This window comes from Gastrolobium bilobum, unplaced genomic scaffold (genome assembly GCF_033153095.1).
Source record: "Gastrolobium bilobum isolate Gb01-03AN ecotype WA unplaced genomic scaffold, APGP_CSIRO_Gbil_v1 utg2673, whole genome shotgun sequence".
In the NCBI taxonomy this organism is placed as follows: domain Eukaryota; kingdom Viridiplantae; phylum Streptophyta; class Magnoliopsida; order Fabales; family Fabaceae; genus Gastrolobium; species Gastrolobium bilobum.
The window spans coordinates 124,673-187,674 of record NW_026898407.1 but is presented as its reverse complement, the minus strand read 5'-3'; the positions used below and the strand labels follow the sequence as shown (position 1 = coordinate 187,674).

At 34.5% G+C, this 63,002-nt stretch overlaps 6 protein-coding genes across 6 annotated transcripts; 5 read left to right on the top strand and 1 right to left on the bottom strand.

The window, feature by feature from the left end:
- Positions 1–13,214: 13,214 nt before the first annotated feature.
- On the top strand, positions 13,215–19,827 carry LOC133315822 (ATPase 11, plasma membrane-type). Its single transcript, XM_061517490.1, has 21 exons — positions 13,215–13,599; positions 13,728–13,847; positions 13,977–14,075; positions 14,172–14,309; positions 14,450–14,584; positions 14,707–14,886; positions 14,980–15,186; positions 15,270–15,389; positions 15,487–15,606; positions 15,752–15,874; positions 15,952–16,056; positions 16,159–16,303; positions 16,910–17,074; positions 17,213–17,451; positions 17,652–17,684; positions 17,808–17,889; positions 17,978–18,138; positions 18,403–18,588; positions 18,676–18,858; positions 18,941–19,119; positions 19,407–19,827. Exons 1-21 carry the CDS (start codon positions 13,546–13,548, stop codon positions 19,501–19,503), a joined length of 2,871 nt encoding a protein of 956 aa, XP_061373474.1. The 5' UTR covers positions 13,215–13,545; the 3' UTR covers positions 19,504–19,827.
- A 450-nt stretch (positions 19,828–20,277) lies between these two features.
- Positions 20,278–23,065, bottom strand: LOC133315846 (protein NRT1/ PTR FAMILY 2.8-like). The gene is made up of 3 exons (XM_061517525.1): positions 22,948–23,065; positions 22,610–22,827; positions 20,278–21,759 (listed from the first exon to the last, which is right to left on the bottom strand). The coding sequence occupies exons 1-3, from the start codon at positions 23,063–23,065 to the stop codon at positions 20,278–20,280; spliced, it is 1,818 nt and encodes a 605-aa protein (XP_061373509.1).
- Positions 23,066–33,365: 10,300 nt separating this feature from the next.
- LOC133315838 (LRR receptor-like serine/threonine-protein kinase FEI 1) lies at positions 33,366–38,073 on the top strand. The gene is made up of 13 exons (XM_061517517.1): positions 33,366–33,450; positions 33,756–33,891; positions 33,981–34,052; positions 34,170–34,241; positions 34,364–34,435; positions 34,622–34,693; positions 34,784–34,855; positions 35,430–35,540; positions 35,643–35,815; positions 35,903–36,235; positions 36,893–37,141; positions 37,614–37,747; positions 37,849–38,073. Exons 1-13 carry the CDS (start codon positions 33,366–33,368, stop codon positions 38,071–38,073), a joined length of 1,806 nt encoding a protein of 601 aa, XP_061373501.1.
- A 1,007-nt stretch (positions 38,074–39,080) lies between these two features.
- On the top strand, positions 39,081–39,854 carry LOC133315845 ((-)-isopiperitenol/(-)-carveol dehydrogenase, mitochondrial-like). Its single transcript, XM_061517524.1, has one exon. The coding sequence runs from the start codon at positions 39,087–39,089 to the stop codon at positions 39,852–39,854; it is 768 nt and encodes a 255-aa protein (XP_061373508.1). The 5' UTR covers positions 39,081–39,086.
- A 3,012-nt stretch (positions 39,855–42,866) lies between these two features.
- On the top strand, positions 42,867–43,655 carry LOC133315844 ((-)-isopiperitenol/(-)-carveol dehydrogenase, mitochondrial-like). Its single transcript, XM_061517523.1, has one exon. The coding sequence runs from the start codon at positions 42,867–42,869 to the stop codon at positions 43,653–43,655; it is 789 nt and encodes a 262-aa protein (XP_061373507.1).
- Positions 43,656–51,829: 8,174 nt separating this feature from the next.
- On the top strand, positions 51,830–52,633 carry LOC133315862 ((-)-isopiperitenol/(-)-carveol dehydrogenase, mitochondrial-like). The gene has a single exon (XM_061517539.1). It carries the CDS (start codon positions 51,836–51,838, stop codon positions 52,631–52,633), a length of 798 nt encoding a protein of 265 aa, XP_061373523.1. The 5' UTR covers positions 51,830–51,835.
- The last annotated feature ends 10,369 nt before the right edge of the window (positions 52,634–63,002 follow it).

Below are 63,002 nucleotides of genomic sequence, written 5' to 3'. Positions count from 1 at the left end.
TGCAAGGCTCACTTAGGTCACTTAGATTATTATAAGTTACTAAGGGTTCCCACAAGCCCACTTAGCTTAAATATCACTTCTACGGTTTTCCCATAACTGTATATGCTTCTATTTTCTAGTTACTGAGAGCGACTCACTTTTTATAAAATTATCTTCTTTTAGTATGATAATCTATACTCAATTAAGTTTCCAACAAGGTATCACATGCCTCATTTGAAGTTTCCTAGCTCCGGTTATCACCATTTGAAGTTGGACAAGCAAAGTTGTTTGCCAACTCCGAACAGGGCCCTAAACATCCTTTACCATTTCTTCAATTCTGGAAAATGTACAAAACCAATTGTTCACAAATTTTTATGTAGACAACTATACACCTTTATCTTTAATTAGACATATTATAAGCCTAATTTGAGTAAGCACAGAGGGAGAAACAATTCGTAGAAGTTGAAGCCATGTACAACCCCTGCACATGGCCTCCCTATGCAGTCCTCACTCAAACGAACATACAGAACAGAATACATCTTCATTTGATACCAAATTTTGACACCACATAACTAACATCTCAACCTTCAATTTGATATAAGGCACATATATGAATTCTGTGGAAGGAGATATACTCTCCCCAATTTCGCCTAAAAAATGGTTACTTAGCCTTAAATGTGTTCACTTAACAAACCTTAATTACTTTTGATTATAAATCCTAATTCACATTAATTCTTGGATTTTTCTAATAAGTCACATTATGAAATATCCTTAGTCCCATTATGTCATGATACTTAAATTTTACTAATTATTTAATTAGTGTACCTAAACTCTACTTTAGTCCAATTTTAGAGTTAAATCCTTAATTACTTTTGTTAATTAATCCCTACCCTTAATTAATCTCTTAATTCATCATCTCCTTAATTTTAACACAACTAAACCCTTATATACTTTATGGGGCAGATTTGATGAGCTATTTTAAGTAGGGTTTTTAGCCATTATTAAACATGATTAGTGAGTTTTACTTAGAGTTAACCCACCTAGTTAATCTTTCTAATCATTTTTCCACACTTAACAACTTAATCACATTTTTTTGTCATCAAACCCCATCCTTACATGATATGGCCAAAATGGTCATGGTCCATTTAGGGTTCATAGTCATCTTTTTACACGAACCTCACTCAAAGGTCCAAAGGTGGCACCTTTAGTCATTCAATCCATCATTCCATGGTTCCAAACACACACACACACACACACACACACACACTTAAGCATCATCATCAAACCATGACATAATAAAAAAATTTAAACAATATTCCTTCATGACACATCAAAATAGTGGCACACAAGGGCACAAAGGAAAGGCTTTTTGAGTTATTTCACTCAAACAGAAGCTTACATCTTCAAGGTTCCTCCTTTAACTCAAGTCTCTACATTTTTCCACCAAGAACTCTCCTTTAAGAAAGAACAAACCTTCATGAACATGCTCATGAGTTAGGCTCAAGAACACAATAGAAAAAGATGATATTTTTTTAAGAAAGTTTAAGAACACTTACTCTATAACTCAAAAGAACCAAGCAAGGATGTGTTGTTCTTCAAGAGAACTCAAGAACATAACTCTATGGCTCTCAAAACCTTCAAAACCATGGCTGTGTTTGGGGATAAGGAACATGAAAATTTGATCCACACCATGAAAATGGTATGGTTGTGAAGAGGAGAGTGAGGGGAGCAAGTTTGGTGAAGGAGATTTGATGATTTGGAGAGGTTTTGGAGATGAAACCTTAGAGAGAAATGAGAGAAAAATTCAAAAATTGAATTTTAGAGAGAGAAGTGAGAAGGGAGGCAGCACATTCTGACCAGAAATGGGAGGAGTGGTGCCCTAATGAGGGGTGTCATGTCACTAAGTGATCATTTATCCTTTAGTGAGACTCGGTATAATTTTTAACTGATTCGTCGTCAAATTTTTTACCCGAAAACTTCCAAGACTCCAACTTTAAGTACTTAACATTAATTTTGTCTAATTATCATGTTCATAACTTAAAAATTTGATTAGTAGATCACAGATCCACTAACAGTTGTTTAATTGCACTGTAGTCTTTACCGGTGTTCTTAATTGTACCCGAATTTCACAATCTTCTTAACTTTAACATTTTTAGTCTAATTATGACTTGTTAGACATATATTGGTCTTTATTTATATTTTCTTATCTTTTTCCCGTTTCGGGATTCTATCGGCTGCTGTTACAGCAATACAAAATACCCGGCAGAAGTGACTTTTCAAAAATACCCCAATATGAGTATCAATCTTCATCAAAACATATCCTAACCTCATTCGTGATGTTTATATCATTAGATTAGCTCTCTAACTATAATTTACTAACTTGAAGCTATTCTACTAACTGTTATTGCGTCAGCAGTCAAAATTAAAAGATAAAAATTCATCTGTGCAAAATACCCTCAATATGGGTATCAAAATTCTTAGAATTTCATCCTCATCTCATTTATGACCATAAGGTCCTCATCCTAACCCTCTAATTTAAAAATCATATAATCAGGGTTATTATATAACATGCAAGCTGAAGAAATGAAAAGCACTAAAAATGAGTTTTTTCATTAGAAATTATATTGCAGATTAGGACTACCAATCTTAGTGATATAATTCTAGAAAGAAGTAGAATTAGTGGTGCCAAATGAGGTTTGCATGCAATTGTGCATTGTAATAAATGTTGAGCTTCCTTTAGGATTTCATTTGCTCAAAGTTTAATACTCTAAAATAAACTACGACTAATGGGTGGGTCTCAGTTCGAAACCGATCATTAATCAATAGCTCGCGAAGAATGAAATTTTGTTGGATGAAAAAAACTCCTTTTTTGTTGTTTGACCGGTAGATAAAATTATCTCTTTGGCGAATGGGTAGGTAAAGATAAAAAAACAAGCACTTAATTGTTTTTACAGTTCTTACAAAAATAGGCACTCAAATTTCAGTTTGGTACAAATGATAATGATATTTTCTACATAAAAAACTTTAGATCACTTTTAAATCTTGTTTATTTGAAAAAGATAGGATTCTTTGACGCCTATATCAAATTTATAGTTTGACACCTCATCGGAGAACAGTTAAATAAAAAAGATTAACGACTCTGATTTGTAAGCATGTGATACCATTGATCTTTTCTGATTTAACGGCTCATAGTATCAAACTTTAAATTTGATACTGATGTCAAAGAATCCTATCCGTACTAAAATATGTATTTTCATTTTATTAATTATTATAACTAAAACAAGTCTTGGTTTCCCGATTATCAAATAATGTAAGTTATAAATATCTATCCACCTTCACATCTCTGGTGCAGCTTTTTTAATTTTCTTTGACAAAACCTTGCTCCTAAACTAATGTTTATGGCTTTAATATTTTTATAGTGAATTATTTATATTTATTTTCAAAGATGTTGTTTTGAGTTAAAAAATTAAAAAATTATAATTAGAAAAAGTATTTTAACCCTTAAATAAATTAAAATTATAAAAATACCTTAAATTTTATCTCAAAACGTCATCATTTTGGACTAATGTAAATAACTTATCTATATTGACGGTAGAAAAGATAAACCCAATATTTATATACGAAAATGCTGAATGCTACGAAAAAACTTCGTAGAATATTTTCGAATGCCTGAAATGGATTAAGATAAATTTTATTTTTAATTTTTTTAATCGTAAGTTAACTGAAAAAAAATGAAATACGTGTACTGAATATCACGTCTTGTTTGGGGTAATTTCACGAAACTGTTTTGTAACAATTAGCAACGCTCATTTATATATTTTATTAAAAATTTCATGGTAAAAATTATGTAGAGCAAATTAGTCAATAAATAATTACATAAATTCTTAATATAATTATTTTATATTTAAAATAAGGTTTTATAATTATTATGTTACAGGAAAAATACTGTTTATTCCTACTGACAAAGTGAAGGAGAAAGAGAAAATGAGATTAAGAAAGAGAAAACAAACTTGTATATCCCATATTTTGATTGTGTCAATAGGAAAATCGATTTTCGCTTGTATAACATTAAGCTTTGAGAGTAAACCCAAAACCAAACGGTTGTTGATTTGCTGGTGACTTACCTACAAAAGCCAATCATATGCCAGACGTTCCATTCAGCAAGACGTGGATGAACACTTAGCATGAAATTTGTGAAAAACCGTAAGGCAGCACTCAACAGTCAATAATCACTTTCCCTGTTAATTGTTCACACGTGATGCTGCACAGTTGCTGTTAGGAATTCCTAAAAGGTTACGAATACATGAATTATTGGGGTGTAGGGAGCATCTTTTCAGCGCCTATGGATGACTTTTCAGTGACTAAAACAAAAGGATGAATATATGATGGATTCATGTATGCATATTTTATGAGATGGGGAATATTACATAGTATTATTGTATAATATTAATAATTTAATCTGATTATGTGTGTTTATTACATGTATTGTTTTTATTATATCAATATATAATAAGCGCTACTTCAACCTAAAATCTTAAGATATTGGGTGATGGTCTTTTTAATGTTTTTATATTATTCTCTAACACTCCTCTTCACGCAAGAGTCGTTTGAGCTTGAAGCGTGGATATGACACAAATCTATTTTTTGGTCTGCCTTATGTTTTTTTTTTTAATTTCACTTGAAAGTGAGAGGCAACGATGATCGAACTCGTGACCTCATGGTCACTGAAGTTCTGATACTATGAAAGAACCACTTTAACCCAAATTTTTTTTGGATGAGGTTAAATTATTTATTTTGTATCTCTCTAACCGTATATTATTTTTGGAGTACGTATGATCTTTTATACTAATTGGTGGTATATTTTAACTTCAAATAGGATAGTGTTTTTCGAAACTTCTTTTCCACAAAAATATTACCTAAATTATTTAAGTTAAATTTTGGATAGGCAAAAAGAGAGGCAAAAGCCAAAAGGAAATCAGAGACAAGGGCAAGCCAAAAGCGATATGGTCACTGACTTTCAGGACCTTTTTTTTGTTTTTTGTTTGGACATAAGACAATGCTTATTTCTTGCATAAGTGTACTGGTATTTGAAATGTATATTTTAAAAATTGAATTGATTTTTAAATATTTTTTATAAAAAATTATAAAGTGAGAATTGATTTATTTTTTTAATTTATTATAATTAAATCTGTCTTAGCCTTCCCATTTCGATAAATTAATTGTATAGACCATCATATAAAAAACGAAAGAAAAATAAAGGTGATAAAAATTTCCACTTGATTCGTGGTATGTTATTAGATTATGCTAAATGCAAAAATTGAGAGGAAGAGAGAAAAATATAGTAAATTTTACCTTCTCTAGTGCATAATATTTTCCTTCACACTCAAATTTTTCTTGAGAGTATTTTTACTATATCTCTAAGCTTTTGGTCTATGTAGCACCGATACTGACACGGGACACGTGACACGATACGACACGACACTCCGACACGTTAATTCTAAAAAATGTTAGATTTCGACATGTTAGGACACGTTTTGATATGAAATAATATTTTTAATTTATGTAGTGTATATTATATTTAATATTCAATAATTTAACAAAAAAATGAAATTAAACTTATAATATTCATCAATTTTGCAAAGAAACATAAGATATCCCAAATATTTATATTAAACTTAATAAAATGGTAATCGAAATTCAACGAATTTAATAGTTGAAACTAAAAACTCAACGCAACGCAACCTTTGAACCTTTTTTTGAATTTCTATAACACGTGTTAGAGTGTCGGGGAGTGTCGGAGTGTCGAAGAGTGTCGGAAAATATCGGACACGACACGTCAAGGATTTTGAAGTGTCGGTGCTTCATAGCTTTTGGTAACCTTTCTAAAGGGTTTTATATTTGTTTATATAGAAGAGGTAAAACTCCTCACCTTTTCCTAGAATCTTCCCTAATAATAGTTAGGTATGGTACTGCGATTTGAACTTATGACATCATATAAATTGCCTAAGCTTTTCACTTTTTTTTTGATACAATAATGACATTGAGAGTTGAACCTATAACTTCCTATAAATTATCCAAATCTCTCATCATTAGACGACTTAGCCTTTTCACTATTAGTTCACTCCTAATTGCTTTTCAAAATGTGTTTCTAGACTAGCAAGGATATATTAATCAATTATAAAATATTTCAATCCATTAATCTTAAAATTTTAAAACTGTTAATTGCATCCCCCTAATTCTTAAGATTGCGTTGGTGGTTAAGGGAAGGGGCAAAGATTTCAATTAAAGGAACTTATGAGACTCTAATGGAAGAGAATGATTTTATACAAGTTAATACAACTTGGTGGAAAAATATTTGGAAGTAGGAGGGGCCTCAAATGATTAGATTGTTCTTCTGGAAAGTTTTCCATAACAAATTACCAACAAAAGACAGATTGTGTAAATTCAATATGGGGCCTTCAACTTGCCCTGTTTGCTTGGTGGTAGGGGTGATAAATGAACCAGGGACCTTTGGCTCGGCTCGCGAAGGCATGAGCTTACATGTCTAAAATTGGTTGTTGGAACCAGGCTTGGACTTGTATAAAAGTTTGTTTAATAAAAAGATCTCAGGCTCTAATTCAAAAGCTCGACCTTAGAGCCTCTCAGGCTGGCATAATATATTAATTTTTATTTATATTTTATATATTTTATATTACTTGTAATAGCTCCCACTCTCTCTCCTCAATCCATTTCACCCATTTATTGGTTAAATAGACTTTTTGAATGATTTTGTTCTATATTATGCTATTTGGATGTACATTGAATTTATGAATATTTATGGAATTACTAGTGCTGTTGATTGTATATTCTCTTTGGATAAATTTTTGTTGTCTTATTTTTTTTAAATATGCTAAATCAGGCTTTTATTTTTTGTAAATAAACCAGGTCACAGGCCAATAGTTATATTCATAACAGGTAATAGGCTTGGTCAGGCTGACTGTAACTAGGGGTGTAAATGGGCTGGGCTGGGCTGGGCTTTGACCATCTTGGCCCAAGCCTACGTAAAAAAAAATGCAGCCTATTTGGCCTACTGGCCTATTAAAGGCTTTATTTGTAGGCCAAGCCCGGCCCATTTTAAAAAATAAGAAAGCCTGACATGGCTTACAGGCCTTGTAGGCCTCCCACTATATATACTAAGCAAAAAAAAATAATTGTATAGAGCAAAGAAAGTTCCATTCATGCATGCACTAGTACTTCTTATAAGAAAAAAAATGACAAACAAGAAAGAGTCAACATAATATCTCAGCTCTAGAATGTATATCATAGAGGAATAGAGTCAAAGAAATGGGAAAAATAAGAAAAATACAATTACTGGATGCTGAATAAAGTCTACAAGAGAATGTCATTCATCTAAAAATCTTTAAACCACCATCAAGACAAGGGAAAGAAGAGTATTATTGAAAGATCTTCCTCAGTAACATCATAATCCAGCAAGGTACCCATTGCTCCATGGTATTAAGCTGCAACAACATGTAAAATTTGGAGACACTAGACAAGTTTTTCTTTCATAAAATAAAATAGCACAAAAAGTAAGAGATATTGATATTTGGTACTTTGTGTCTTTGTCACATAAAATAAATATTATTTTATTATTTTAATAAATTAAATAGGCCAGCCTACAAGGCTGGCCAGGCTTGACAAAATTGGCCTATGGCCTATTTATTAAAAAATCTTTTTTATAAGCCTAAGCCTACTCTACTTTTTTGAAAGGCCGAGCCTAGGCTGGGCTCAACGTAGGCCGGGCCGTAGGCTGGGCTGGGCCAGCCTGGCCCATTTACACCCCTAACTGTAACACCCCGTGTATACCCGGTTTGTTATCATGTCATCGTATTAAGCCACGCTTAATTAAAATTGCGGAATATTTTTTTCTTTTCAATTATGACGTCATTAAACTTAGCCAAGTTGATTACTTAATCAATTTCATAAAAATATCGTCTGTATGTAAATTGCAAAAGACAGCTAACTGAAATACCTCAATAGATAAATAAGTGAGTATCTAAGTCACAGATCTACAACACGTAGTCCGGACAATATCCTGATACATTAATACAACTCATAACCGAAAACATAAAGTCAAGTCAATATGGCATGTACAATCCTCATGCTCACCAAATAGCAAATAAGCAACAGAGTCTTAACAATAACATCAAATGAAGCTATAAGCATGATATCAACAGACATAAGCCAGGATCCAAGCATAGTCAGCATAAGCAGATAAACATCAATCAACTAAGCTCCGGCCTCCTACCGCTAGAGGTCTCAATCCCTGGGTTACCTGAACCTGAAATAACCGCCCCAAACGTGGGGTGAGATCTCTGAACAGAAATCTCAGTAAGACAAGGGGTCCTCAAGGATCTTCCACCCCAAGCTCACTTACATGTGCAATATAAGTTCCAAAAACAGTTTAACAGTATAAGTTCCAAAATAGTGCAATGTAGCAGATAATCATGTCATGTGTGTTATAACTAATCTACTGGCCAGAGAGATGCAGGAATACGTCTATTACCCACACTAATGCAAGACGCCACTTGCACCCACCCACAGTGTCACCGTCTTGTATGACGCCACATACTCAGGCTAACCGTCTAAGTGGAACAACACGTACATATTAAAAGCCCTTGCACATAAAGCTCAACAGCATTTTCAATTATCAAAGCATGTAAACATATCATGCATATAAACCATTCTCCCATGGGGTACGGTGGAACCACACAATGGCTAAACTGAGGACATGAAAGCTTACCTTGCAAGCTAACAATCCAAGCCAAGAGTCCACACAAGCTCAAGGTCCACACACAACAGAATCACAATCTGTTTTGGACCAGCAATCATATCAATATTCAAGCATACAAGTATAAGACATAAAGACAACGCCTTTCCTTTACGTTTCATGTCTTAAGGCTTCTCACAAAGCCACAAGCCCTTAATCACTTGATTCTGACTTAGATTAATCATTACAGAAGTCCCACTTCATCAAACTAGGGTCCACAAACCCATAACATCATTATGTATGAACAGTGCAGCTACTGTTCTTCGAAAACCCAGAATATCCGAATATTTGTCGGGGCAATATCCGGATATCACAAGACCCTATATCCGGATATCAATATCCGGATATCCATATCCGGATATTTCGCGACAGAATGCAGATTCTGCATTTCGCGAGATATCACTTCCAAGGTTCTATTTTTAACACTTTTAAATGTTAAAGCATGCATCTTTAAGTCCATTTATGTTCATAAACTGATTGGTTACTTGTTTAACCCATTAACATGCAAAGACTCAACCTTTAAATAAAGAAAACTCATGATCAAGGTGATGGAGCTTACCCAAGCTTCAAAACAGAAAAGAGAGGTGCTCTTGGAGCTCACTTGAAGCTCCCAAAGTTCAGACTTCTCAAGAAAATGAAAATGATAAACAAAGGTGATTTTTTTCTCACCCAAGATGACTCCTTCAAGCTCAAGAAGCTAAGGTTAAGGCTCCCTCAACAAGGTGAATGCACTCAGCCCTTAGACTCCCTCACAACAGTGACCAACACTCAGAAACAGATCACAAACACACTCACAATGCTCACTCTCACTCACACCAAGTGTTTGGGTGAAGATTTCATAGTAGAAAAGACCTCTTTGCTCAAGAAATGGAGAAGAGACAATGGAACAGTGTAAAGAGAAGCTGGTCAGCCACCCAAGCCACGTAGAAAAATAGGGAATGCCTAGGGTTTAGTGCAAAAGTTGCATTTATAGTGTTTTAAGTCTTAAACACACATTATTAGCATTAATAGCTACGCTTAACATTTTAATTCCAAACTTATGATTCTGAACCTACTCATTTTTCTAAGAATTATCATATTTTTATTTTATTTTTCGCAAAATCTTTCCGGTACGCGCTTTTCCATAGCTAGTATCAATTCTGGCACCAGTTCTTATTATTTTGACTTGAAACTTGTTTTACAAGTCCTATATATTGTTCTAGTGACGTATACACACTTTTCATAATTTTCCGGGATACTTCATCGGTACGCATTTATACCGAGTAGCAGAACCGGTATCAGCACTTTTAGTCAGAAAAACGACTTTCAGCATTATTAAACACTTACCAATATTATTTAAGCCTTATCATAACTATTAGGGTCAATTATGGAATTATTTCCTAATTTCTCATAATTAATTAATTAACATTCCTTAATTAACGGTGCAGGTTCTTACACTGACACATTTAAACACAGGCTTAGCCTTTTAAGATAAAACTCGGCTCGGCCCGTTAACACCCCTACTTGGTGGAACCTGAAAGAATCATCCACCTATTAAGGGATTGCAATCAAATTTGTCGCCTTTGGACTGATTTGGTTCCAATCAATGCTTATAACTTTTTTTTCTCTGACAATTTGTTGAATTGGATGCAGGTTAACATGCTATATTCTGACAAGTATAGATGAATTATCCCGTGGAATAACATATTTGCAACTACTTGTTGGATGGCATGGCTGTGGAGGAATGAAAAGGTATTTGGTGAATCAAATATTCAACATCAGTACAAACAATACTTGGTGGAATCTAAAGCTCGTGAATTTCAAGAAGCATTTAATCTTGCTAAGAAACGCCATCTAATGTACATCAGGTTTACCATTCTAGTTTTTTGGAACCCTCTGGAAGGTGATTGGTTGAAACTTATCTCGGACGGAGTGGCAAAAAGAAATCCTGGAATGGCAGCTTGTGGAGGAGTTTTTCGAAATGCTGCTGGTCGTTGGTTAAATGGTTATTCTTATAGAATTGGAGTTTGTAATGCTCTAAATGCTGTGTTTTGGGGTATACATAAGGGACTAGAGTTAGCTTGGAAATTTGGTTGGAGGAAAATAACTATAGAAAGTGATTTGTTATCTGTTATCACTTTGCTCACCAAAACTGGTGATGCAGCCCGCGAAAATCATTTGATTTCTCGGATACTGGCATGGATCGCAAATGACTGGATAATTCATTTGAGGCATACCTATAGAGAAGGCAACAATGTTGCAGACTGGTTGACAAACTATCCCCTAGCTAATGCTGATGGTCCTGACATGTGTAGTTTCAATTCCCCTCCCCTAGTATTGAGTTTCTGTTTAATGCTGATTTAGTTTCTGTTTGTAGACCTTGCTTTATTTCTATTGTGTAATTCTATCTTGTGCTATGGGTATTCCCCCTCAGCTTACCCAAAAAAAAAATGTGTTAATCAAATACTAATTAGTGTTAATCAATCATATATACCAAAAAAAAAAAATCGATCAATAAAGTATTTATTGAAAACTTTAGTTTGATAGAAGTTTAGTACTCAATTACAAAACGTACTAGCTTATAGTCTTTCCTTTCATAAGAGTTATTTCAATTCTCTCTTTAACATTTATTTCTAGTCATATATATATATATATAACCCGCCCTTTTATATATATATATATATATATATATATATATATATATATATATATATATATATATATATATATATATATATATATATGGGCAAGATTATATTTACATACTTTTTATTTACAAATTACACTAAATATGACCCGTCATACTTCAATCAAGAGTGTATGACCGGTCATATTTAGTGTAATTTGTAAAAAAAGTTCGTAAACGGATCATTTCCATATATATATATATATATATATATATGGAAAAAACATTTCTCAAGCAGTTTGAGATAAGTTTATCTCCGGCTACCTCAAAACTACGTCATTTTATTTATTTATTTCCTTATATAAATTGATTCACCTTTGAATGATTATGATTTCCTTTTTCTCTCTCTTCCTTTATCACCATTAATCCATCTTTGTACGGTTATGATTTAGTAGTCGAAGATAAGATTATCTCAAGCAGTTTGAGAAAAGATAAGCCCTATATATATATATATATATTAAAACAAATTTAAACTCATTCATTGTAATATTCATCTACGAAGCACATATGCTATTCTAAATATTTGGTGCCATAAAACACTTCTCAGGAGCCGTTTGTTAGAAGGATTTTTGTAGCATTCTTAGGAAACTGAAAAAGCGGTAATCTTATTTATTCATGTTTGGTACAAAGATTTTTAATTTTTTTTTCAGGAATTCGATTTTCCCGGGATTTTATTTTGTGTATAATTTTTTTTGAAAAAACCATCCAGGAATACCATTCAAAAGGTGGTATTTTAAGATTTCTATGGCAAGAGAAAATTTAATACAACTAAACATAGTATCAAGAAAATTAACTCAATATTCTGGGAATATGTTAGTCTACCAAACAACTTTTTGATAACATTTCTAGAAAACTCATTTTCTTATCATATTACTGGAAATCGTGATTCCCGGATAATTTTTTTTTCCTCTATTAAACGCCCCCTTAATGACAAATAACTCTTGGAAGCATTTTACCGTTTTATTCACCTAACTTAAATTTTTTCATAACTTGTTTCTCCTTCAATTTCTGTTACTTATTAAGACAAATCCAACATATCAAAATTGTACCTCTTATAGCTTAGTATGATCAATGATTTTTTTTTTTTTTTTGTAAATTATGATCAATGATTTTTACCTCCAAGTAAATATTACTCGCATTTTGCTGACTACATTTTATACGCTCGGTTTTGCTGCAAATGGGAAACAATGTTATTTGAAAGCTTGTCTTCATAATTTTGTTTCCTTTCCGCTCTCACTCCAAATGACCAAACTATGTTTTTCTGCACGTAACTTTTATTAAAGGAGATGAAAATTACAAATGATATTGAATTACGTATTTACCCTCAACGTGGTGGAAACTGGAAAGGTTTAAATTAATAGGCATAATAATAATAACAATAATATAATAACTGCATAAGATTGATTAAACAGTAACCAAGATTAATTAAATTGAGGTGACATTCATTCCGATTCAGGAGTCTATTCTGATGATTCTTTTCATCTAATAAATAACATAATAATAGATAAAGGGATCAATATTCATACTTAGATAAAATTATCTCCTCTTATACACATAAGATGAAAAATAAATAAATCTTATATATTTTTATATGTGTAAGTGATAAAATTATTTTCAAACCCACGGATAAAATAAAAAATAAAAAGACAAAGTAAATTAAAGTTGTAACATAAGAGTTGAGTGGTGACTGTTACTTACTGGCTTTCTCTGCTTTTCCAACATGGTTCCATATCCATTTGCATTTGCATTTGCATTTTCATAGGCTGTGTTGTGGTTTCTCTTTGTGCTTTCTGGGTTCTGTCTTCATAGTTGTCGTGTTACTGGTGTTTGTTGTTGTTGTTGTTGTTGTTCGGTTATAGCTTTGCAGTTTGAACATCGTTTCAGTTCTGATCCCAAAATTTGGGGTCAGAAGAGTTTAGGTTGTCCAACTCCAACAGAGACACCCTTTACATACTTTATTTCTTCGTACGTGTACTTGTCCCAGCTTTTACGCTTTGTGCTCTGCACGCTGAAGTGTTGGTTTCTTAGAGTTTTTTTTTTATATATATTTGTGGTGAGAGAAACTTGGGAGAGATAGAGGAAGTGGTTCACCATGGGTGACAAGTCCCAAGTATTGGAGGCTGTGTTGAAGGAAACTGTTGATTTGGTAACAGATCTGAATCACTCTAAGCCTTTCTTCTTTGTTGTGTCTTCCTTCTTTCGTTGATGGGTCTCATGTTGTTTTTCTGGTCTTTCCTTTTTTTTTTTTTTTTTTTTGGTTGGTTGTGAATGCAGGAGAATATACCCATTGAGGAGGTTTTTGAGAATTTGAGATGTAGCAAAGAAGGTCTCACCAGTGAAGCTGCCGAGGAGAGGTTGGCCATTTTTGGTCACAACAAGCTTGAAGAGAAAAAGGTTTCACTTTTCTTCTTCTTCTTCTTCCATACATGAAAATTCTCTTTCTCACTCATTGGTTGAGTCCCACGAAAAAAGGTTTCAACTTTGTGGTGAATTATCTTCTTCTTCTTTTTTTGTTTTTTGCAGGAGAGAAAATTTTTGAAGTTCTTGGGGTTTATGTGGAATCCTCTGTCTTGGGTTATGGAAGCTGCTGCTATAATGGCAATTGCACTTGCCAATGGAGGGGTGAGTGAGTGAGTTGAATACACTCAGCTTTGTGAGTTCTTAAATGTACTATATTTGTTGCTGATTAGTTTGATTTTTCCTTGAATTTTTATGCAGGGGAAGCCCCCTGATTGGCAAGATTTTGTTGGTATCATCACCTTGCTTGTCATTAATTCAACTATTAGTTTCATTGAGGAGAACAATGCTGGTAATGCTGCAGCAGCTCTCATGGCTCGTCTTGCTCCAAAAGGAAAGGTGTCAAATTCAGCTTCTTTACAGTTCAATGCTGTGTGCATTCGATATTGGTGCTGTAAAATCTTTCCTCTGGAAACGATTCAACTTTATTTATTCTTTGTCCTCTCATAGTTTTCACTTCTCATGTCTGTGTTGTAAAGGTTCTTCGAGATGGTAGATGGAGTGAGCAAGATGCTGCGGTCCTGGTTCCCGGTGACATAATTAGCATTAAACTTGGAGATATTGTACCAGCTGATGCTCGTCTTCTTGAAGGGGATCCTTTGAAAATTGATCAGGTGTGTGTGTGATATTTTTGCCTTTTTTATTTTCTCTGAATCATATAAGTTCTATTGTTTAATCCGTGACATGCCAAATGGTTGAATTAGCCATACTTTCCTTTGTTCAATGTACTTTTCAGTCTGCACTTACCGGTGAGTCCCTGCCAGTGACTAAGGGCCCTGGGGATGGTGTGTATTCTGGTTCCACCTGTAAACAAGGAGAGATTGAAGCTGTGGTCATTGCAACCGGGGTTCATACCTTCTTTGGTAAAGCTGCTCATCTTGTAGATACCACTAATCAAGTTGGTCACTTTCAAAAGGTAACACGAAAGGAGGAACCATTTTTTTAGGACATTCTTAATGTTGTTTTCATGCTGAATATTTCATTTGTTCTATTTTCTGTTGCTGTTTAGGTCTTGACTGCTATTGGGAACTTCTGCATATGTTCAATTGCTGCGGGGATGCTTATTGAGATTATTGTTATGTACCCCATCCAAGACCGAAAGTATCGCCCTGGGATTGATAACCTTCTTGTACTTCTTATTGGGGGAATTCCAATTGCCATGCCTACTGTTCTTTCAGTGACCATGGCCATTGGTTCTCATAGGTTATCTCAGCAGGTCGGTTAGTTAGGTTCCTTCAGTTTAGTATGTTTGGTGGACATGAGGAAGAATTAATGATTAATTGGATATAATGTTTGCAGGGGGCTATCACAAAGAGGATGACAGCTATTGAAGAGATGGCAGGCATGGATGTGCTTTGCAGTGACAAGACTGGGACTTTAACATTAAATAAGCTTACTGTTGACAAAAATCTTATTGAGGTTGGATGATGAATGGTCTTTTAGTCTTGCAGTAATAAGACTTGAACTTTTCTTTCATATGCATGTTTTCTAACTATTTTTGTTTTTAACCAATAAGGTTTTTGCGAAAGGAGTGGATCCAGATACTGTTGTTTTGATGGCTGCTCAAGCTTCTAGACTTGAAAATCAAGATGCAATTGATTCTGCCATAGTTGGGATGCTTGCTGATCCAAAGGAGGTTCGTCATTGATATATTATTCATAGGGATTCTTCCAATGACATAGGTTTATTTGCTGTAAGCCTGCAGCTATAATCTGCACATCCTCATAAGTTATTCTGTATTTAAGTTTAGACAATAAATTTCTTTTCTTACTGCTATCAAGGCACGTGTTGGTATCCAAGAAGTACATTTTCTTCCTTTCAATCCTACTGATAAGCGGACAGCATTGACATATATTGATCGTGATGGTAAAATGCATAGAGTAAGCAAAGGTGCACCTGAACAGGTAATTTCGTAACATTGTTCTCATGAGCTTATATAAAAGTCTCATATTCTGATTCTGATTTATACTGTGATTGCTAGATCCTTAATCTTGCTCACAATAAATCAGACATTGAACGTAGAGTTCATGCAGTGATAGATAAGTTTGCAGAACGTGGTTTACGATCCCTTGCAGTAGCATATCAGGTAATTGATTCATTGCATGCTCTCTTACTTGATCATTTGGTGAATTTGTAAGCCTATGTTTTATGCTAGAAATATTTGCTTAGGTTTCTTCATTGTATACAGGAAGTTCCAGATGGAAGGAAAGAGAGTGCTGGAGGCCCATGGCAGTTTATTGGCCTTATGCCTCTGTTTGACCCACCTAGGCATGACAGTGCAGAAACAATACGGAGGGCTCTAAACCTTGGAGTTAATGTCAAAATGATTACAGGTCTATTACAAATAACAGTGAAAATCCTTGAGTTGCTTGTATTGTGGCACTGAAATCCCTTTTCTTTATAGCTAATTAATTTCTTAAAAGCTTGGGAACAAGCAGTCGCATCAAGTAAGCAACTGATGCAATCTCAGTCCCGTGTAATTCGGTAGTACTGTGACATGAGTCTTATTCTTTTTTCTGTGACTCAGCAAATTTTATTGGTCAAAAGTCACGATTAAACTTGGTTGAGTTAAAACAAACATGTGCTGGTAGAAGAAGGATTTTGCTTTGCATAAGTTGACTGAAGGGCAACATCTTAACAACAGCTAGGTTATCATAAACCTCCTGCAGTGAAAAAATTTTTGATCCATGGTATCCATTGGAAACTGGCTTTTCTTCTGCACTTAAAGAGTCATGGATTATTTTCCAACATAGCCATAATATTTTTTTAACCTTGTTAACACCACACTCCTAATTTTCATTTATATTTTCTTGTTCTTAATGACTTTTATTGAGCACTTAGAGTAATGGATTTGATTTTCAGCATAGCCACAGCATAATTTATTTTTCTGATCTTATTAGCTCCTAATTTCATTTATATATCTTCCTTTTTCTTATCAGGGGATCAACTAGCTATAGGAAAGGAAACAGGCCGCCGCTTGGGAATGGGTACCAATATGTATCCATCATCTGCATTGCTTGGGCAGGATAAGGATGAATCCATTTCTGCCCTACCCATTGATGAGTTAATAGAAAAAGCTGATGGATTCGCTGGTGTTTTTCCTGGTATGCTTTTATGTTGATCATTGCAATTGATTGGTCTGCATATTGTTTGACATGTAATGGATGGAAGATTAATTATCAGTTGGGTAAATGAACACTATGCTTCATTTCTTATATTGATTGGTTTATATATTTGGCCAGAGCACAAGTATGAGATTGTGAAACGCTTGCAAGCTAGGAAACATATTTGTGGAATGACTGGTGATGGAGTGAATGATGCGCCTGCACTCAAGAAGGCAGACATTGGTATAGCTGTTGCTGATGCGACTGATGCAGCTCGGAGTGCTTCTGATATTGTTTTAACAGAACCTGGCCTTAGTGTTATTATTAGTGCTGTGTTGACCAGCCGAGCTATCTTCCAGAGAATGAAAAATTATACGGTGAGCAATTGAACTACTATTGATATCTTCTCAACAGTTTTTTTGATCACTTATGTCTTTGTTATTTATGCTGTCATAGTAATCCATCATACATTCTATTAATTTTTGAGAAATTTGTTTTGTTCAGGCCATGAGCACTTGGTCTAATATAAGTGTTTATAGTACCTTCCATTGACCCATTTGTTTCTTCTTTCATGCAGATTTATGCTGTCTCAATTACAATTCGTATTGTGGTAAGTGAATTATTTTGCAGCTCTGGAATATTTTTTTTGCCTTAGGTGTCATCATTGATGAAGTAGTTCTTGGGTTGGTCCAATTCTTACTGTATGTATTTTACATCTATGTCATGCTTGCAGCTTGGTTTCATGTTACTGGCTCTCATATGGAAGTTTGACTTTCCACCTTTTATGGTGCTCATTATCGCCATTCTAAATGATGGTTTGTTGTTTCTTTCCTCCCACAGAATGCCTCCCTGTGATCCTGAGCTTTATTGGCAGCTAACATTATGGCATCTATGACATTGTAGGCACTATCATGACAATTTCAAAAGATAGGGTAAAACCATCACCTCTTCCAGATAGCTGGAAGCTAGCTGAGATATTTACTACTGGCATTGTGCTTGGAAGTTACTTGGCAATGATGACTGTCATATTCTTTTGGGCAGCATACAAAACAGATTTCTTCCCGGTATATCTTCTCTTGATGATTTCCATCCCAAAATATTCTGTAGTTTAATTAAATTTGGTCCTATAGGAGTGTATTGTGTAACATTCAAGTGCGTAACTTTATCCCTTAGAGTATGTATCCTATAACTCACTGACTGTTATGATTTGATGTTTCCTATTTAATTATGTGCCGTCAATGCCAATTTATGCCTTGCATGGATTCTGTGTGCTGCTTTTGGTTATTTTGGATGTGGCTCATTCATTATCTTTCCTGCTATTCGTGCAGAGAGTATTTGGAGTGTCTACTCTTGAAAAAGCTGCTCACGATGATTTCCGAAAACTAGCCTCTGCAATCTATCTTCAAGTGAGCACTATTAGCCAAGCCCTAATATTTGTGACTCGGTCTCGGGGTTGGTCATATGTTGAACGTCCTGGTTTCTTGCTGGTGGCAGCTTTTGTGGTTGCTCAGCTGGTAAGTCAAATGACCATTTATTCTGTTGCAATTTTCTTGAGTTACATCAAGGATGATGACTTTGGTGATTGATCTGTTGTTTTGCAGATTGCCACTTTGATTGCAGTATATGCAAACTGGAGCTTTGCTGCCATTGAAGGCATAGGTTGGGGTTGGGCCGGTGTAATATGGTTATATAACATAATATTCTACATCCCACTTGACATCATTAAATTTTTGATTCGATATGCTTTGAGTGGGAAGGCTTGGGAGCTGGTCATTGAACAAAGGGTAAGTAGAGCTTTGTTACAGTAATTTATCCGAGGAGGATATTTCATTTGGCTCTGTCCTCATGGATTTCATTGTCATATAGATTGCATTCACAAGGCAAAAGGACTTTGGGAAGGAACAACGGGAACTTCAATGGGCACATGCGCAAAGAACATTACATGGATTACAACCACCTGACACTAAGATGTTCACCGAGCGCACTCATTTCAATGAACTCAATCAAATGGCTGAAGAAGCTAAAAGGAGAGCCGAAATTGCAAGGTAGACAGCATTATTTATTTGTTTTTGCTTGGTTAGGAATTAGGTTGGAGATAAACATCACATCATTGCCTATATTCAAGTATACAAGTAAAGTTGTCAGTTTTATATATTCCTTACTGGTAGGATATAAGGTTCAAAGAAATGTCAATGAGTACTTAACTCCTTTCCTACTTTGTTGATTTGCCATGTAGTTTCCCTAAGCCACACTACTTCTACTGACTAGTAAATAATGTTGGTTACAGTAAACCACAATTATATTTTAATTGTTTCGTAATAATTGTTTGCAGGTTGCGAGAACTGCATACACTAAAAGGTCATGTAGAATCAGTTTTGAAATTGAAGGGGATTGATGTAGACACAATTCAGCAAGCATACACAGTCTGAAGAATGCCTATATATTTGCATACTGATACTGTAAAGGGGGCACAATCTAATGGTTCTGACTGCTGAGAGGAATAGAATGTTAATGATTACGCTCGTGTTAAGTTCAATATCCTTTTACTGTTATGAGCACTTTGAGAGTGCTTTTGTAAGGTCTATCTCTGTGTATGCGGTCGCTTGTAAGGAATTTTTAATCTTGACTATTTAAGATGTAATAGTTAAAATTTGCCTTTCTTACTCATAAAAACAGGCTCTCATTTTACAAATAATTAGTTCACGAGGTGTAACATTTGAGATGTACAAATAACCTCTAGTTTATTTTTCATTAGTTCCACTGTGATTAATTCTTTTCTAAATAGTCTTGTAGGCTGGGGAGAGTTTTAAATCTACTTCAGATAAGATGGAATACACATTTTAAGTTGCAGCACTTTTCGTGTTGATCTCCATTATGAAAGATGCTTAGTTATCGATAATATTCGAGAAAAGAGTAGAATTACAAGTTATTATTAGTTCTCACTATGGACAATATTTGTTTTCTTTTCTATCTACATCTTATATTTTATTTTTCTTCTGATTTGTAAGTATTGTTGGACTTCATTCGCACCCAAAAAGCAAAAAAAGAAAACTCTTAGCAGTTGGTTACATGGCACCAAAGAAAATGAATTAATCCTGTGTTAACAACTAAAAGTAGGGGACATACACAAAAGTAGCATCCTTCAATTCCTACAAATTCTCTATACTCAATCTTCCATTCCCTATATCTAAACATGAATGGCTTTATATTATATTTCTAACACGTTTGTCTTCATCATTTGCGTCAATTGATTCTCCCCTCCGGCCTTCAATTGAATTCTCTGGCTGCACTTCCGTTGTTCCAGTGCCCTTGCTTCTTATCAAATAACTGCTAGCAAAGAAATTAAAGTACACAAAATTCAAAGCTCCCAGAGCAGCAATAACGAAATAGTAGTAGTCAAGCCTATTCTTGTTTAAATCATGACCACCTAGCCAGGGTGTTCTTCCTCTGTGTGATGTTACTTTGTGGATGATACTCACAAGAATGGAACCTATATAGTTTGCAATGGACAAGCTCAGAAAGAAGACTGCCCCAGCAACAGTCCTCATGCTCTCTGGCATTTGCATGGTAAAGAATTCCATTATAGCAACAGCAGCAAATGCTTCATTTAGACCTGATAATGCAAACTGTGGCAACAACAACGCAAAGCTTGTGGGTGAAATAAACGAACCTAGTCTTAAAGCTGAGTCACGTCGCTTCTTCTCAACAGCTGCTGCTACCAACATGCATAGAATGGATAACAAAATCCCAATTCTGATTCTTTGTCCCATTGTCAATCTTCTAGCCTTTTTAGTGATTTTTCTTGTGAGAGGAACGTAGATGCACTCATAAATGTATATCCAAAATGAAAGTGCTAACATTGATGCCAAGTTCATCCACCCAGGTGGGACTTTAAAGTGGGGTCCTAGGGACCTGTTGGTTTGTATCACCTGAAGTACCCCAAAAGTGTTCTGCTGGTCCATTACAATGAAACAGCAAATTCCTGTTACCCATACAGGAAGAATTCCCAACAAGCATTTGAAATGTTCCACTTTTTGCACACTACAAAGCCTCCAACCATTCCTTGGCATGCCTTGGTTGTTCAATTCACTTGGAGCAGCAATTATAGCAGCCTTGTCAAAGAATTTGAACCTATCTGTGGGAGAAAGCCTTTTATTGTCCAAGTCTGATTCACCCAACACTGGAGCAGAATCATAAAAGGTTCTCCCATCATAAGCTTGTAGCTTGCGTTTTCTACATGCTGCTGTAATCACCTTGGCCATATCTGAGAAGATGCTCCCTTGAGGTATCTTGCAAATGTAAGTGTGGCGACCAAGCCAGAAGATGGTTATAGAGAAAGCAAGACAAACTGTTGGAATTGCAAAGCCCAAAATCCAGCTGATATTAGTTTGGATATACACAACCCCAGTGAGTGCTACAATGAGTGCAATGGTGAAAGTGAAGTACCACCAATTGAAGAAGCTCTCCAATTGTAGCCTGCCCTTTTCTGTCTTGGTGTCAAATTGATCAGCACCAAATGCAATGTTGCAGGGCCTGATGCCACCAGCGCCTATGGATAACAGTCCAAGACCTGCAAAGAGAACTCCTAGCTGCCAACCTTGTGGCCTTTGGCAATGGGGTGGCTCCTTGCAGGTTGGGGGTCTCAATTGATGTACACCTGCTGTTAGGGTAATGGTCAATATACCCTGTCAAATGCATTCCAAGCTGGTAACGTATACATAACATAATACCTTCTCTAAAGATTAATAAGAGAGTAACTGAAGCAATAAATGCTTTGAAACCTCAACTCAATGCAATGCACAATCATAATCGTAAAATATTGGTAGGTGAATTGGGCATTCTAAGGTTCTAATGCTATTGATAACAATTGGTTTAGGTTGTAAGAAAGTTGTTTCCTTGGGTCACGAGTTTGAGTCACGAGAATAGAACAATGGCGGAGTCAGGAGATTTTATGAGAGGGAGTGAGAAATTGAAAATTCACACTAATTTAGACAGGACAACACATCAATGATTTGATACACAATTATATTTGAAGAAGTTTTTTATTTTTTTTTATTTGAGTAATAATAAAAACAAAAGGAGGCGAATTTATGTTATAGTATCTTTCTTCTAAGTCTGAATGTAGTCTAAGACAAATGTTTGATGAATTTAAAGGGGCAATCGCCCCTCTTATCTTCTCTCTCCACCATTGGAAGAGAGAAAATAGTATTGAGAAAGTCACCACTTATATGAATCCAACAATACTCAAACTCGGCTAATTGGTTTTCATGAAGAAAGGAAAGATAGATATGTTATATATTAGGGTTTTATAAATCTCATGTTGAATGAACATTGAAATCTTACGTTGTAGAGATAAAAAATACGTGAGACTTATATGTTAGAGAAAAAATTATGTGCAGACCCATGTCAGCACGAAAATCAAAGAATGTATAGAAAAATTTCAATTCTCATGTTGAATGGGAATTATAAAACCCTATGTGCATATATGGCAAGACAAGAGTATGCAGATTAAGAGCCAGATGTTAATTTTCTTACCAGAAAAGATGCAATAGAGCCACAGAGGAGGGTCCGGAACCTGCCGAGATAAGTATCAGAAATGAATGCGCCGGCTATTGAAGCAACGTTGGAGGATCCATTCCAAATTTGTACCACATTAACCACGAATATACCACTCAGGTTGTAATTCGTGAGCAGGTACACTGTCATATTCGATATCAAACTCATTGATGCCAATTTCTCAAACGACTCATTACCTTCATATTGAATGGAAACCAAAGAAAGAAATCAACAACGTGCAGAAAAAGTTGTGGAGATTGATCTTTGTTATAACATGAAACAATGACTGTTAATTTGTAAAATTGGTAGGGAGATACCGATTATATATTTGACTGATCTCCATCCTCCTGCTTCATTCGAAGGAGAGGAGGGTGAATGTGTTTGCTCATGTTCTACCTCGAACGCAGAAGGAGAGTTAGTGGTCACGTTCTCCATTTTTGGCTCTTGTTTTTAACTCAATTCAACTCATGTATTGTATCTTCTATTGTATGTATTCGTTTTGAAATGACCAAACATGGAGCAAGAGAGATTTTTGACTAGTTTCATATGGCTAATTTTTTAAAGTGGTAACTTTTAAGATTTTTTTTACCAGGGATTGATTGCATGTGTGAGTAATTTGCATAGATGGAGATGATTGTTTTTGTACGTAAAAGAAGGACTTGGATTTGGGAGATGGATTACAAATGCCACGTCCCTTTATAATGTCTACGTTTGTTCTTAGGCATGTGACTGATTTATCAACTTTGATAATTAATCCTAAGTCAAGGTTTCTGTTAGGACTTAAATAGCTCTCTGATCCTAATTTTTAGGTACTACCATATCTCTCAGTCATTTTGCCATAAGCCAATTACGGATTATCCTTTATAGGCTTTTGTTTTTCTTGTACTACTAACTCATTGCCATTGGTAACATATAGATGCTTGTAACTTGACCCTCTCGCAATACATTTATCATGGTTTAGATTTATAATAACCCACACACGTGAAATGATTAATTATGGAATTAAGCATGGATTATGAGGTAATTATATGATAATTATTAAGAAAATCCAATTATGCCAAACAAGTCATTTAGGTACAAAAATATTATTATGTTAAATTATAAGGGTTAATATGCAATTATGGCATAGTTTAGGGACCAAATTGCAATTATACAAAAATTGGCCTAAATTCAATAATGACATCATAATATATTAATTGAAGGATTTAATGGTATGAAATTAAATTCATAAAAATTAATTGATATTTATGACTTAAGTTATACAATTATTAAGGGAAGGAATTCAGTAATAATTAGTGGGAATAGATGAGTCAAAGTCAATCATTCCTCTTAAAAATCATTTAAATGACTTAAGTGAGATTGAAAGTCACTATTCATGTATCTTTTTCCCCTCCCTTAGCTACAAAACCGAGCTCCACGTGGTAGAGAGAGAGTGACATTTCAAATCTTAATATCTTGATTTCTAAACCTCCAAATCAAGTGATTCCAAAGCTAAAGTTGTGAGAAATTTTGAGAGGAACATATTGGTACCTATATTTTCGTGTGGGATTCACTGTAGAGATAGAAATCTCCTCCCCTAGAGCTTGTGGTACTGTTCATCAAGAGAAGAAAAAAAATGGTGTTTTTAGATGATCCAATGCTTGGAGCTTGATCCTTTGGTTGTCTAAGAGTTATTCAAGGTAAGAAATCTCATTTACAATGGATGAATATTTAAGTTTCATTTTAGGGTTCCAAGAACATTGTCGGGGAAACTTTAAAATTTGACTATTCTAGAATAATGAGGTGTTTGTCGATGGTATATGTTTGTTTTATGGCTTAGTGTTAGGAAAATAGCAAAGGATTGCATTGGAGCTTGAAAACTTGGTTGTTTCCTCTTGTGTACATTTTGACATTGGAGAGAAAATTGGTACTCGTGGTATACTTGTTGTTATTTGAGGATTGGAAGACCAACTTGAGAATATTCCCAGTGTTTTTGAGGTAAGGAAACACTTACATTGATTGTGAAATTTTCTAGGTTTGTATGTGTGTCCATTTCGGCTATATGGTGTAAAAAGCATGTGGGAAGTTTGTAAATTGTGAATTGAGGTTAGAATATGTCTTTTGATGATTTTAAAGTAGATTGAACTATGTAAATGGTGGCAAAAATTTAAGAGTCTTCATGAACCCTTTACCTATGTGGTTTCGGCCATAATGTATATTAGAGTTGAAATTGTTTGAAATGTTTGCATGATGACTAGTGAGCCTTAGGTGAATTATTATATGTAATGGAATGTTTTGGTTAGTTGTTAAATGCCTAAGGATATGAAAAATAGCCTAAATCACCCTTTAGACCACATATATGGAAAATGTAATGACTTTGCATTTTTGATAAATGAGGTATGTTGGTTGATAAAATGTGCATGGATGCAATTATAGGCATTGGAAAGCATGAAAACCCTATGGACCTTTGTATGCATACTCTAGGCCATGTGTAGGAAATGTATGTGGATAGGTTACTTAATTGGATTTTGACATGTGATAATGATCCTTGACCATAGTAGATAGGATTAAGCCAAATTGTTGGTGATTAAAAGTTGAAAGCATAATGGATCTTTTATGTATTGGCTTCGGCCATTAGAAAAGTGGCATGTGAATGTGTTTAATTTCCATTTGAATAATGCATATGACATATTAACTAAGTTAAGGTAATTAGACTAGCTAATTAGATGTTTGAACTATGTAAACCCTTGGTGAACCTTTGGGTCACCATTTAAGGCAATGACTTGTGAAACAAGTAATTAAAGTTGTATAATTTGCCATTAGTGTGAATTATTTGCCATTGGGTAACTTGATCCAAATGAATTAGTTAGTAACAAATTATGAATATGAAAGATTGATGGAAACCCCTAGGGTGTTTGGAGATGTAATCCATAATGTCTTAAATGATGATGAATGCCTATATAGTTTGGTGAAATGAATAGACCAATTTGCGGGTCATTGAAAGCTATAAAAATGTGTATTTCCCTAGACCATGACTTCGACCATCATAGGGTATATATTGTTAAGAACTTGTGAAATGGTGTTTAATGTAACATCTCTGTCTCGAGCCGGTTCAATTAACATACATATGATACTTAACAGAAACATCAGAAGACTTAACTTACGAAAATACGAGCTAACTTTTTCCTTTTTCATTAATCCTATTTCACATGATATATCACATTGCATACTTTTCTAGTTCACTTTTCATTTGACGGAGGCGAAAATTGGGCAGAGTACCGTCTGTAAATCGGACAAATGGGGATTTGAGAATCCCACTCTCAAAACATCCTGTTTGACAGTTATACAATATATCCTTTCAGAACTACCAGATATCCATATAAGACCATATACTCATCCATGGGCGCATGCATAACTTGGCTCCGTGCCACTATGTCTATCAGCATGCATATCCAACATATGATCATATAACTGAATACTACATCATAATGTAAACATGCCTGAATACACAGATGTACATGCATCAAAGCGAAAAATATGTACAAAATGTATAATGGCATATACAAAATAACAGATCAGACATCATGATCCTAAAATAACAAAATACTGAAACAACCCAAAATATCCACCAAGTATCAGTAGCCTACAATTACTCCAAAATCCGATTCGTCGCAACCCCTCTAGCCACTAGTCGTGTCCCTGCCTCGTGAGGGCTCACCGGGAATCTGAACACCTGAAAAGATGTCCCCAAAAGGGGTGAGATAACAAATCTCAGTAAGCTCCAGGTTTATAGAGAATTCTCCATACCCCTGGGCCCATTCCTGCATGAAAGTCAGATGCAGAGTATACAAAGCATCATATAACAGATATCATAACTGAACAAAATATATATACGTATCATATCAGAGGCGTACACAGTTATTCCCAAGGGAGGATCCGAAGCGGAAATCAACGCACGTGTTTCCAAGGAAGGACCCCAAGTGAAACCAGAACATATCAGAGAAGTACACAGTCAGTCCCGAGGGAGGACCCCAAGCAGACATGAGTGCACAAACAATCAATGGCCAAAGATCAATACAGAAATCACATCAGAACAAATCACATCATGTTATCAAATAGCTCTATATGAATGCATCTATACAAAGCATCAAATACAATCATACATTCCAACCATAGTTCACTAACCATGGTGGAGCACTAAAGCAGGAAAAGACTCCTTAAACATAGAGCTTACCTCTTGGAGCTTTACAATTTGCTTACTTGAAAAACAAGCTACTTATCTTGCTCCCCGAGAGTCTAAACGTTCACAGTCCCTAGGCACACCTAGAGAAGGAATTCCACACAAAACTCAATAAAATGATATAATGCCATGTAAATATACAAGACACACACTTTATTGTTTACTTTCTTTTTACTTAATCATATTAGGCCATGAGTGGGTGATTCTTTGATCAACAAATCCCCATAAAATTCCACGTATTCACTTAGTCTTAGGATAGTCTCAAAAGGCCTTTAAAACACTCATTACTCCTCTTAGCACCTAAAAACCTATTTTTTTCAATTTAAGGCAGAGTGCCCATTACAAAGGAGTTATAAAATTTCTCTTTGTCTAGTGCCTAAACCCAAGCTTAGTCACCTATATAAATTATTTTACGCATAAAAATGTTCTCACTTGGCGAAACAGTAACTCCAAACATATACCTCTTTTGAAAATGGCCAAAACTCATTTTAAGGTCATACAAAGGAGCTACCTTATTTTCTTTTTTATTTCACCAAAGCGAAGGTTCATACACCTTAGAATATTGTTCCACGCATAAAAGTATGCTCGCTTTGCAAAACAGTAACTCCTAACACATACCTCCTTTAAAAACGACCATAATCACATATAAGGCCTAAAAAAAGAACTTACTCATTTTTCTTTTTATCTAACCCAACCAAAGGTTTAAATATCTAATTATATAGTCCTTAGGCCGTATAAGTACTCATTAGCACAAACAAGCACTTTAAAAATATACTTCCTTTGTAAATGGCTAAGAGGCACATAAAAGAAATCATGTCAATTTCATGATTCCAATGCTTTAGTCCATCAAATTCAAGCTTATCATACAACCATAATCATCATTAGGTAATAAAACCTTTTTTACACATTAATTGATCCATTTATGCCTCAAAACATAAGACACCACTAAGCGTCATTCAATTAATCCACTCAATCCACAACTTACATATACATATAAACCTTCACCAAGTGTCCAATTATTTTTTGAACATCAAACCCTCATTTTTCACACCATGGCTGAACCTAGTGGGAGGGATTCAAGCGAATTTTCCAAACTTTAAACACATTTTCATGCTTATTTTACATCCTAACTTCATTAACAACACTAATCCATCATAAATTTCAATTTTCCAACTCAATAATATTCCATAAAATATGCTCATAATATTCAAAACTTAAATCATGACATTTAAACCATTGGAATAATGATCTCTTACCTCAAATCACCTATACAAGGCTTGGAGAACAAAACCCAAGCTTGGTTCCACCCAAAATTCCACTTCTCTTATTAGGATGAATAGTGACCAAATTTTGAGAGGAAGATAGCTCTTCACACAAGTTTTTTCAGCCTAAACAAAGTAGTGGGATGGATTCACATGATCTCTACTTAAACTTTCATGTATGACACTTTGTGTTTTGGTGGCTAGATGAATGAGAAAGAGAAGAGAGAGAAAACAAACCCTTACCCCTCCCCCCTCCCCACAACCATGGAAGCTACGGGTGAGAGAGAAAAAAGAGGAAAGACAGAGCGCAGGAAAGAAGAAGAATATGAAGGATGTCACGATTTATAAAGATTAAATAGGTTAAGTTACTTTAACTAGGTAACAACTTTTCTATCTACACACCTCCATTCAATACCAAACTTTACCTAATGAACTAGAATATTTTTTCAGTCATATTTCTAACTTTACTTTTGCATTATGGGTAATTTTTTCTACACACATTTTTACCCCAAAAATCTCACTCACTGTACTTTTTACCTTAAAAGGAACCCTAGTTTATTTAATTAGATCTTTTACTTAATTTAACCCATTTATGCATGATTAAATATTTAATCAGAGGCCCTTTTCTAATTAAACGGGTTAGGAATATTATATTCACCCCACCTTTTAAGGATTTTGCCCACAAAAGCAAACATATGACATAACATATACCTGACGTCAAACTCAGGATAACGCTGGAGAATATCATTCTCTCGCTCCCAAGTAGCGTCCTCAAGAGTCAAACCTTCCCATTGTACCTCTATCATGTGAATAACCATATTCCTCAATACTTTCTCATTGCGAGCCAGAACCTTCAGTGGTCACACCATAAATTTCAAATCTTTCTTTACCTCAATATCGTCTTGCTAGACAATGTGGGACACATCAGGTACATATCTGCGAAGCTGACTAATGTGAAAAACACTATGCAGATTTGACAGATGTGGAGGTAAGGCAAGCTGGTACGCCACAGGTCCGACCCTCTTTATAATCTGGTAGGGCCCAATGAACCTAGGACTCAACTTCCTCACTCCAAGAGCACGCCCAACACCTGTAGTCGGAGACAAACGAATAAATACATGATCCCCTTTAAAAAATTCTAGGGGTCTGTGTTTCACATCATAATAACTCTTTTGGCGGCTCTGAGTTTTCTTTAATCGATCCTTAATCATAGTAATCTGATCAATAGTCTCTTGGACCATATCTGGCCCAAATAACTGTCTTTCACCAACTTCTGACCAACAAGTAGGAGCTCTGCACCTACGGCCATACAAAGCCTCATAGGGAGCCATGCCCAAACTGGCATGATAACTGTTATTGTAGAAAAATTCCACCAGAGGCAGATACTTATCCCAAGCAGTCCCCTGCTCTAAGGCACAAGCCCTCAACATGTCCTCCAGAGTCTGAATGGTCCTCTCGGTCTGACCATCAGTCTGGGGATGATAAGCTGTACTCAGTCTCAATTGCGTACCAAATATTTGTTGTAATGCTCCCCAAAATCGAGAAGTGAACTTAGGGTCCCGATCACTAATGATACTTTCTGGAACACCATGAAGTTTCATAATCTCTCTCACATATAATCGAGTCAACTGGTCCGTAGAGAAACTCGTCTCGACTGGAATGAAATGTGCAGACTTTGTCAATCTGTCTACTACCACCCATATAGATTCAAAACCAGCCTAGATTCTCGGTAATGCCACTACAAAATCCATAGAAATATTGACCCATTTTCATTCCGGAATATCTAAGGGCTGCAGTAATCCAGAGGGCCTCTGATGCTCAATCTTAACTTTCTGACATGTCAAACACTTATTCACAAACTGAGCAATGTCCCTTTTCATACCAGACCATTAGAAATTCTGTTTCAAGTCTTGGTACATCTTGGTAGCACCAAGATAGATAGTGTAATTACTCATATAGGCCTCCGTTAACACCTCATCCACCATCTGACTCTTCGGAACAATAATCCGATCTTTATAAAACTTAAGACCGAGCTTATCAGTGGATACAAAGTCCTGTTCTTTCATAGACTGAACCTCTTTATCAAGTAATTGAGCCTCTTTAAGTCGTTCCACTAACGAGTTCTGGACTACCGTAGAATCAACAAATACGGGCTATCCTCTGCATTCACAGGAATGTTTAGAAAGGTTATGACATAAATGAAATGACATCAAACCAAATTGGAATGTCATATGTGAAATTCAAAGAATTATTAAAGTGTTGAGGTCTTGTATATAATACTTGACATATGATCTATATGTTATTGATTAGGGTTGATTCCTAATCTAGGTTTGAGCCTAGTGATATTGTGTTGGAGGACCAAGTCTTGGAAGGAAGTGATTAGCTTGCTTGCGCTACAAGTAAGCCTTTTGTGGGAGCTTCAAGAGGTAAACTTATGGTTTGAGGAACTTTCTCCTTCCTTGTATGTTCCATCATAGTCCAATAGGGCTATGGTATGGATAATTGTGTGATTGAATGTTAGATACGTAGTATAGGTGCATTCATGTAGACAGGTATGTAAGATGATATAATATGATATGTTTGCTTTGTGGTTCATAACTATTGAACATTTGCATGCCTATGCTTTCATTGAGGGACTCAAGTCTCCATGAGGGACTTAAGCCTCAAGTGCATGAAATCCTTAGGGACTCAAGCCTTTGGATTATCATGTGGGAACTTTCGGGGGGACTCAAGCCCTTAGAGATTCTGTTTAGACTATCCACTGGATGACCCAAGCTCTTGGAAGTCACATGTGTATGATGATGTGTATATATGATGTTTTGCTATGCTTTGTATCTAACTTCTCACGCAGGAAATGAACTCATAGGTGAAGACTACTCTATAAACCCTAAGTTTACTGAGATAGTTGAATCTCACCCCTTTTGGAAACTTATATTTCAGGTGCTCTAGCAGCAGCAGGAGAGCCCTTTCAAGGCAAGAGGCCTGTGTAGGGTGACTGATGGATGGAGCTGGAGTAGTTATTTAGTTGTTTATGGATTATTGTATATGTATGTTTTGAGGCATGATTAGTGATCATACATGTTTATAGCTGATATCCATTTTGAGAGGCATGTGTAGCCTTGTATATTTGTATATGTAGGATATTAGTTTTAGTATGTATATATGTACTGGCATGGAGCCACAGTTTAGTTTACGATGCATTCAGTTATCTGTTTTGTATTTTGATATGTAAAAATATGTACGTTTAAGTTTGATGAGAATTGGCACGAAGCCAAATTCTGTAGGAATCCATAAATGGATTCTAAGTCAGTTGATATGGATATTTTGTCTGTCTGGACTTCTCTGTATTACATGATATTTACAAGATGTGGGATTTATTCCTGGTTAGTCTGAAATATAGTTGTTATACTATCCGTGAGATTCTATCTGAAATGGTACTTGTTATCATATTCAGATCGAATTTGACTGTTAATTATAGTTACCAAAATAATAAATAAGAGTTTTATGCAGGTATGAGACTGTACACTTGTTAATAAAACTGAAAATAAGTTATGCATGGCAATACATATGATGAGAGAAAAGAAAAAAAATTATTCACCTATTTTACATAAGGTAAGGGTGATGCTTATATGTTAAGTCTTCCGCTTAAATTATTATGTTTTAAAATATTTATGTTGAGTATTGACAAACCAATTGTAAATTAGAGCGTTACAAGATTATTTCCCGTTAAGTCCCCACCTATTCTGTGGACCTTGTAATAGAGTTTTTTTTCCTTCATTTTTGTGAGCCCTACTGACTCTTGATAATTTCAAATTGAGATAATGGCCAAACCATGTGGCGCAAAATAATTAAAATATTTCAAGTGGGTTAGAGTTTGTTCACAAAAAGAAAATAAAAAGTGGTAAGAGTTTTAGTACTTGTAAGGTAAAAATTAGGTGTCAAAAAACCTCCACTTTAAACTTGGATGCTTAACACTTTCAATAGGTACAACATGTGAACCAAGATCCAATTTTTTTCAATTTTCATATTCATGGGTCATATCTACGCTATTGTATCGCCAAAATGACGCTTTCTCCTCGTTGCATCCCCATATTGTTCAAAATGTTTGGCGTATCTCGGACATTGTACAAGGCTTCCCCGATGATGCGGGAGATTATTTAGAGTGAATCGGAATTACTTTTTTTAGTTGGTCTCTTAATGTAAATAGAAGGGTAAAATCGGAAAAGAGAGAAAATAACAAAGATAAAAAAGAAAAGAAAAAATTAATAATATGAGAGAGAGAGTATCAAAAAATTCAGTGATCCTAGACCATATTAAATATTTTCATGTTGCGGAAGCATCAAATTCGAACCTCATGAGAGTACGCGCTAGTGTTAATTATAATACTACTCTCCGCTTGGACTAGACACGTGGAATACAAATTCAATTACAAATCTTCTCATTGGTTCTTACGTAATACCAATTGAGAATTACTATTCTTTGTCAGGTAGACGAGAGTGTGGTAGAAATTAGAAATATTTCTTATTTTGAATTTTACAATGTAGATCGGCTACTTCATTCTGCACCAGCATTCAAAAAACACTGCATTTCAGTTTCACTTTATTAATAATTATTAGGGGGCGTTTGCTTCATGAAAATTATTTGGAATAGTAGAGAAATGAGATAGATAGAGAAATGATTGGAAATATAGATAAAGTGAGATAGGTAGAAAAATGTAAAAAAAAGTTGTTTGGTGGGGAAAAACTTTACTGGAAAAATTAAGTAGCTTTATGAAATTAACAGTGCATTAAAAGCCAGATAACCGGTTTTCCGAAAAATCCCACCTTCAAATTGGGTTTCTAAACAGTGCGGATATCTATGTTTCTCATAAATCCAGACAAATTGGATAGATGAGTTTTTGGTGAAAAAACGTTGAAACAAACATGGTGTTTCTAAAAGCCATACTTGATAAAGATAGATATCCGCCGGAAATCTCCCAACCAAACACCACCTTAGAGTAAAAGAGAAGTGTGCTCTCTCCCCCTCTCTCTCTATGCTTCAAAAGTTATAATTATTATTTTTGTTAGTTTAAAGTTTAATCATGGTAACCCTTTGGGGTCTATATTGTCATCACAACTTTACCGACTGGAATCATCATAACCTGGAATCATCATAACCTTTTACACTTTCTCACAGTGAGTACTGCCGGTGACTAATTCCATTTCCAGCCATATAACTCGTAAAAACTGAGCAAGAGTCAGTTTTGAAGGCTGGGATGGAAATGTGTCATGTAGCGGTGCTGTTGTTGGTTATTTCCACCACTGTTTTCTGCCCATTGTCTCTTGCTCTCACGCAAGATGGTATAATAACTATATTGAACCCCTTTTTCTCTTTCTTGGTTAAATCTTCTTCTATATGGTGCTTCTTCTTCTGTTATTTTCCTGTATACATTCTTCTGCTTTTGGTTGCTCATGTGACAAAATAAACTAAGGATTGATAATGTTGGGTTGAAAAGTTTATATACAATTTATTTTTATTTGTTTGGGCAGAATAAATGTATTTTGGGTAGTTTTCACCTTTCCCTCCTTTTGTTTTATCTTCAAAAAATAAAATAAAACAATGTGGGTTAAAGTTTCAAACTTATGATTTTTCATTCTTCTATTAGGACTCACGTTGTTGGAAATCAAAAGCAGTTTGAATGGCTCTAAGAATTTTCTCAGCAACTGGCAAGAGTCTGATGAGTCTCACTGTACATGGATTGGTATCACTTGTCATCCTGGCGAACAACGAGTTCGCTCAATGTATGTAACCAGCAAACACTATCCATTCTCTTAATTTTTCCCATTTTCTCCCCTGAGTATGGAACCTGCGTTTGTCTTGTGTTCTTCAGAAATTTACCTTACATGCAACTGGGGGGAATTATATCTCCCAGCATTGGCAGACTCAGTAGACTACATAGATTGTGAGTACAACATGTTCCCCCCCAACTCATTCACTTCCCAAAGTGGAGAGATTGAACATCTCTGATTTATGATGTCCTTCTTAATATATTCAAATGGTTTGCATCGCAATGAATTAGGGCACTTCATCAGAACGACCTACATGGAATCATTCCCAATGAAATTAGCAATTGTACTGAGCTTAGAGCACTGTAAGTAAAATTAGTTCAGTGCTTCATTAGAAATTTTTCTGTGGATGTTCCTTTTATTGTATTTTCTGCTCATCCTTTCCTTTTAATTCATGCTGACATGCTTCATTTGATTGTAATGATAGGTACTTGAGGGCTAATTATTTCCAAGGAGGTATCCCATCAGCTATTGGAAACCTTTCTTATTTACAAAAACTGTAAGGCCCTCTCTTTCTTTCTTCTTCCCCATTGTTTTGTCATTACTTGTTTGTAATGCTATGCATTGGTTTTTAGCTTTCTTAAGGAACTGTCTGTGGTTCATGTTTCAATTAAGCTCTTAACATAATTTTATTTTTCAACCGCATTTTAATTCCCATATTGGATTTTAATAAGTTTAAATACAGGGATTTATCAAGCAATTCATTAAAGGGTGCTATACCTTCTTCTATTGGCCGTCTTACACATTTGCAATTTATGTAAGTTCATTTAGCCTATAGCTCTGTGGCATTATGATATTGATAACCATAACTTTCGGATTCAATATATGCTGACCCTGTTTGTCTTAGGAACTTGTCGACTAATTTCTTTTCTGGTGAAATCCCTGACATTGGAGTACTCAACACCTTTGAGAGTAACACGTAAGTACTCTTGCCTGTTAAATTTTTGTGTCTTGGCTGATACGTTTTACCCTCTAGACTAATCGATATTTGCATTCTTTGATATTTGGTAATAGTAACGATTCATATTGTTCTAATTGGAACGTAGGGCCTACACAACATCGTATCAGGTCAAGTAGGTGGATAAGCTAATATGATCGCAAGCTTAAATTATGGTGTCAGTGTGTTCTAAAAATCATCATAGTTATGCAATGGTGCATGCTTTATTATAGAGTATTTGAATAGTCTAATTTGTAAGATAAAAATTCAAGCCTGAGTCTCATCAACCTTCTTACCTCTGTATGGAGATCAAATACAAAAAATACATTTTGTGGTTTATAATTTGTTGACCCTTAAGAGTCCATTATTGTGATTACACAGTTTTTAGGACAATGGACATGATAACGTTCATCATTTGTTAACTTTCTTATTATTTTGTATTTTTATCAATTCTTGTTAATTTGTTAACCTATTTGGCCCATGCACTAATTGTTGGAAGGTTGGTTTCATTGTCTGCGTTTGTGCTTATATTTATAAATTCATTGCACATGAATAGGTTTATTGGGAATTTAGATCTCTGTGGGAGACAAGTTCAAAAACCATGTCGGACATCACTTTGTTTCCCTGTGGTCCTACCACATTCTGAAAGTGATGAAGTTGTAGGCAAGTCAAACCCTACGATTCATATTTGTCAATACTATTTGACTTGTTAGATCTTATAACCAAATTAACATATTGAGCGATCATTGTCTGAATTTGTATGATGTAGTCCCACCAAAAGATCTTCACATTACGTGAAGCGGGTGCTAATTGGTGCAATATCAACAATGGGCCTTGCACTTGTCATAATCCTTTCATTACTCTGGATTTGTTTGCTATCAAAAAAGGAAAGACTTGCTACGAGAGACACAGAAGTCAAGAAACAAGTCAATCCAGAATCAAGTAGGAAGGGTGGTATTTCAAATTTGACAGTGTCCTATCCAGCAACAGTAAAAAAAATGACAATTAGATCTTTTTTATTTGTAACAGGCACAAAACTTATTACCTTCCATGGTGATCTTCCATACACATCATCTGAGATCATAGAAAAACTGGAGTCTCTTGATGAAGACGATGTGGTAGGGTCTGGAGGATTTGGTACTGTTTACCGAATGGTGATGAATGATTGTGGTACATTTGCTGTTAAGCGGATTGATAGAAGTCGTGAAGGGTCTGATCAAGGGTTTGAAAGGGAACTAGAGATCTTGGGTAGCATCAAGCACATAAATCTAGTAAACCTGCGTGGTTACTGCAGGCTCCCTTCTACCAAGCTTCTAATATATGATTATTTGGCCTCGGGCAGCTTAGATGATATTTTGCATGGTATGGTTCATTTTATAGGTACTATGTATCTTTTCCTTAACTTGAAATATGTAAAACTGCTCTCTTGGAGGAAGGACCCTTTGGCACTGATGAATGGGAAAATTTTGTGGGCAATTATGGAAGAATGCAAAATTTAGGTGGGAATCATAGCCTGTTATCCTTGTTATCTCAATATAACCTCTTCCAGAAGCCTGATGCTGATATAATGAAAAAGAATTTGGCAACATAAATGAACTTCTGTACAAGCTACGACTAACAATTCTATTAGGAAAATGAAATTCTCCCCTCCTGCTCTCTTTTCCCGTGGCTGAGTGTGTATGTGATTTACAGTAGCTGTCATTTATCAGCATCCTTAACAAGAAAGAAAAATGATCTATGATTTAGCCAATACTATATAGTCAAAAGTTTTCAACCAGAATTTTTGTTAGAATGAGTTGGCATTGTTAGTGACTCTTGGATGGGTGAGTGGTCCTCGTTACTTTTGCTTATCTAGTAACCACCTTTGAATCGTAAAAAATTCTTGTTGAATTCTATCAAAATTTTCTGGCTGGGTAGCATTATTCAAAAACTTAGAACTTTGGTCTATTATGATTTCATGATGACATGCCTTTCAGTTTTGCATTTTGCTAATTTTTGAATGAATCCTTTCTGCTTTAGAGAATACTGAACAATTTCTGAATTGGAGTACTCGCCTAAAGATAGCCTTTGGTGCTGCCCGTGGTTTAGCTTACTTGCACCATGACTGCTGCCCAAAAATTGTGCATCGTGACATAAAATCCAGCAACATCCTTCTTGATGAAAACATGGAGCCTCATGTCTCTGATTTTGGTCTTGCAAAGCTTTTGGTTGATGAAGATGCCCATGTTACAACAGTGGTTGCTGGCACATTTGGCTATTTGGCACCAGGTATGTATTGAGTTCCGCATAAGAGCAGGTCATCTGGTCACTCTTTTTTACAGTGTAAAATCACTAGGTCATAGAAATCTGCTGAGTGTGTCATTCTTTGGACTTCGATGTTTGATGATGTATTAGAGAATTAATTTCCTAGCTATAAATGTGCAGATAAATATTTTTGTCAAAAAATGTCATTGAATTATTCAATTAGAAGCATTCTAATTGTGAAAACAAAATTTAAGCTGGAGTTCGTTTCTGTTTAAATTACTTAGTTGGATGTAGCCTTCCTTTTCATTGTAATGTGCAGAACCTTTCTCTGTATTCAACATGTAAAGAGATTTAACACATGTTTTTATGTAGGGTTTTATTCTTTTCTAAATAGAGTCAGTTTAGAGATTTGAATAATTTTCATGAATTACAACCATTTTAATCTCATGAGAAAGAACGGATGATTGATGATTTTTGACTTACGTGTCAACACCAGAGTATCTACAAAGTGGGAGAGCCACTGAAAAGTCAGATGTGTACAGATTTGGAGTTCTATTGCTAGAACTTGTAACTGGAAAGAAACCTACAGACCCTTCCTTCGCCAAGAGAGGCCTAAATGTTGTTGGTTGGGTAAGCTTTAACTTATTCAATGCACTAGTCACACATGAACTTTTTTTTTCCCACTCATATTACAAAACCTAATAAAATGAGGTTTGGGTAATTATTTATAGATGAACACATTCCTGAGAGAAAACAGATTAGAAGATGTGGTAGACAAAAGATGCACTGATGCAGATTGGGGATCTGTTGAAGTAATTATTGAGCTAGCAGCAAGTTGCACAGATGCAAATGCAGATGATCGTCCATCAATGAACCAGGTATTACAGTTGCTGGAACAAGAGGTTATGTCTCCTTGCCCAAGTGATTTTTACGAGTCACATTCAGATCACTGTTAAATGAATCAAGCAATCCAATCCAAGATGTTGTCAATGTTTTTCAAGTGTTCCAGCCTCATTTTGTGGTTCTGTAAATTATTGTTCAAGCAAATGACATATGTGCAGCCACGTGTTTCTGCTGGTTTGGTTTTTGGATTACCTTTCATTGAAATGTCATCAATATGATTTTGGTTATTTCAAAATCAGTTTGTTTATAACAAAAGGAACAGGTTTTTATGGCATTCATTCATAAGAATCCTGCATGATTTAATGAACAAAAATCCTTAGTGATTCTTTGGCTAGAAAGGAATCACATACTATAATATCTTTTAGCTAATTGGATTATCATCTTCCTGAACAAGCAAGGGTAAATTCAATTCAGATTGTGTAATGACATCAGCTACTGGAAATTATTAAATTACGGCCTTGGGCTTGAATTTTGAAAGATGGCCTGTTTTTCTTTTGTAACTGGAATGGTATCTTCTAGATTTTCAAGGACGGTCACTTAGGGAGGGTTATACCGTATTTTCATCTCCATAGAGGACGAGTCAAAAGCAGTGTTCTCTTGCCATTGTAGTACTCTGCTGGCTGGTGATGCCCTTCGCTCAGGTCAATTTCAGAAAAAACAAACGCTACTATACAAAGTAGCAAGTAGTAATGAAGTTGAGGAATGTCCCTAGCCCTATCTATATTTAAAGAATAAATAACATTTTTGGTCCCCAACAAAAAATATGATCCCACTTTAGTCCCTTACAAAAATAAATTAATCTTGAGTTCTCTGACAAATTTAAAGTGTGGACCCATTTAGTTGAAATCGTGGTCCCTTACAAATTCAAAAAAGACCCACATTAGTCTCTCAAAAGGACTAAAAAGGATGCACTTTGAATTTCATAGGAACCAACTGACTAATTTATTTTTGTAAGGGACTAAAGTGGAGACCGTGTTTTTTGTTAGGGAGCAAAAATAGTATTTACTCATATTTAAAAGACCAACCATGCCTATTTCCAACGTCAATCAAACATTTACATCAAAAAATGGCAGAATTTACATCCACTAACAGTGGTCTTAGGTTAGGAGGCAAAATAGCCATAGTCACCGGAGGTGCCAACGCCGACCAAGGAGCTCGTATGGTGGTGATAGCTGACATCCAAGACGAGCCGGGTAATCAAGTGGTTGCGTCTATTGGTACCCACAGGTGCACCTACGTCCATTGCGACGTGACAGACGGAGATCAAGTTGAAAACCTCGTCCAATCAACGGTAAATGTTTACGGTCAACTCGACATCATGTTCAGCAACGCCGAGATCCTTAGTCCCTCCGATCAGACCGTGTCTGAACTCGACATGTCACAATTTGACCGTTTGTTCACGGTCAATGTCCGTGGAATGGCCACGTGCGTGAAACACTCGACGCGTGCCATGGTAGAGAGGCGCGTGAGGGGAAGCATTGTGTGCACGGTGAGTGTCGCTGCCAGCTGCGGTGGCCCAGAGTCGTCGAACTACGTGATGTCGAAGCACGCGATGTTGGGGCTGATGCGTTCGACGAGTGTGCAACTTGTGGTGCATGGGATAAGGGTGAACTGCGTGTCACCCAATGGGTTGGCAACACCGTTGATGTATAAAAAGATGGGGATGAGCAAGGAGAAGGTGAGAAAGGCATGTGGACAATACGCGAAGCTGCAAGGAGTGGTGCTCGCGCCAAAACACGTGGCAGAGGCAGTGTTATTTCTGGTCTCTAGTGACTCGGAGTTTATCACTGGCCTTGATCTCAGGGTGGATGGTGGCGTTAACTTCGGAACATAATTCCTGCATATTATTATTATTATTAAGCATCTGGTAGAGTATTTTCTTGTTTTATTATCTAAATAAAAAGTTAAGCAAGAATAAGATAATAAAAGAGATGTGGGACCAAACTCCTTTGGCACAGGTGGTAAGGAGTTTGGGCCCTTTAATCAGAGATTTTGAGTTCGAGCCCTAAAAATGGAAAAAAAAAAAAAATTGGACAGGATTGGCAATTCACTTGTAGAAGTTGTTGGAAAATATACATATATGGGTACTATGGTTGAAAGTGTTAAGGTAATAGTTGAAGGTGAGAAGGTTGTGAAAGACTTTCATGATAATTCATGGGATATTGTTGATGAAATTGAAAGACCTCACACCTATAGAACACAATAAGGCTGGTTGTTTACTTATGTCGAACTCAATTTAATGCATTTGTTTTTGTGTGTGTGTGTTTGTGTGGGCAAAGTTTAATTTGTGAAAGATTCGCTTAATGATAACTTATGGTAATGAAATTTTAACATTATAAATAAGTACATAGTAAACTACGATTGATAGTATTAGTAAGAATTTGATAGTACTTTGATAAGCCAGAACTAATGTTATTTTAAATTTGGCTATATTTTAGAGTACTTACTATCAAATCTTGATGGTACTATTTATAAAATTGTTGTTAACCGGCCTTAAATTTGATATTATGCCTATCGATTTCTTAATTTAATATGTATAGTAGTCATGAACTTTTTTTAAAATTATTGAAGATTTTTATTTCTATAAAAGTTAATATATTTTTTGGATATACTGATCGATAGAATTTTATAAAAATTAATATCATATGATATATTTGGAAGAATTATATAAATTCTTTATTAAAGAGTATTTTTGTCAAATATTTATTTTTATCCTTTCTAATATTATACAGTGCATTACCAAATACTGGATAATATTATCTTATACAATATCATGTCAAATGCTGATAGTATTAAAATTTAATTAAATCTTATACTATCAAGTCTTATCATATCCTATATACTAAACATGTCCTAATTATTGACTTAATACGGTTAAGTCCTTTAAAAAAATTCATCTATTATTAATTAGGTTTCTTCTCCGTCTAGTTTGACTATGCTCTTTGTGCGAGAGTGTAATTTTGTTTTTCTTAAAAGTGCAACAGTTCCTGACGAAAAATTATTGCTATTGGTAAGAGATGAACCACAATCATGCAATTGGTCAAGAAAATTGGAATCCTCCCTGTGGGACTCTGGATGATTCTGTAGACTTTTAAAGAAAGAAAAAAAAAATATCAAGGAATCCGAAAGAGACGATTTATTTATTTATTTTAATTAATCTTTATTTAAAAAAGTCAGTGTCCTTTTGTTCCAAAATCTTCGCTAATTTGATAATGCATCTAACCCCTATATAAAGTATATCTTCATTGCCATGGAGTAAATATTTCTTTACTAAAAGTGAAAAAAAAAGGGATCACTCAATTGCATTAGCCATCGTTATTTTTGTATAGGTAACGATTGATGACATAAAAATATAGTAAATTTAACCTTAAATAATAAAAAGAAATTAAGAAAAGAAAGCGGTGATTGGATGAAAAAAATATAAACCTTTTAAGTGGTCCAAAATCGTATAGCAATATTACAACAAAAGGTTCATGATAAAATAGTGACAAGGAAATATACATTAGAGAGGAGATATGAGCTTAGGACAAAAATCTCCGGACAGTGATCGTACTGCCAGAAATTTCGAAATTATTTGCCGAAATGTCATCATATGGAGAAAACAATTTGCCAAATTGCCACACACTGAAACTTGCTAAAACTTCCAGCGAATTTGGTTATGCTATGTGACATGTTTTTTGATGCCATCAAACTCGCTATCAGTTGCAGCAAGTTTCGTGATCAAATCAAATCAATATGAGGTGCAATAGAAAAAGAGACACATGACACGTTTAGGCAAACTCACTGGGACTTGCAGCGACTATGGTTTGACATAAATTTTTGATAATTTTACTGTAAAATTTTAAAAAATCATAATTTTTGATTCGAGTGTTCAAATTTTGATTTTTTTATTTTACATAACTTTTCGAAATGCAAATTCCTGGAGAGAATTTGGTCAAAAAGTTTTTCCAAAAAATACTTCCAGTTTGACATATTTTATCTTTGTGAATGATATTATTTACATTTTTATTTTCCAACACTAACAAATAATTCTTCGAAAATTTGTCAGTGTGTAGATCTCGAAAAGTTAACGTGGAATAAAAAAACTATTTGATTCGGATACGCGAGTCAAAAATTATGCCTTCCAAAATTTTACGATAAAATTATCAAAATTTTGTGCCACATGTCAAACTATAGTTGCTGCAAGTCCCCATAGTTTGCCTAAACATGCCACATGTCCCTTTTTCTGTAGCATCTCTTACCAAATTGATCACAAAACTCGTTGCAATTGATAACGAGTTTGATGGCCTCTAAAAACGTGCCACGTGACATAATCAAACTCGCTGAAAGTTATGATGATATTGGCTGCCTGGCAAGTTATAAACTTATTTCCTCTACATGGCATTTTGACAAATATTTTCCAAAATGGTTGCGCAGTGGGCATTGTCCCAAAAATTTCATAGTGTGGCAGGGCTAAATACTTGAATGTCTAAAACTGTTTTATTATTCATTAAAAAATGTAACTTATAATTTCTTAAACAAATTATTCGATGGTTACAACTTATTACCATTTATTTTTTAGATGAACATTGTTGATTTAATATTGTAATACAAGATAATATAAAACTTCAATGATTTGAATATTTTAAGTAATATTTGGTAAAGGTGTTAAAACGAAATATACTATAATATATGACCTTACTGTGTGGTTGGTCAATTTCAGATAAAAAAATGCTAGAGTACAAAAGCAAGTTGCAAGCGTGGTAGGTAACGAATGGAAGGTGAGGAGGAATGGCCTGTCCCTACTTGTATTTAAATGACCAATCTTTCAGATTAACAACGTGATTCTAACATTTTACATCGAAAAATGGCAGAATCTTCATCCACTAACAGCGGTCTCAGGTTAGCTGGCAAAGTTGCCATAGTCACCGGAGGAGCCAGTGGCATCGGCGAAGCGACGGCGCGTGTCTTTGCCGACCAAGGCGCGCGTATGGTGGTGATCGCTGACATCCAAGATGAGCTGGGCAATCAAGTGGTTGCATCCATAGGCACCCACAGGTGTACCTACGTCCACTGTGACGTGGCAGACGAAGATCAAGTCCAAAACCTCGTCCAATCAACGGTGAATATTTACGAAAAACTCGACATCATGTTCAGCAACGCCGGTATCCTTAGTCCCTCCGATCAGACCGTGTCTGAACTCGACATGTCCCAATTTGACCGTTTGTTCTCGGTCAACGTTCGGGGAATGGCTACGTGCGTGAAACACGCGGCGCGTGCTATGGTGGAGAGGCGCGTGAGGGGAAGCATAGTGTGCACAGCGAGTGTCTCTGCCAACCACGGTGGGTTGAAGTCAACGGACTATACAATGTCGAAGCACGCGGTGTTGGGGTTGATGCGTTCGTCGAGTGTGCAGCTTGCTGTGCATGGGATAAGGGTCAACTGCGTCTCACCCAACGGGTTGGTAACACCGTTGACGTGTAAAAAAGGGGTGAGCGAGGAGAAGGTGAAAGAGGCTTATGCGCAATACGCGAGGCTGCAAGGAGTGGTGCTCACGCCCAAACACGTGGCAGACGCAGTGTTGTTTCTGGTCTCTAATGAGTCCGAGTTTGTCACTGGCCTTGATCTTAGGGTGGATGGTTGCTTTAAATTTTAATCACTGAAGATGATTCTTGCAGAATAATAATAATAATAATTATTTAGTATCTACCGGGAAAGTGTGTTTTTCCTGTTTTGTTATCTAAATAATAAGTTAGGTAAGAATAATATAATAAAACAGATATGTAAATAACAACATATTCCGGTGCAATGTCGTTAGTTTTCGTATTTGAAATAAAGGATTTGACGCCTGAAATAAGAAACTTGATGTGACAAAGTATAAAAAACAAAAAACAACAGCTTTGTTTTGTTTTATTGTTATTGTTTTGGTATAAACTTATTCCGGAGTTGGATCTCAATTAGGCTGAGTATCAAATGGGCGAATTTTGATATCGACTTGTCCCCAACCCGTGTTGATGTGGGTATTTGTCTTGCCTTATCAATCGGTCAATCCTTTCCCATTATCTGTGTTTGCTCTGCACGATCCTATCACACTCAAAGAATTACTATGTAGATGCACTATTCTCATAATTGTCACATTACTCTCACATCCATCGTTATATCACTCACATCCAGAGCTCTCAATTCCTCTCACTCTGTAAGTGTCCCCATATTCGCCTCTAATAACGAACGGTTAGTTTAGGATTTTGATTATCTCTACGTCAGACATCTTCATCATGTTCTCAACATCAAAATATCAATATTCATCAATTGCGCTAGACCAATGCTTTCAAAAATGAGTTAATGAGTTTTTATGAGAAACAGAAAGGGTGGTAGAAATGTAAATCGTAAAAATAACACGTAAATTTTATATCACTTAAGATCATGATACAAAATTATATATACATATATGTAAAAAACAAATCACATAAGTCAACTAAAAATTCAATAAATAACTTTATATTTAAAATATGAAAAAATATTTTTCTCATGTTACATGACAATTCAATTCTCATGTTGTGACCCTTCGATGATCTGCGTGCAAAGCTTTTCTTTTTCTTCTTTTAATAAATATGGGGCCACCACTAGTTGAGTCATAACATGAGAATTCAATTCTCATGCAACATAAGAAAATCAAACCCCTTAAAATATATAAATCACATAACTATATAAGACAAAAGTCTAAAAGCATAAAAAGATAAATTTGAGTTAAAAAAATGAAAAAAAAGGATTTTTTTAAAAAAAATTGAGTTTAAATAAACATTTAAAAACTTGCGTTTCTATCGTTTTTACATTTCTATTCGATATTTTTATCCATTTTTAGTAAGAAGCATTTTTCACTGCGTTTCTACTATTCATATGTTTTTATATTAGTTTTTGATAACAATGGGCTGGACATGTGTTGATAATTTTGAATTGCATCAATTTCCTCTTTTGAAAATCTTGTTTGAATATGTATGTTAACATTTAATGATTAAAATAAGATTTTACGCTGAATTTAAACACTTATGATTGATCAAATTTTGTTTTATTAAAATTAAGTTACTATCAAAAGATAAATGTTCCCACCTGCATGCAACTTCATCCGTCATCCAAAGATAATGTTTCTCATATTTAATGTATTTTAACAATTTTTCTAGATCGATATATTTGGTTCATTGTACAAAATATCCAAAATCCAATCCTAAATATTACAAGAAGGTCTTTTGGTAGATTACTAATGAAAAAAAAAAAGGTCTTTTGGTAAACAATAGCTGTTGGGCGGTACTATTTTGATATCTCTAGATCTGCAATTACTCCAATGCCGCTACAACAGCACCCCAAGCTATCTCAAGCCAATTCCGTCAATAGGGGGGGTTTTGTTCTCTCACTTACTTGTTGAAGCTATTCTCATAACTTAGGTCATCCCGCGCATGCACTATGAATAAAAGTATTCAAGCCCAAGATACATCATCTTCTTTCTTAACTAAAACTTGCCTACATAAATTTTGACTTAAGCATCATGCAGGGAGAGGTGTAAGCACCGCCTCCCGGGTTGACCCGGGTCAACCTTGACCCCTCCTCTATGAGGGTTGGGGTCACAAGTTGGACTCTATATGCACATCGACCCCTCTGAGCCCCAAAATCCGACCGGATTTCAGTGACTCTCAGGTCAGAAGGGTCAAAGGGGATCATTGCATGATTATTTTTTTTAGAAAAAATTCCAAGAAATAATGTCGTTTTATTAAAAAAATAAAATAAAAATATTTGCAAACCTAAATCTAATCATTCTCTTCTCTTCAAGCGACGTAGATGTCTTCAATCTTCACCTCGCTGCCGTGAATCTTCTAGAAAATGAAAGAATTTTACCCATTCAAATAAAATCCTTACAGTCGTTGATGGAAAACAAAAACTCATTCTTACTTCTTTGAAATTTTCCTTTGTCAGTGACCTTCTTAAAAGAGGCAGAACCGAGTCAACATAGTGACTCCATTAGAATACGAGTTTTGTACTTTGGTATTTTGATACTTTAATTAGGTTGTGTAATATTGACTTGTGGTTGTAATTGGTAAATTATGTTAAGCATATTTTGGATCTTTGATGATTGACGGTTTAGTTTTTAATATTTTCATATAGGATATATATATTTATAAATATTTAATATATAAAATCGGGTTAGCGTAGTGACCCCTTGACCCCCCGGTTGAACCTGTGACTCCGTGACCTCGGGCCGAGTTTTTAAACACTGGGTGTAAGGAGGCCTATTAGGGGTTGCAACCTGCGTCAGGTTAAGTCTGACGTTAAAAAAAAAAACATGTTTAAAAAATAAGTGGTAGAGTTATTTTTGCAAGACTTGGCCAATAAACTTACATAATAACTTATATCGTATTGTTTATTTTAATTAAAATAAATAAAGTAATTATTTAAAAAAATATAATTAATAAATTAATATTTTATATATTTTTCTAATTCTTAGTAACTATTGAAGACCCTATAGACTTAAATAAGCTAATATGCTTAGGTCTTGCCTTTTAATTTTTAAATATAAACTATAGGCCTAATTTGTTTAGACCAAAGCTTAACTTGCCCAATCCATTTATACCCAATTACCCATACTTGTAACTTGCAAGTGCCCACCTTGTACCGTTGGAGAAGAGGAGCTTCAGCAGCATCTGTATTGCAAGGTCTGATCACTCTTAACTTTTAATCAATAAATAATAATAATAATAATAATAATATTATTATTATTATTATTATTATTATTATTATGATTACTAAAAAATAAAATAACGAATACAAAATTTTATTTTCCCGTTTTCCTTTTGTTTGAGTTTATCCATTATTTTTATTTATAATTTAATAAAAGAAATTACTTAGCTATTTTTTTTTCCAGTATTCCACTGTGAAAGATTTTGTTATCTGAATTCTAGCACCTTATTTTCTTATGTTTTATCATTAATTAAAATATATACACTGATAAGTCCAACAAATATTGAGTTGAGTCTTATCACACACGGTTGAAGGTAAAAAATGTTGATAAAGAGAAGGGTTGATGAAGAGTAAGCTTGCCGATATGATAGGCTACTGGGCGAGATGATTGATCTGGAACGCCTGGTGTCTGAGCAATTTGAGAAGATTGGAAGGTTCCTGCGAGGCACTCCGACGCTCAATTCAGTATAGTATTCAACATAGTTCAAGTATTCAAGGATAGATGATCTTACCTGGCTAGATGTCTCTATATTTATAGTGAAAGATTGTCTTGCTTCATTTCGCCTTTCAATGACGGTGTCAATTCCCATTGGTCTTGGGGCGAGAAGCTTATGATTAGGCTAGCCCTAGTAGATACGGCGACAAGCTGGTGTTGTCGTTCAATCATTGGGTTCTTATAGAAGTCAAGTTTCCCTGAGCTATTGATCTCGACAATGATGTTTACTTGCATACTAAGTCATAGTGGCTATAAGCTAGGTTGACGAGATGCCCACGGTTCATACGCGAGATGGATTTGATTCCTTCAAAGTTAAGTCTATGGCTCTTGGGCCTTCTGGACCTTTATTAGATTGGGCCTTCATCTCACATATATCAGATTCAAATTAGAAGGCCTCTAGCTTGCTGCTTATACTGGAAGTATGAGTAGCAAGATGTATACTCATGCGAGATGTGAGTTATGTCATTCATATAAGTCCACTTGTGGCGAGATGTCGCCAGGTATCTACCGAAACAAGTTATCCTCTGTCCACAGTGTGGAAGCTTGATGACTATGATTATTCAATGGGGCAGTGGTTTATAACCACTGGTGGTGTTTTGGGCAACCGGGTTGGCAAACCATTAGCAATTAGTTTTAGATTAAGAAGTACGAGGATAGTTATAAGCTTGTTTATTGTCCAAGCGTGTGCAAAGATTGTAGATGTATGTGCAGTGATATTGGAATATATCAGGATTAGTATGTCAAGCGTCTTGCTCTGAGTTATGCGCAATATTAAGTTCAGTTCCAACAGGCATAAACCTCCACTTATACCTAAATATTAATGAATAAATGTGTAATGAACTAGTCCTTTTAATACAAGGTTTCTCAATTTGAGTGGATGAATTATGTACCACTCAAGCACTAAGAATTTATCCCAATTTTGGTGATGGGATTTTTTTTTTTTTTTTTTTTTTGAGTTGAGGAAGTTGGAAGTGTTTGCTTATCTAATTAAAGTTAAAATTGGGGGCGTTTTAAGTACATTCATTTAACATTGATTACGCAAGCGCATTAATGTGTATAATTACGAGTCAGGATCACCTTAATTTTGGAAGGGCAGCTTAAAGGAAAAAATATGTGTAGTAAGTGGTATTAGTAACTGATATAGAAAAAACTGGAATTATATGAAGCACTAGCAAGAATTGGAAAATTCATTATGTATTTTCTTATTGATAAAGTAATTAGACTTATATTCACTATTCCGTCATTCTTCCCCCGTAATGGAAATTTTTAAGTCCGCCACTGATTAAGTAGTCAAATCTATCTGTTCCAATTCAGCTTTTCCATGACATGTGGAGAAGAAAGACAAACTCGCTGCACATTGCAACAAGTGAAGTTTCAACAGTTAATTTTTGAGACATACTCGCTACATAGGCTAGTGAGTACAATGCACGTAACTTTTCACCAATAATTATTTAGCTCGTAAAACTAAGAAAAATCTCTACTTTCCTCGTTCAAAACTAGTCTTCGGCACGCAATGGATCTTCACTCATTTCTACAATGTCATTTAAGTCTTGAAACTAATAATAATTTTGCACAAAGAGAAGTAAAAGAGAAAAAAAAATATTTTTTGAGATTAATTTGAGAAGAGACAGCAAACAAGTATAGGCCCAACATTTTTGGCTTGCTAATGATTTTTGGGTATGTTTTTCCCCTCGTGTCATGTTTTAATTCTGAATTCTTCTTAGTTGACCGTAAAATGACGGAGATTTGAAGCACGTGGAATAAAAAATTTATTTGATGGAGACTAAACATTATTTTTTAAAAAAAAGAAGAAGTTAAATATGATTTATATAAAACTTTTGAAAAAAAGGCAAGTGTTCAATTTGAATTTTGAAATATTTTCAATACATTAATCTTCGGAAAAATAGGTGATAACAAATTAGTTTTCAAATAATAATTTTTTATTATCAAATGATAGCATTAGTTATCACAATAAACAATATCTTCTAATTTGATATAAAAATTAACATTAAAAAATATTGATATTCCAAATGATTTTCAAAAATAAAAATTTACACTTCGTAAAAGGAATTTTTAGAAGTTGAAGTGTCCAAAATTGTTGGCCTATACTTGCTGTCTGTCTCTTCTTAAATTAATCTCAACAGATATTTTTTTTCTCTTTTGGTTCTCTTTGTATAAAATTATTATTGGTTCCAAGACTAAAATGATATTTTAAAAAAGAGAAAAGTTGCATTGCGTGCCAAAGACTATAGTTTTGAACGAGGAAAGTAGTGATTTCCCTTGAGTGTGTTGGAATAGAAGATTCTATATGTTGTTATGATTTGCTGTGATATGTTGTAACCTGTAGTTTGTTAGGATATGTATAACTGAGTCCTATTGCTGTGATATGTTGTAACCTGTAGTTTGTTAGGATATGTATAACTGAGTCCTATTGTAACAACATATAGAATTTTCTATTCCAACAGAGTGCCAAAGAATTCTTGGTGAAAAGTTGTGTGCGCTGTACTCTTCAGCCTATGTAGAGAGTATGTCTCAAAAATTAACTGTTGTGACTTTACTCGCCTTAAGTGTGTTTGGTACGAGAGAAATTTTTTGGTGACCGGGAATCATGATTAATGAGAATACAGTAGAAATTAAGTTTACTTGGAATCTTACGAAAGAGGTGTTTGGTTCGCCAAAATATTACCGGGAATATTGGTTAAAAATTACTGATTCCATATTTGGTTTAGAATGAAATATGACTTGGAATATGAGGTTATTTTACAAAAATAACTCCAAATTATTTTTACTTTTGTAATTGATAGATTGGGTCTAGATTTTTATGTGTATTGGGGTATTTTTGTCTCAAAATTTATTGTTGTGCTTTCCCTTTACTTGGTATTCTGATTGGTATTCTGAATTACCATATTATTTTTGGTAATCTAAATAGTGACTTTTCTTTATAAATCAAATTACCGGTAATCCTTGGATATCCGGGAATCGTAATTTATTCCTTCTACCAAACGTGGTAATTACATTTACCAAAGAAGGATTACCGGTAATCCTCTCCAAAAACTTGAAACAAACACCCCTTAAGATGCAATGAGTTTGTCTCTCTCCTTCATGTATCACTCAAAAGTTGAATTGGGACTCATAGATTTGACCACTTAACTCGTTACTATTAGTAGCGAGTTTTGTGACCTCCTTTAATGTGCCATATGGCCATACTGTACTCGCGGGCAATTATAGCGAATTTTACAACATGATATTTTGATAAAAAAATTTATTTACATGCTATTTAGGCATTTTTTATTTACAAAAGGGCACAATGGTCAATGTCTCGATATTGCTTTTTGAATAGAATGCATCGACACTTCAAAAAATTTAGTGTTGTGTCCAACATTTTTCGACACTCCGACACTCTAACATGCATTGCAGAGACTCAAAAAAGGAGTTCAAAGTTTGAGTTGCGTTGCGTTTTTAGTTCCAACTATCAGATTTGTTGGATTATGATTAGTATTTTATTGAGTTTAATATAAATATTTGAAATATCTTATGTTTTTTTTTTTTGATAATAAGAATATCTTATGTTTCTTTGCAAAAATGATGTGTATTATAAATTTAACTTTATTTTTTTGTTAAATTATTAATATTAAATATAATATATATTACATAAATTTAAAATATTATTAAATATCAATATGTGTCTTAACATGTCGAAATCTAACATTTTTTAAAATTAAAGTATCGAAATATTGGGTATATCGTGTCTCGTGTCAAGATTAGTGCAAGATAACTTTACACACAATTTATTGGTCAATTAAGTCTTTCACAAAAAGAGATGAAAGTAATTCAAGTAAAAACAAATTATTAAATATGCAAAAACAAACTTCTCCATGTGAGGAAACAAGTCTAGCGAAAGTGGGCCTCCGGTGGAACCTCCATGTTATTAAATATGTGAAGGTAAATCTCGCATTATTTTGTTGTGTTATACAACTATTATGTTACATGAAAAATACTATTTAATCCTACAGAGATAGAAAAATAAGAAAGAGAAAGTGAAATGAGTAAAGAGAAACAAAAATTACAGATTCCACATCTTTATTGTTTGTGCAGAAAACCAATTTTTCTTCGTGTTGGATGATAGATACATAGATATCCCTATTTGTTATGGAATGAAGTGAATAAAGTTTGATGGATCACGCCATTTATCTCGCATGATGAATGACCATGATGAATATTAGCGTGCTTTGGGTTATTTATCTCGCATGTCGTGAGTAAGTTGAACTACTTATCGATACGATACGATCACATGTTATATAAAACCAGTGCTTCAATGACAAATATACTATAATATATGTAAACCTTCAATTATTTGAATATTTTAAGTAATATTTGGTAAAGGTGTTAAAACGAAATATACTATAATATATGGGTTTTATTTTATACTATTCGTGACAACTGCTACCTTACTGTGTGGTTGGTCAATTTCAGATAAACAAAGGCTAAAATACAAAAGCAAGTTGCACGCGGGGTAGGTAATGAATGAAGGTGAGGAATGGCCTGTCCCTACTTATATTTAAATGGCCAATCTTTCCGATTACCAACGCGATTCTAACATTTTACATCTAAAAATGGCAGAATCTATACTCACTAACAGCGGTCTCAGGTTAACAGACAAAGTAGCCATAGTCACCGGAGGTGCCAGTGGCATCGGCGAAGCGACGGCGCGTGTCTTTGCCGACCAAGGCGCGCGTATGGTGGTGATCGCTGACATCCAAGATGAGCTGGGCAATCAAGTGGTTGCATCCATAGGCACCCACAGGTGTACCTACGTCCACTGTGACGTGGCAGACGAAGATCAAGTCCAAAACCTCGTTCAATCAACGGTTAATGTTTATGGAAAACTCGACATCATGTTCAGCAATGCTGGTATCCTTAGTCCCTCTGATCAGACCGTGACTGAACTCGACATGTCCCAATTTGACCGTTTATTCGCGGTCAATGTTCGTGGAATGGCGGCGTGCGTGAAACACGCGGCGCGTGCCATGGTGGAGAGGAGCGTGAGGGGAAGCATAGTGTGCACGGCGAGTGTCGCTGGGAGCCACGGCGGGGTGAAGTCGACGGACTATACAATGTCGAAGCACGCGGTGTTGGGGCTGATGCGTTCGGCGAGTGTGCAGCTTGCGGTGCATGGGATAAGGGTCAACTGCGTTTCACCCACCGGGTTGGCAACACCATTGACGTGTAAAAAGAAAGGGATGAGCGAGGAGAAGGTGAAAGAGTTTTATGCGCAAAATGCGAGGCTGCAAGGAGTGGTCCTCACGCCCAAACACGTGGCGGACGCAGTGTTGTTTCTGGTCTCTAATGAGTCAGAGTTTGTCACTAGTCTAGATCTTAGGGTGGACGGTTGCTTTAATTACGGAAGATGATTCTTGCATATTATTATTATTATGGAAAATATTACTCATCTTTCACATGAGATATCTTAGGGTGACAGATAAATATTTTTTACAGAAAAAGTATAAATATTTTTTCTTATTACTATTATTATTATTATTGAGATAAAATATTATGTCAATTTTGTTATGTCTATTATATTTGTTTCTTCTCAATATCGTTTGATTACAATCTAAAAAAGAAAAAGAAAAAATAAAAGTAAGATGAGAATGTGATATAACAGAATTGAAAAGAAATAAGTAAAATATAAATAAATAAATAAATATAATATTCTATCCCGTTATTGTTCACTATCTACCGGGAGAATGTGTTTTTCTGTTTTGTCATCTAGTTGATAAGCTAGGTAGGAATAATATAAAATAAAAGGGATATGTAAATATCAACATATTCCAGTGCAATGTCATTAGTTTTCGTATTGGAAATAAAGGATTTGACGACTGAAATAAGAAACTTGTTGTGACAAAATATAAAAAACAAAAAACAACAGCTTTGTTTTGTTTTATTGTTATTGTATTGGGATACTTATTCCGGAGTTGGATCTCAATTAGGCTGAGGATCAAATGGGCGAATTTTGAGGGACAACGATCAAATTATCACTATTTATACAATTTATTACTAGAATGCCACGACGTTGAAATTTTTTATCAAAGTGCCACGTCAGCAATCTTGCTGGACTGCGTGGCATTTTACAGTTTGCCACGTGGCAGGACTTTGTTGGCCACGTAACTAGCTGCGCAGTGCAGCGAGTCTACGTGGCTGCTAACCGATGCCACCTGGCTGACACGTCTGTAAGGCGCTATGGTGCATAGCAAGTCTACGTGTACTTTTCTGACACGTATTAAACTAGCTATGCAACATAGCTAGTCTACGTGGAACTTTTAATAACGCGCTGTGCTGCATAGCTGGTCTATGTGGAACTTTTCTGACATGTGTTAAACTAGCTATGCTGCATAGCTAGTCTACGTGGAACTTTTAATAACACGTTGTGCTGCATAGCTGGTCTATGTGGAACTTTTCTGACACGTGTTAAACTAGCTATGCTGCATAGCTAGTCTACGTGGAACTTTTTTTTACCCAACTCAGTATTCGTGTTATATATACCCCCCACTCCCCCCGTTCCCATCCAACTTCTGATATAATTACGTTTGAGGCATCATCCGTGTGGGTTATTTAATTTTTGTAATTTTTTTATTTTATTGTGTTGTTTTGTTGTCTTCAATTAATTAACAGTTCTGTTTTTTTCAGTCAAAAGTGTTCATAATGAGTGATGACAATGATTCAGTAATTGCATTACTCTATTACAATGGGAGAAAATTTTTTGGTTCTAATGGCCAGGTTTTTGAAGGGGATACAAAAGTATTTCGTATGAGCCCGCGATGTAGCTTTAATGAATTGAAGAAGACAATATACAAGAAATTAAGATTACAACGTGGTCAATCTCTGTCTTAACTGCCCGATGTGCATCGGGTAAAGAAAGTTAGGTTCCGGTCGAGATTGTTGAAGATGAAGATATCGCCTTAGTAGTAGATGCATTTCGACTACATCCAGATTCCACATTTATTGAGTTGTATACGAAAATAGACTCTGGTGGACAGTGCAACAGTCAACATTCTGACCATTCAATTCAGTCGATCGACATGAATAGAGAGCCGTTGATGAATCCTGATGAAGATAGATGTATGTCACCCCCACCACCGGTACCAATGTCACTTGAATTGCATCCTACCCAATATGAGTATGATCCGACGTGTTGTACAGATAGCTCAGACGAGGGTACGGATGAAGGGGTTATTTCCGAAAGTGACTCATCAGACACTGATGTGGAGGGTGATTCCGATTCATGTCCATCCGATGCCATGTGTAATCCAATTCCTTCACCAGGCATTGTGGGGGGGGCACGACCCGCAAGTGGCAAGTTAGTATCCAGAATTCAGTAAAAGTAATTGAATAGTATACTTGTGTAAACAATGTTCACCGATTATTGCGGTGGTGTCTTGATACAGGAGACAACAATGTTCCTTTTTGGTCTCAAATAGGCCATTATACGGCTATCAATTGGGCACACCCAGATCAGGAGTTGCCGGCAATGGACGGAGCGCAAGTACCTAACTGGAAAATGGGTCAAGAGTTGTATAAAGATCAGGTTTTTGATAACAAGCATGATGTGCAGATGGCAATAAAACAATTTTGCATGGCGGAGTATCATACAACCATTGTAGCGAAAAGCGATACAAAAAGATTGATTATGGTGTGTGCAAATCACAACGACGGTTGTTCGTGGAGGATACAGGCACACGTAAAAAAGGGCAGCACTGAGTGGATTATCGGCTTATGGGTTAACGAACATAACTGTGTAAACCATACCCTTTCTCAAGATCAAAAGCAACTGGACTCCAACTTCATATGTTCAATGATCCTTGGTATGTCAATGTCTACATTTTATATAATTATTTTACAAGATTTATTATGATAAATTGTTATTTTATGACATGCAGAAATGATAAGAGAGGAACCTAATGTTAAAATATCACTAATCCAAGAATGGATAGCAACAAATCATGGATTTCATATTTCATATAGGAAAGCATGGAAGGCAAAGTAAAAGGCAATTGTCAAAATATATGGAGATTGGGATGAATCATACGCCTTTTTGCCAAGATGGTTGGATTATATGTTGCGATTTTCTCCCGGTGATGTCTATAAGTTGGATTTAAACGATCATTTTATTGACAACCGACTGGATCAATCTCATAAGGTGTTTGAAAGGGTTTTTTGGACTTTCAAACAATGTGTTGATGCCTTCAATTATTGTAAGCCTGTTATCCAGATAGATGGTACCCACCTGTATGGAAAATATAAAGGGACCTTATTTTTTTTGCATTACATGGGAATTGAACACACATCATTACACTACAAACACCTAACACACACACCCCACACCACTAGGCTAATCCTAGTGGATATAAAAGGACCTTATTAATTGCAACCACGGTGGATGGAAACAATTACGTGTTATCCAGATAGGTGGTACCCACCTGTTATCCAGATATGATAGGGTTGCAGACTCGCTGCACTGTGCAGCTAGTTACGTGGCCAACGATGTCCTGCCACGTGGCAAACAGTAAAATGCCATGCAGTCCAGCGAGATTAATGACATGGCACTTTGGTAAAAATTTTTAGGGTCGTGGCATTCTGATAATAAATTGTATAAATAGTGGCAATTTGGTCGTTGTCCCAAATTTTGATATCGACTTGTCCCCAACCCGTTGACGTGGGTATTTGTCTTGCCTTATCTATCGGTCAATCCTTTCCCATTATCTGTGTTCGCTCTGCACGATACTATCACACTCAAAGAATTACTATGTAGATGCACTATTCTCATATTTTGTCACATTACTCTCACATCCATCGTTATATCCCTCGCGTCCAGAGCTCTCAATTCCTCTCACTCTGTAAGTGTCCCCATATTCGGCTATAATAACGAACGGTTAGTTTAGAATATATATATAGGGAAAAAAAAGTATCCTTTTGAATGACACAAGCTTGTGTCATTTTAGGTGTTTTACATAAAGTACGACTTTGTGTAAAACTGAAAAGTTGCTTTTTTTTCTCTCTCCAGTCACATTGCTGACGTGTAAAGTGAAAAAAAAATAACTTTTCAGAATTATATAGAGTACGACCAATCGCACTATGTGTAAATCACTAAAAGGACAGAACTTATGTCCTTTTGAATGGCACACACTAAACCCATATATATAGGGGTAAACATTTCTGCAACCACTTTAGATAAGCTTATTTACAGCTACCCTTTATAATTATGTTCTCACGGGAGAACATAGTTATAACATTAAAGTTACTTTTTTTCTCTCTCCTCATTTACTTTTCAGAACCTGTCCGCTGACGTGGAGAGAGAAAAAAAAGTAACTTTAATGTTATAACTATGTTCTTCCAAGAGAACATAGTTATAAATGGGTAGCTGTAGATAAGCTTATCTAAAATGGTTGTAGAAATATTTTTTCCATATATATATATATATATATATATAACCACGTTAGTTTAGGATTTTGATTATCTCTATATCAAACATCTTCATCACATTCTCAACATCAAAATACCAATATTCATCAATTGGGCTGTACATGAGTTGATAATTGTGAATTGCATCAATTCCCTATTTTGAAAATCTTGTTTGAATATGTAAGTTAAAATTTAATGATTGAAATAAGATTTTAAGCTGAATTTAAAACACTTATGATTGATCAATTTTATTTTATTTTTAAAATTAAGTTACTATCAAAAGATAAATCTTCCAACCACTGCATGCAACTTCACCCATCAAACCTATAGGCCAAAAGGCTAGTTTATGTTTACTTTTTTAATGCATACTTTATTTACTTCTTTTCAAAACTGTTATGTCCAGTGGCGGAGCTGGCCCAAAAATTTAGGTGGTGCCAAAAAATTTAACATATCAAATTATCAAAATATTTATGATAATTACACAAATTTATCAGAAAAAATACTATAAATTCTAACATAATTATCTAAATTGTGTACTAAATAATGTCACATAATATTAAAAATTCAAATGAGCAATTATCGTTGATTATATATCAAAGTAAACATATCAAAATTCATTAACCTTTTTCGGTAAACATTTCAAACATAAGAGTTTCACTTTCCTCTCACAATATAATAAGTAATGAACCAAACATTATCCTAAGGATATGAAAACACACAAATATAATAATGATATGTATAATAAGCATTGTCATTCGTCTCCTCTTTCATTATCTTTATTCCTTAAATTTTCAATATCTCACTTTAGAGACATCGCACTTGTTTGCAACAGCCATAAACACGATAAAAAGTTCTCACATTTGGAAATTAGGTTTTTGACTATTCTTTATGTGTGCAATAACCCAAAATACAATAGTTCAATGTACCTTCGTATTCCATAATTATAGTCCTGCTATTCATTTGGTTTCATGATTGTCACTTTCAAGGGTTAAGTGTTTGTCCTTTTAAAGACACAAATTGTGTCCTTTTAGTTTTTAACATTATGTCTCACCGGTAAGACATAGTTATAACATGAAAAATTATTTTTTCTCTCTATCCAAGTCAGCTGAAGTAACTGAGAAAATAGAGAAAAAAAGTTATTTTTCATATTATAACTATGTTTTATCAGTAAGATATAGTGTCAAAAACTAAAAGGATACAACCTCGTGTCCTTTAAAAAGACAAACCATTTTTCCTACTTTTAAATGTGTTATAAAAGACAAACCCTTTTTCCTACTTTTAAAGTGTTATTTGATTTAGTTGGGCCCAAATTTTGAAATAGGTTAACTAATCATTTTTGTGATGAAGTTTAGAAGTCTTTCTTTTTTAAAATAATAGGAGTAAGAATAAATAACATAACTGATAAGAATAAAGCAGTAGAAAAACAAATATACAAGATAAAAAATAAAAAAAGGTAAAACACAAAAATAAACATACTATACATGTTCCTTATTATTTGTTTGCACTTAGATGGTTTGTTCTTACTTTGTATTGAATATTTGATTTTCTATTTAATTAGGTGGTGTCAAATTATAATTTTTACCTTAATTAATTATATTGAATTATATGATAAGTAAAAAAAAAAAAAACAAGCAGGTGCCAAGGCACCTGCTGGCATGGCTGTGGCTCCGCCACTGGTTATGTCACACTCTCATCTTATCTTCATCTTTTCTCTCTCTCTCTTTGAGATTGTGATCAAACAGTATTGAATAGGAGCCACTAAAATAGGCATGTAAAAATAAGCATAATATCTTATCTCAATAATAATAATAATTTTTTATCTTTTTATTTCATTTTTAAGTCCTCTATATCAACATTATACAGGATCTGGTCATATTATTTATTCTTAATTTATAATTTTTCAAAATTTTCATTTATATATATATATATATTCCGTGATTTCTATTCCATAAAAACGTACCACACAGTTTTAAATTAGTAATAATAGAAATACAAAACCCAATCCAACTATTTTATAATCATCAAAGCATGTTTACAAACACCTTTATATATATATTTCCTCACAACTCATCAACTATCCTGAGAAAAAAAAATTAGAAAATTCTCAAAATTCCAAGTAACACATACATATTCAACCCCTTAGATTTTTCTTGCTAGTTGCTACTGATTTTCACCCAAACCTAAAAATCTAGTGTTCTAAACATGATAATACGGCCCACACCTTGAGCGGGGTTACGATCCATAACACCCCTTATTCTGCATTTAGAGCCTTATGCCTCATGGAGTTACATCAAGAACCCAACCCATAAATGTAGATAAATTTCGACAGGCTTCTAATTTCTTTATGAACTTACACCCTGACCTTTACTTTACTTATAGCATTCTAAATTGCTAATTTAATAGATAATATTTTTTTCTTCTTATATATATATATATATATATATATATATATATATATATATATATATATATATATATATATATATATATATAGTATCTGATGTCTACTCCAAATAACATTTTAAATTGCTAATTCAATCTTACATGTGTGTGTGAAAATTTTCATTTAACGGTAGAGATGTTGTATTATAAGTAATTCTTATTTTTAATTTAGTTTTTATATATATTATTGTTATAATAATATTTTTTAAACTGAAACATAATGAAATATTATAATTAAATTAAAAATAAAGTTCATGTACGAGGATCAGAAACATTATATTTTTATTTTTTATACGTAAAATAGTTATTTTTATTTTGATCCCTAATTCCCTATATTTTATAATATTTCTATATAAATTTTATGGTGTTATAATAATACATGCCGAGAATTAACCACATTAAAAAATATTGTATATGAATCGACTAAATTAAAAAAATTTCCTATATGGTTTATATTATAAGTGCCATGTATAAGAATAAAAATGTATTTTAACATTTCAATAATCATAATAATAACCTATAAATGAGACCTCTAGCTTTTTAGAATATATTTTGCCTACTATTTTTTTGTATATATCATTATGAGAATAATAAAATTATTTTTTCTTAACAAAAAAATTATTAATTTTCTATGAAAATTGTATGTCACTTTTGAGATTATATATATATATATATATATATATATATATATATATATATAGAGAGAGAGAGAGAGAGGAGGGAGGGTTAAAATTTTCTAACATCAGTAAGAAAATAATAAATATTACACTCAATCTTATCAGTTAATTTTTATAAATCTTACAATTGTAATTTATTGAAAACTAATAATTAATTAATGAAAATAACCAAATCATTTATCGTCTGGAAATTAATGGTTAAGATTGGTGTAAGACTTAGAAATCTTAATCCCTATCTCAATCATTGATTTTCGTCCATTTAATAGTTATAATTTATTAAGTTTTACCAATTAATTAATTATTAATTTCAAATAAATAACAACCATGGACGAAAATTAATAGCTGAGATGGAGAGTAAGACTTCTAAGTCGTACTCCGGAGTCAAAAGATCTCTTCCTATATATGATCTCTCCTATATATATACATATATATATATATATATATATATATATATATATATATATATATATAGGAAAAAATATTTATCTGTTATTTGTTTGTTTCCTTATATTAATTGATTCACCTTTGAATGGTTATAATTTCCTTTTTATCTCTCTTCCTTTATCACCCTTGATCCATCTTTGTAGGGTTATGATTTAGTAGCCGAAGATAAAATTATTTCAAGCAGCTTGAGAAATATATATATATATATATATATATATATATATATATATATAGGGGTTTGCATTTATCATTTAACATGACCACACAAAGTTTCCTACACACACAATATTTTGTCGGACCCACATGTTTTGAAGAAAAAAAACTACGGCGCGCAAAACGAATCTCTATAACATAACACAATCATTTTTTCTACAACATAACTTTTATAAAACCCATATATATATATATATATATATATATATATATATATATATATATATATATATATATATATATTGAGAGGTTATACTTATTACATCTTTTTCTTACTACCTCTTACTACCAAATCTTAACCGTTGATTTCTGTCAATCTAACGGTTATAATTTATTGGAAATTAATAATTAATTAATAAGTATGACCGAATAAATTACAACCGTTAGATTGACGAAAATCAACGGTTAAGATTTGATAGTAAGAGATAGTAAAAAAAAAGATAGTAAGTATAACCTTCTATATATATACCTTATCTCATCCATTGATTTCCGTTCATTTAACAGTTATTGTTTTAAGTTATATTAATTACTTAATTATTAATTTCAAATAAATGACAACCGTTTGATGGGCAAAAATTAACAGCTGAGATGAAAAGTAAAACTTTTAGATTTGATTATGTTGAGATATATAGTCCCACATTGGTTGTATGAGCAACTAATGTGGAGTTTATAAGGCCTTGGACACTCTCACCCTTTGAGCTAGCTTTTGAGATGGTGTATCACAAGGTTCATTTCAGATTATGAATTCGTTTTTTCTGCCTTTACGGCAACAGAGGATCCTCGTTTTTTTTCCGGCAAATTTTTTAATTAAAAATATATTTATGATATACAAAAATTTTCTACGATAAATGCAGAAATACTTTTGTCATAGATTGTATTTTAAAATTATTGGTTAACAACAAACGTTAAGTCAATCACTTAAATTTATTAGGGGTTCACTGCCTCGTACTTGTACCGCACGCTACGTTAGTTGCTTATGGACACAAACTTCGTGGCCTTGCTTCAATTGCTTGTGAGAGGTACAATGAATGAATAATTGAAAATAATTTTTTCTTTGGAGTAAGAGATTGGTTCTTTTGATTAATGTTATCTTGAAGGTATTATTATTAAAACAGACTTTGGAATTGACATTTGTATGCCTATTTCATTTTCTCTTGTATACTCTTGAATGATATACATATGCTTTTAAAACAATAATGTTACTTATGTTATGCAGAAATTGTAAGCAAAAAAAGTTTTAGTTAAAAAATTTCAATATGTTTCTCACCAGTGTTCATAAAGTGGATACTAAAACCCAGATTTAGATCATTTCATGTGAAAAAATGATTATGTGGTTATGTTATTTGATTACATAACACATCCTAGCCCAAACTCACATAAACCTTCAGGCCCACACGAACCACCATATAGCCCATCACAATTTAACCCACCTGAACCACAACCAGTTGAAGCTACTTCATCAGTGTTAGTTGAAGATAACTGCATAAGGGCAACTAATCATAACAGAACGGATCATAACAGAACGGACGGTGGAAACAGTTAGAAGAGTTAAACATAATAGCTGATAGTTTGTTATTTCTTGATTACTCTCTTAACGTTAGATTACGTATATATATATATATATATATATATATATATATATATATATATATATATATATCCTTATGCTGTACTTTTACAGTTAAGAAATGAGAATGAGTTTTACCTCTCTGAGTTTCAATATGGTATCAAAGCTTGAATGGCTCTGATATCCGCTTCACAAATTTTGCACTTTGATAAGTTCTTCTCTCTATGGCGAATCAAGATCCACTTCCTGCGTTTCTTACTAATCCGTCTCATCCATTCTTTCTTCACAGCAATGAAAATCCATCGCAAGTTCTTGTTAATCCAATTTTGAATGGTCGCAACTATCACTCATGGGCGCGATCTTTTTCCATGGCGTTACGTTCTAAAAACAAGCTGGGATTCATCAACGGTACTACAGAAGTTCCAGAAGAAGATGATCCAGAATTTCAAGCCTGGGATCGCTGCAACACGATGGTGCTAGGCTGGATCCATAGATCCATTTCACAAACGATTACACAGTCCATTTTGTGGATTGAAAAAGCATCTGATGCATGGCAAGATCTGCATGACAGATTCTCTCAATCAAACGTCTTCAGAATCGCTGATCTTCAAGAAGAGATATGTAGATTACAACAAGTTCCTTGCGAATATGGTGCTATAGCTCAAATGCGAACATCTCGTGAACAAGATCATACCATAAGGTTCTTGAGAGGATTAAATGAACAATTCGCCCAGGCACGTTCCCAGATTATGATGATGGAGCCCATGCCTAATGTTGTCAAGGCATTTTCTTTGGTGATCCAACAAGAACGACAGTTTAGTTCCGAAGATAATCACAATCTTCCTCAAGCTCTGGCTGTTGTCAATGATCAGAATTTTCGAAGAACCTATCATGATAACAGTAGAGGAGGTCGTACTTTCAGAGGATGTGGCGGAGGCCGTAGCTATGCTGGAAGCTATGGTGGAAGAAACTTCAGTAAAC

Excerpts from the sequence above, each read along its gene's own strand:
- LOC133315844 (XM_061517523.1), top strand. The coding sequence starts at position 42,867 with ATGGCAGAATCTTCATCCACTAACAGCGGTCTCAGGTTAGCTGGCAAA.
- LOC133315845 (XM_061517524.1), top strand. The coding sequence starts at position 39,087 with ATGGCAGAATTTACATCCACTAACAGTGGTCTTAGGTTAGGAGGCAAA.
- LOC133315822 (XM_061517490.1), top strand. The coding sequence starts at position 13,546 with ATGGGTGACAAGTCCCAAGTATTGGAGGCTGTGTTGAAGGAAACTGTT. Across the intron at positions 14,076-14,171 it reads TTGCACTTGCCAATGGAGGG|GGGAAGCCCCCTGATTGGCA; the intron begins GTGAGTGAGTGA and ends ATTTTTATGCAG. Across the intron at positions 14,585-14,706 it reads ATCCTTTGAAAATTGATCAG|TCTGCACTTACCGGTGAGTC; the intron begins GTGTGTGTGTGA and ends TGTACTTTTCAG.
- LOC133315846 (XM_061517525.1), bottom strand. The coding sequence starts at position 23,065 with ATGGAGAACGTGACCACTAACTCTCCTTCTGCGTTCGAGGTAGAACAT. Across the intron at positions 22,828-22,947 it reads ATCAGTCAAATATATAATCG|GTAATGAGTCGTTTGAGAAA; the intron begins GTATCTCCCTAC and ends TTCAATATGAAG. Across the intron at positions 21,760-22,609 it reads GCTCTATTGCATCTTTTCTG|GGTATATTGACCATTACCCT; the intron begins GTAAGAAAATTA and ends TGCATTTGACAG.
- LOC133315838 (XM_061517517.1), top strand. The coding sequence starts at position 33,366 with ATGGAAATGTGTCATGTAGCGGTGCTGTTGTTGGTTATTTCCACCACT. Across the intron at positions 35,541-35,642 it reads AGTGATGAAGTTGTAGGCAA|TCCCACCAAAAGATCTTCAC; the intron begins GTCAAACCCTAC and ends TGTATGATGTAG. Across the intron at positions 36,236-36,892 it reads CTTAGATGATATTTTGCATG|AGAATACTGAACAATTTCTG; the intron begins GTATGGTTCATT and ends TTTCTGCTTTAG.
- LOC133315862 (XM_061517539.1), top strand. The coding sequence starts at position 51,836 with ATGGCAGAATCTATACTCACTAACAGCGGTCTCAGGTTAACAGACAAA.